The 72,089-nt window shown below is 33.2% G+C and overlaps 2 protein-coding genes across 2 annotated transcripts; both read left to right on the forward strand.

Annotated features, from left to right (window-relative positions):
• Positions 1-4,213: 4,213 nt before the first annotated feature.
• LOC143246155 (uncharacterized) lies at positions 4,214-11,406 on the forward strand (the record flags this gene model as incomplete). The annotated part of the gene is given in 4 exon segments (XM_076492367.1): positions 4,214-4,318; positions 5,435-5,512; positions 5,630-5,780; positions 11,217-11,406. Coding segments are annotated over 4 exon segments (402 nt in total), but the record flags the coding sequence as incomplete, so codon positions are not given.
• A 5,248-nt stretch (positions 11,407-16,654) lies between these two features.
• Positions 16,655-53,756, forward strand: LOC143247713 (uncharacterized). Its single transcript, XM_076496130.1, has 8 exons — positions 16,655-16,882; positions 29,759-29,903; positions 34,126-34,208; positions 35,502-35,600; positions 40,943-41,080; positions 43,236-43,307; positions 46,125-46,365; positions 53,073-53,756. The coding sequence occupies exons 1-7, from the start codon at positions 16,823-16,825 to the stop codon at positions 46,362-46,364; spliced, it is 837 nt and encodes a 278-aa protein (XP_076352245.1). The 5' UTR covers positions 16,655-16,822; the 3' UTR covers position 46,365; positions 53,073-53,756.
• The last annotated feature ends 18,333 nt before the right edge of the window (positions 53,757-72,089 follow it).

Consider the following 72,089-nt stretch of genomic DNA (forward strand, 5'->3'; position numbering starts at 1 on the left):
ATTTCATAACGTTATACAGGTAACACGAACACGGTGTCTATTTCTTAACATTTCATAACGTCATACAGGTAACACGAACACGGTGTCTATTTCTTAACATTTCATAACGTTATACAGGTAACACGAACACGGTGTCTATTTCTTAACATTTCATAACGTTATACAGGTAACACGAACACGGTGTTTATTTCTTAACATTTCATAACGTTATACAGGTAACACGAACACGGTGTTTATTTCTTAACATTTCATAACGTTATACAGGTAACACGAACACGGTGTTTATTTCTTAACCTTTCCTAACGTTATACAGGTAACACGAACACGGTGTCTATTTCTTAACATTTCATAACGTTATACAGGTAACACGAACACGGTGTTTATTTCTTAACATTTCCTAACGTTATACAGGTGACTCGTAACTATTTCTTTTCCATATAAAGTATGAGATTTTTCCGGACTTTCTCAAAATAATTTTTTTCTCCATATGGTAACTCTAGTTTCTGTTAGATGAGTGAGAAAGTTACACTCCCTCACCTCAGTAGTTGGAGGTGAGTTTAAAGTATCCAGAGTTTTATCAGTTGAATATCTGAAACTATAGATATTATAAAGATTTCCCAGTGCATTACTTTAGATTTCACGAATTGTGTGGGTGTATGGTTTTGTATAATAAGACCAAATCACACACTAGGACTCATACGTTTTTGCTTGTTTGTTTTTAAGTGCAAAGATACACAATGCTCTATCTGTTCTACGCCCATCGCGAATTTCAAGCCCAGCTCTTAAAGTTATAAGCCCTAATTCTTGCTTCAGGGACACCAAGGGAGCACAAGTTACACTCTGGGCAGGAAAAATATGTCTTGGTATGTCTAAAGAAGTAGAGCTCCCATATTATAGGGGTAAAACATTTATTTATTTGTTGGTTGATTCAGTTGTATTTTATTTACACTAGATAACACTATATATTTTAAATATATATATTTTTGGAAGCTTACAGTCGATCTAGTGTGCGACAAGGAGACACAAAATAAGAAAGTTTTTGTCCTTTTTAGCACAAAAGATAAATTGGTAATTAGACAAACCACTATTTATAAATACAAATAAAATATGTTTGATGACATTAACTAACAACAGTGATACCTGAACAAAGCTATGAAAGAAACATTACAAACAAACACGATATTAAAAGCCACACACGTCAAACATCAAGTTGTAGGAAAGAAACACAAATAAAGAAAAGTAAAAACCACGAATATTCTGTTTGTTTACTGAGTTGAATTTATTGATTGGTTTGTTTTGGTTTTTGAATTTCGCGCAAAGCTACACGAGGACTATCTGCGCTAGCTGACCCTAATTTAGCAGTGTAAGACTAGAGGGAAGACAGCTAGTCATCACCACGCACTTCCAACTCTTGGGCTACTCTTTTACCAACGAATAGTGGGATTTACCGTTACATTATCTTGCCCCCACGGCTGAAAGGATGAGTATGTTTGGGACAACGGGGATTCGAACTCGCCACCCTCGGATTACGAGTCGAACGCCTTAACCAACCTGGTCATGCCGGGCCTATTCAATTGTAATCTGTGCTCGCCGTCGGTCTCAGAAGTGAAAGATTACAGGGAAAGCAGTTAGTCAACACAGTGCTACGCCAACTCGTGGGCTACTTGTTCACCGACGAAAATTGAAACTGACGGCTAGCTTATATTGCTCCAATACTAAAACATCTAGAATGTTCGCTGACGGAATTCGAACTCGTGATCCATAGATTGTTAGCCGAGTACAGTAAACATTAAACCATTTTAAGCCTAAAAATAAAGGGAAAAAATTAAAAGTGGAGGATTCTAAAAGTAAACAAAATTTAAGATAGCATCACGAAACCTGAGATGTCTGAATCGATGGTTAGTGCGATTAAAAATTCAAACCTGAAAATCTCCAAACTCCAATACAGTAAAACCTTCCCTTTGGACAGTATATTGTAACAACAGGCAGTAAGATATATAACTGCCCTCTTTTGTTAGAAAAATGAAACAATGCAAGAGAATGTTTGTTAATATTTTATCATTATTGATGAAGTTCGTAATAAATATTTAATTTTTTTAATGAACTCTGTCGGGGAGTTTATTTTCTTTGTGTGTTTTGTGCAGTGGGTCAGGGGTGACCTAGTAGTTAGCTATTAAATTACGGGTAGATATTCAGCTCTTAGCTGTTGGAGTATTACAGAAGAGACAGTGAATCATATCATTCGGTTCAAAAACCGACAGAGAGGAAGGTTCAGTGATGTAAAATGTAGATATTTCCTCGTTTAGCGATATGCTTGTTGTTCAATTTGAGAAATCCACACTCATTATGCACGTCCCTTGTCAACAACAAGTCATGACTTTAAGTGCAGTGAACAGTGACATTATTGAGTTATTATTTAACACAGTAAACAGTGATATTATTAGTTATGATTTAACACAGTAAACAGTGATATTACTGAGTCATGATTTAACACAGTAAACAGTGACATTATTGAGTTATTATTTAACACAGTAAACAGTGATATTATTAGTTATGATTTAACACAGTAAACAGTGATATTATTGAGTTATGATTTAACACAGTAAACAGTGATATTATTGAGTCATAATTTAACACAGTAAACAGTGATATTATTGAGTCATAATTTAACACAGTAAACAGTGATATTATTGAGTCATTACCTTAACACAGTAAACAGTGATATTACTGAGTCATTACTTTAACACAGTAAACAGTGATATTATTGAGTCATTACCTTAACACAGTAAACAGTGATATTACTGAGTCATTACTTTAACACAGTAAACAGTGATATTATTAAGTTATGATTTAACACAGTAAACAGTGATATTATTGAGTCATGATTTATCACAGTAAGTAGTGACATTATTGAGTCATGATTTAACACAGTAAACAGTGATATTATTGAGTCATGATTTAACACAGTAAACAGTGATATTATTGAGTCATGATTTATCACAGTAAACAGTGACATTATTGAATTATTTAACACAGTAAACAGTGATATTATTGAGTCATGATTTATCACAGTAAACAGTGATATTACTGAGTCATTACTTTAACACAGTAAACAGTGATATTATTGAGTCATGATTTATCACAGTAAACAATGATATTATTGAGTCATGATTTATCACAGTAAGCAGTGACATTATTGAGTCGTGATTTATCACAGTAAACAATGATATTATTGAGTCATGATTTAACACAGTAAACAGTGACATTATTGAGTCACGATTTAACACAGTAAACAGTGATATTATTGAGTCATGATTTATCAAGGTAAACAGTGACATTATTGAATTATTTAACACAGTAAACAGTGATATTATTGAGTCATGATTTATCACAGTAAACAGTGACATTACTGAGTCATTACTTTAACACAGTAAACAGTGATATTATTGAGTCATGATTTATCACAGTAAACAATGATATTATTGAGTCATGATTTATCACAGTAAGCAGTGACATTATTGAGTCGTGATTTATCACAGTAAACAATGATATTATTGAGTCATGATTTAACACAGTAAACAGTGACATTATTGAGTCATGATTTAACACAGTAAACAGTGATATTATTGAGTCATAATTTAACACAGTAAACAGTGATATTATTGAGTCATGATTTATCACAGTAAACAGTGATATTATTGAGTCATGATTTATCACAGTAAGCAGTGACATTATTGAGTCATGATTTATCACAGTAAACAGTGACATTGAGTCATGATTTAACACAGTAAATAGTGACATTATTGAGTCATGATTTAACACAGTAAACAGTGATATTATTGAGTCATGATTTATCACAGTAAACAATGATATTATTGAGTCATGATTTAACACAGTAAACAGTGACATTATTGAGTCACGATTTAACACAGTAAACAGTGATATTATTGAGTCATGATTTATCAAGGTAAACAGTGACATTATTGAATTATTTAACACAGTAAACAGTGATATTATTGAGTCATGATTTATCACAGTAAACAGTGACATTATTGAGTCATGATTTATCACAGTAAACAGTGACATTATTGAGTCATGATTAGTAAAGATGTAATTTAAATACCACTAACAATGAATTTCTATCATTGTCTGTGTTACGTTATAATTGATTTCCCATAAAACCTCTGAAACTAATAAAATATTCCAATGTTAGGATTCTGTGAAGTCAACAAATGGAACAGAAAACGATGACAAGGAGGCTGTCACTTTTCTTCTCGTGGGATTCTCTCGTGGAGGCGTAATTTTCTGGGGCATTAATGTAAGCGCCATCTATCTTTCAAATTAGTGCTTAAGCTATGTGCATATTTAAATAAAATTACATTTACGTATTAAAACGTTGTGCGATCCATATTACCATTTCATTAAACCGAAAGTTCACCTATATCATAAAACGTTGTTAACATATACGATGACTAAAGCGACACCTAGTAATACAAATGTTTCTTTACTACCCATACAAACATGAGTTGATGTTTTAATATTTGCACATAATATGTAAGAGTAGTGGAGTATCCAGGGGCGTTGTAAGGCTAATTGTGGCTCTAGGCTCCCATAATATTAAATACACCCCTTGTTTGTCACGCGATTCATCAGGGAAATCATCTATCAATAAAATAATATAAACAAATTAAACAACGTCTTACCATACAAAAAATATTCAAAATTAACCTTAATTTCCTTATGATACTTCACACAAATTGTTGCGTTGTTGTTGTTGTTTTGAATTAAGCACAAAGCTACACAATGGGTATCGAAACCCGCTGCGGAACGTTGTAAGTCCACAGACATACCGCTGAGCCATTGGGAAGCAAATTGTTGCGTTCGAGGTCCAAACCTTAATAGCATATTGGTTAATACATCACTTAGAGTATTTCTAATACGATCGCGTTATGAATGTTTTTCAACAACTCTTTAAAATAATATCCAATACCGGAGTACAAATCATGAGGCGGGTTGTTGTCTGAAACGGCCCTCATTTTAAATATCCAATACCGGAGTACAAATCATGAGGCGGATTGTTGTCTAAAACAGCCCTCATTTTAAATATCCAATACCGGAGTACAAATCATAAGGCGGGTTGTTGTCTAAAACGGCCCTCATTTTAAATATCCAATACCGGAGTACAAATCATAAGGAGGGTTGTTGTCTAAAACGGCCCTCATTTTAAATATCCAATACCGGAGTACAAATCATAAGGAGGGTTGTTGTCCTCCAATGTCTATGGACTTCAATATGCTTGCAAAAACTTCACGGGTATCTTTCTTTTTGATATAATTCTATTAAATATTATTGCTTTAGCTTTCTTGTATAATGATACACACACACCAACACCTCAATCTCCAGCGGTTAAATATCGTTTGCTTTATCTTTTCAGGTAATTCTTTTAGTTTTGATGGTCAAAAGAACGCTGATCGTATGTGGCGAAAAAAGTGAGGACAACAAGGACTTACTGGTCAGTAAACTAACGTTTCGCAGGCCTTTACATGATATCACATGACTAACGTTTTACGTAAAACTCATTTTCACCTGATTCAGTGAACGTATTAAAAACAATACCCAAATATTGCAGGATGGTGAACTGGATGGCTATCAGCAGTATTCCCCGGATGATGATGGCCCGTACTGTTCAAGACCTAGCAGGACCAGCTTTGGTGACCACTGCCCTTGGAACCGTGGATCGGGTCATGCGAAGTTCAAACCAGAAATGAACGAGTTAGTCCGTGAGTATGAAAAACTCATATTATTTAAAATGGTTTGGAACAGTTGTCAGTACACACACATATAAATATTGGTGTGAAGGGGAGTACACCATTTATTAATATTACTTATTTACTTTTCTTTCTTTTTTGTCGGTCACACTTTTTTCTTTCTTATCGGTATGCATATTGGGTCATATCGACCGACTTTAACAACTGAACCGTTCACAACAACCCTTTGGTATGTAAAACTCACAAACTCCATCTCTTGAACTCAGAGCTTAAAAGCAGACAAACAAATTACTAAATTTAGTATTGATAAAACATTTCACCGGAAGAGGGCGCCATTAAAACATTTTTTTTGTTTATTTGTTGTTGAGGGTAAAGCTTCACACTGTCTATACAGTGTCCACCACAAATACCTAATTACACACTATCTGTACCGCGTACCAAAAATATCTAACTACACACTATCTGTACTGTATCTATCATAAATATCTAAATACACACTATCTGTTCCATGTACCATAAATATCTAATTACATACTATCTGTACCGTGTACCATAAATATCTAACAACACACGATATGTACCATACCTACCATAAATACCTAATTACACACTATCTGTACCGTGTCTACCATAAATATCTAACTACACACTATCTGTACTATGTTTACCATAAATATCCAATTACACACTATCTGTACCGTGTAATTCATAAATTTCTAATTACATACTATCTGTACCGTATCTACCATAAGTATCTAATTAAACACTATCTGTACTGTCTACAATAAATATCTCAGCTCGGTGTTTACTGTTATAAATCCTGATTTACCGCTGAGCTGCCAAGAGGTTCTTACAGATTCTATATGATTTTAAAACACTAAACTTCACGCGTATGTACCTGAATATAAAACGTCTATAATTATATTTATGTATACACAACAGTGTCATAGTGAGTTACATGAACACCAGGACTATATCTTTTGTGTTCAAATTAATGAGTGAAGTAAACTGGTAGAACAAAATGGTAGATCGATGATATTTCTTTTAAAAGTGTTAAGGTTAAACTAGCTGTTCAGACATATTTAAAATTAGACAAGTATTTTAAAAAACCCAAACGTAAGGTGGCTCAGTAGTTTGAATATGTAACGGAGATACGGGCATGTCTGGACGAACCTCGGACCACCCACTAGGTCGAAATCTGTTGCAAAGGAAAACGCGAGTAGGTTTCCAACAGCTATTAAGTAATCTATACAGAGCTCTTTCCTTTGTTACATGTAACCTGGACCAGATGGCAGGTTTCCAACAACTATTAAGTAATCTAAACAGAGCTGTTTCCTTTGTTACATGTAACCTACACGAGATGGCAGGTTTCCAACAACTATTAAGTAATCTATACAGAGCTCTTTCCTTTGTTACATGTAACCTACACCAGATGGCAGGTTTCCAACAACTATTAAGTAATCTATACAGAGCTCTTTCCTTTGTTACATGTAACCTACACCAGATGGCAGGTTTGCAACAACTATTAAGTAATCTATATAGAGCTCTTTCCTTTGTTACATGTAACCTACACCAGATGGCAGGTTTGCAACAACTATTAAGTAATCTATATAGAGCTCTTTCCTTTGTTACATGTAACCTACACCAGATGGCAGGTTTCCAACAACTATTAAGTAATCTATACAGAGCTCTTTCCTTTGTTACATGTAGCCTACACCAGATGGCAGGTTTCCAACAACTATTAAGTAATCTATATAGAGCTCTTTCCTTTGTTATATGTTACCTGCACCAGATGGCAGGTTTCCAACAACTATTAAGTAATCTATATAGAGCTCTTTCCTTTGTTACATGTAACATACACCAGATGGCAGGTTTCCAACAACTATTAAATATTCTGTATAGAGCTTTGTCCTTTGTCACACCTCTCATATCCAAGCTCTACATCGAAAAATGCACATAGAACTTAACATGAGTCCAGCAGAAGTCCATGGAGCAACTTTTATGGATAAATTTAGCTGTCTGAAACACAGACTTACAGACTCAAACGAATAGTGGATTTAGCTATTTTTGTCGTTTTGTATACTATACTTTTAGACTGTTGCTGTTGTTCTGAATTAAGCACAAAGCTACGCAATGGGCTATCGAAACCCGGTTTTTAGCATTGTAAGTCCACGGACATACCGCTGAGCCACTGGGGCACTTTAAACTGTCTACAGTAAATCAAAGCAGTTAATCACATTATCGATAATAAATCTTACAAAAACAACTGTTATGGTATAAACGCCTCTCAGGCCTAACACAATGTTTTATGACAAATATAATTAAATAAATTTTACAGGTTGAGTGTTAAATAATATCTAGTACTTCATCGTCAAAAATATCTTAACCTGGACGACAGAGGTATCCCTGAATATTATCACACCCTGAACAATATACAGAAGAACGTGCTACAGTCCATTAGCAATTTCACACCCTACACCAATTCACTTACTTTTAAACTCCTGTTTCGGTTTATTTGTCGGAAGCTTTTACCACCAGATGGCCTCACATTTGTATCTATATTAAGCACAGTTGGTGTCTTTACTTATGACATCTATTACATCACTTAAATATTTGTTTCTGTCTTGTTATTCGCTTTTCGTTTTTGCCTACAACGTTTTCATCTCAATCCAGTCTTCCAGAGTTTACCATGCTTCGTCCATTCACCATATTACGAGTAACGCAATGGATTCAACTCTACTCAGAGTAAGTTTCGTAATTCCCAAGGTAACATGGACAAGAAGGACTTTCATCTGATTTTCCTCAGCGACTTCAAACTAGGACGAAAGCTGTTGAAACTACACAGAACATTAACCAGAGACTCGGTCACGGATCTGTTACTGAACGTACAGTTCAGCGTTAGTACCAAAGGTTTCAACATGGAGATGAAAGTCTTGAAAAACATAAAGGTCGTGGAAGGAAGCCATCTTTAGATAAAAACACATTAAAGGAAACCGTTGAGACAGACTCTCACACAACAGTACGTGAGCTTGTAGAAAAGCTAGGTGCAAGCAAATCAAGCATTGCTAACCACCTGATTATGATTGGAAAAATGAAAACGTTGGATAAGTGAATTCTGTATGAGCTGACTGAAGATCAACAAAATCGGCGTTATGAGACCTGTCATGGATGACGCTCCAAACATTGAACGAATTAAAAAATAGAGATTCTGTCTCATTCACCTTATTATCCAGACCTTTCTTCTACAAATTTTCATTGTTTTCAGAAACTCTGATTTCTTAAGCAGGGTCATAAACAGCATCGTTACATGTGGATAAAAGTGTGTTAAAGTAAATGGTGCTTACTTTAGTTAAAGTATGTTTTACAAAATTGGTTTATACTTTTACAAACTTCACAGTTCAAAAACAACATTTATTTCTGGACAACCTAATACTTATTCAGATGTTTGTTTCAATCCTGAAATCTACTTGTTTGTTTGTTATTAAACATCAGGCTAGCGAAGGGCTGTCTGTACTGTGCCAGTCACTAGTATCTATACCCAAGTTTTAGCATTCTCAGACTTATAGTTAAGTGGCATGGCCAGATGGTTAGGGCGCTTGACTCCTGATCTGAATGTCGTTATAGTATGAGGGTCAATCCCACTATTCGTTGGTTACAAAAAAACAGCTCAAAAGTTGGCGGTGGGTGGTGATGACTAACTGCCTTCCCTCTGGTCTTACACCGTTAAATTAGAGACGGCTATTGCAAATAGCCTTCGTGTAGCTTTGCGCTAAATTCAAAAACAAACAAATAAACTCACCGATATACCATTTCGAGGGAGGGGTATTTGAATAGAATCCCCCGCTGTACTCCTGCGGGAGTGATTTCTCAGGGAGGTTTGTCATCTTACACGTACGTCCCTTCACAATTGCAGTAATTATTAAACACAATTTATAAGTTTCTTTCGAAATTGCTTCCCTACATGGGTAAAAATGCCATTAGGTGTCTATCCATCTATATTTTCTCAGATTTCACTCCTAACTGTAGGTGTTAATATTACTTATTTGTATATATAGTAAAAAACCCTATTCAAAACAATGTCAGCTAGCGAGAACAAACCGAGAAATTATGATGTACCTACTCGAGTAACTATGTGGCGCCATCTATCAAACTGTATAGAATATAACATTATACACTCTTTTCAAACTCCTGTTAACCGTACGGGTGTGTGTGTGTGTTTTCTTATAGCAAAGCCACAACTAGTTATTTGCCAAGTCCACCTAGAGGAACTGAACCCCTGATTTTGGCGTTGTAAACCCGTAGACTAATCGCACGTATATAACGAACATTCTACAGAGTGCACGAAAACTCACGTGCCACGACTTCATTCGTCTTCTTTTTTTAATATCTAATGAAATTAGTTCCAGCTAATACTTCTTCACAGCATCGTTAAGCCTAACATGGTGTTGTTTAGATTTTTTGTTTTTATGAATGTGTGAAAAGCTGCGAATATCTCTGAACAGGATATCTTAAGATATACGATCAACGTTGAAATATCATAAAACGTGTGAAAACGGTGAATTTTACTCTCAATTGAAATCAAAACAAAACCTTTTATAGAGCTTGTACAACTAAATTTTATGTTTCGAATTCATCTTTAAAATACCTACCAGGGGGCACAGCAGTAAGTTTGGGGGCTTATAATGCTAAAAACAAGTTTTCGATATCCAAGGTAGGCAGAACAAAATATGAAAAACAACTATAAAACTGCCATCTATAAAGTTTTAATTATTGGTGGTGTTTAAAACTGCCATCTGTAATGTCGTTAATTGTTTGTTTTTTGCTTGTCTTTGAATTTCGCGTAAAGCTGCACGAGGGCTATCTGCGCTAGCTGTCTCTAATTTAGCAGTGTAAAAAAAAGTAGAGGAAAAGCAGCTAGTTATCACCACCCACCGCCAACTCTTGGGCTACTCTTTTACCAACGAATAGTGGAATTGACCATCAAACTATAACGCCCCCAAAGCTGAGAAAGCGAACATGTTTTGGTACGACGGGGATTCGAGTCTGCGACCCTCAGATTACGATTCGAGTGCCTTAACCACCTGGCCATGCCGGGACCGTCGTTACTTGTTAATGGTGTTTATAACTGCTATCTATAATTTTTAATTGTTGGTGTTGCTTAAAACTGCCCTCTGTAGTTTTTAATTGCGATTTTGTGTCTGAAGTAATTAGTAATTCATACACTACAAATCATATGTTACTCTAGTCTTAATGTTTTTCTACGAAATTTAATTTCTCAAACACGTGCTCACTGAGGTTAACACTGTGCTTTGTACTTGACGGTGTCGTTAAATCGAAACTTACTCGTTAGAAATAACTAACACACGTCAATAATTAACCCCCTTTAATTTATAAGATGCTTCCTTAAAAACAAAGTTAAATCGTCTGATAATTTCTTTGTTTTTACAGGAATTCCACGAGTCCCACAGCTTCCTGGAAAGAGGGAACATCCGAATTTTTATTCTGTGATCAATTAAAGGAACGCGCACTAGAGGACCATTTTCAATGAAAATATAAACTTCGCAATATTTTCAATTTATATTAGGCTTAGCTTCGACAACGTAAAACATTTTATAAAATTAAGGTTAAAACAAAATCATTTCGAACTTTCTGAATGAATCAATTTGCTCTATAAAGTCAAACAAATAATTATATCACTTTTAAAGCGCGACTTTGTAATTTCTCAGTGAATCCCTTGATTTGTGTTTTAACAGATTAGTCTTAAATAACTATTTGCTGAACTTCATAAACAATTACAAGTGTAATTATTATTGAAATGATTTCGTTTATTTGTTGTCAAATGAAAAGGTACAAACTGGTCTATCAGTGCTATGCCCGGTACAGGTATATAAACTCGGTTTTAGCCCTGTAAGCCTCACTAAACGCATAAAACTGTTGATGTTTTAAATATGAAACTAATCAACTATAAACCATAAAGACGGAAAACAACATAAAATGTAAGTGGAATATAAATATGGAACGAATTTCATGTAACGAATGACACAGCGCCATCTACCTTAAAATAGTTACATTCGGTTTTAATTTCTATCAAAGCTACACGAGGACCATCTGCGCTAGGCATCCCTAATTTAGCGGTGAAAGACGAGAGGAAGTTAGCTAGTCATCACCACCCACCGCCAACTCTTACACTACTCTTTTATCACCGAATAGTAGATTCACCGGGACACTATAATGCCCCACGGCTGAAAGGGCAAACACGTTAGGTGTGAAGAAGATTTGAACCTGCGATCCTCAGACTGTGAGTCAAGCGCCCCAGCCACACCAGGCCCTATTGAGAAATATCGAACAATGTATATAGAGGGTAGGGTTAGCTGATAAAACAATATAATTCTTCTAAGAATGTGTTTGGACTTTATTCTATACAAGTCCTAACCACCTGGCCATGCCAGGACTAAACTAAATACAATAAGCTGATGTTGATATATTTACATTTTTAAATTATTTTAAGTTTAGTCACGCAACCGCTTATTCATTTGTTTCCTTGTAATATCTTCAAGTAGTTGAATCTGTTTGGTCGCTTAAGTGTCTTTTATTAATGTGACGGTTAATCCTACTTTGTGGTAGTAAAGAGTATTACAAAAGCTGGCGGAGGGTGTTGCTGTTGCCTTTCCTGTCTTCTATCACTCCTAAGTTAGGTACAGCTGGCACAGTTACCTTGGAGTAGCTTTGCGTAACACCCAACGAACAAACATAGAATCAACAAGCTGAACTCAATCCTTTGAATTATACGATCAGAAAAAAATTCCTTCTATTAGGTTATACTCCTAGTGGTTCATTGGCTGAAGACTTATAAAAAAATGTGTCTGGACACATGTGATACTAAATGTTTCAACACTAAAAGATAGAGCTGTATGTATCAAATATCCATTCGTAAAAATAGGGAATATGAAACATAAATAGGGTTTAAAAATGTAGTGTTAATAATCCAGTACAAGTGTTTAGAATTACATTAGAGGGATATAGTCAATAACTGGGTGGATAAAATCAATAAATAGTTTGGGTGGGTGAAATAACGAAATAAACTAGGTGGATAAAACCAAGAATTGAACTGGGTGGATAAATCCAAGAATTAAACTGGGTAGATAAATCCAAGAATTAAACAAGGTGGATAAATTCAAGAATTAAACTGGGTGGATAAAACCAAGAATTGAACTGGATGGATAAATCCAAGAATTAAACTGGGTGGATAAATCCAAGAAGTAAACTTGGTGGATAAATCCAATAATTAAATTTGGTGGATAAAACCAAGAATTAAATTAGGTGGATAAATCCAAGAATTAAACTGGGTGGATAAATCCAAGAATTAAACTAGGTGGATAAATCCAAGAATTAAACTGGGTGGATAAATTCAATAATTAAATTTGGTGGATCAAATAAAAAAATAAGGTGGGTGGATAAAACCAAATCAGTTTAGTTGACAGAATGTGTAACGTTATACCGTTTCTGTATACACGTCAGTGCTGTTAATACAAAGAGATGAAAGTTTTAACCCTATGATACGATCACGTTAACAACGAGAATATAAGAGATTGTCCAGAGAAAAGTACATTAGCATCGTGCACGTGTTGAAACTTAGGTTTTTTTTTTATCCTTATTTCGCTAATGAATGCAATGTGGTATATTATTGGAAAAATAACTTCCTCTTAAAACACAGAATATCACAGGAACAGATAAACACGAAAGAAACTCAGGGACTAATAAAAGTCAGTTGCTGTCCACTCCCTGCAACATCAAGACTCATAATATGGTTCCTGTCCACCCCTTGCAACCACAAAACCTAAAATCCAGTTCTTGTCTTCCTCTTACAACCCAAGAAGTTACGAGATAAGTTGCTGTTCACCCCCTTACAATCCAAGAACTTAAGAAATTCTGTTCCTATCTTCTCCTTACAACCCAGGAACTCATGACATCAGTTCCTATCCACACCCTTACAATCCAAGGACTTATGAAAGTCGGTTGTGTGTTGCTACTGGGTCAACCATCATACATAAAATAACCTTTTAATACTAACTAAGAGTAAAACTACTGTTTGTCCTATTTGGTTCACAATAGCGTCCTCTTATTCTAAATATGGTGTTCTATTTACTCCAAGGACAAATCGACGTTATCAAAATCTTTGCATAATGTGCTACAACTTTAAACTAATAATTAAAAAGATGTGCTCGTGACAGCAAGAGACTAAGACAAAGAATGTTGAGTTTATCACGTCCAAAACCATTTATAATTTTTAGTATGTTTTATTAAAGTTTCGTAAAATGAATTTTCACGGTCTCACAGAAGTGCCTTGATGCAGATGGAAACAGATATAAAATGTTGTTTTTCATTGGTTCAAATAGAATCGATCCTGTCTTGGACAGTGTAATGTTGCCATGGTTAAACCTATGGCTAGGGGAACATGTCAAAGCCTTTTGGACGAGACTTCTTCATATAGCGAGGTTGTCATACGATGTAGAGGCAAGAGACACATCTTAAAAGAGTAACAGATCCCACCTGTTTTTGTGTTGTTGTTTGTTGTTAATTATTATGCTAACAACTAGTACAACTAAAATAATATTATCTAATTATTCCAGTTCTGACACTTGAACTTCTTTCAATGAAATTCCTTCTATTATTAATTCATAGTTATGAATTAGAGGTTACACCAGACTAGGTTGAATGTAGTCTTGTGGTTAACGTTCTGGGTGGCGTATCGGGGTGTCTATGTTTCGAGCCACGTTATGTTGTTGAACATATCCATATGAACACTTTACAAAAAAAAATCATAGTTTGTATGTGAGAAGATCACATGTTTCTACCTCCTCCTTTCCTTGATATTTATTGATTTTTAATTGTGCATAAAAAGTATGCTTAACTTTAAATACAAATAATCTGTCAATAGAACAACTTAGTACCTCTCACACTAGTTACACACGGAACCGGGTCACTCTTACAGTATGTCAGAAAAAGATTAAAGCTTTAACGCAATAATAATAATATGGTGACGTTAACAATAAGAATATAAATGGTTGTCACAAGATAGCATAAACAGATAAAAGCTGAGCAGAAGCATCGAATACATAACTTACTCTGAATAACTTTAATCGGATGTCACATTAACTTTCTTACAGGAAAGACAGCTGTAACATAGCATATGGTGTACCAAACTTGATAGCAAGTCGGGTAATACCTCGGGGGGACGTAGTCGATCTTGTACTTTGAGTAATCTTCAATCACGTTCGCTATCTAACATTCTTGGTTCTGTACACACATATATATAAGAACCGGTTCTCTCAGTCAAGCAGATTGAAATTAGAAAAGATCAGAACCTGACTTTATTTCTGTGTGTATACATACACTGCTGGCCAAACTCTTAAGGCCAATGAACATATAGAAAAAAATATGCATTTTGCGTTGTTAGCCTCAACCACTTATTTGAGTAGACCTTCGAAAGATGAAAATAAGAAAAGGGAAAATAAAAATAAAAAACCTTTTTTAGCGTTTAATAAGGAAAATGTGAACACTATGAAATTAGCCTAAATACTAGCTGGTAAAAAGTTTAAGACCATACCAAAAAGAAGTCCTAAACAGGGTAGAAAATGCCCAACAAGAGGTCTCAGTAGTGAGTTACACGGCTGTCATTGTGAATAACTTCAAACATTCGTTTTGGCATGGTCGATATAAGTGTTTGCATATAAGTATCTCAAGCTAATGAACACTATATTCTTGTGAATTAAAACTGTGTCTTCACCTACATTCAGACTCGGTCTGAGGACTTTAGGCAGAATCTTCGCAGTACAGATTCTGGCGAACCTCACGTTATTTTACGGTTCCTAAACCTTTATACTTTAATCTGAGAATAACACATAGTTGCTCACACCATTTGGTTATGAACTGCTGTACACGTTCTGCTAGCTGCCATCTCTCTGTTCACCTGAACTTCAAGGTCTCTAGCCTAACTGTAAAGCCCGGGATGATTTATTGTCAGGACGAAATCATCAAGAGGAGTTTAAAGGATTATAACGTGTAGAGAGGTCGAATCAGAACGTGTAGAGGTCGAATCAGAACGCGTAAAGGTTGAATCAGAACGTGTAGAGAGGTCGAATCAGAACGTGTAAAGGTCGAATCATAATGTGTAGAGAGGTCGAATCAGAACGTGTAAAGGTTGAATCAGAACGGGTAGAGAGGTCGAACCAGAACGTGTAAAGGTCGAATCATAATGTGTAGAGAGGTCGAATCAGAACGTGTAAAGGTCGAATCATAATGTGTAGAGAGGTCGAAATAGAACGTGTAAAGGTCGAATCATAATGTGTAGAAAGGTCGAATCAGAACGTGTAAAGGTCGAATCATAATGTGTAGAGAGGTCGAATCAGAACGTGTAAAGGTTGAATCAGAACGTGTAGAGAGGTCGAACCAGAACGTGTAAAGGTTGAATCATAATGTGTAGAGAGGTCGAATCAGAACGTGTAAAGGTTGAATCAGAACGTGTAGAGAGGTCGAATCAAAACGTGTAAAGGTCAAATCAGAACGTGTAGAGAGGTCGAATCAGAACGTGTAGAAAGGTCGAATCAGAACGTGTAGAAAGGTCGTATCAAAACGTGTAGAGAGGTCGAATCAGAACGTGTAGAAAGGTCGTAGTGAACAAAGAATAATCGCTTGTTGTTTTCACTCAATGTTTAACGATTCTTATGATGATAGACCAGTAATTATACACTTAAAAATCTCGTCACTGTTGATAGTGGTTCATATAGCGTTGCTATCATACTCGTCTGAAAGCATTGCGAACGATTATACGTAAGCACGTGACACCGTTGCTAGGTTGTAGTCTAAAGGATTAAAGTCTAATTGGCTAAGTGCTAACACCCAACGTAACACAGTATCTCTCCAGAACTAGTACGTGTGAGATCAAAAACTAAACACAGCTTCTTAAACAAAGACGAAAAAACAGGAGAGAAAGTTGTTCCGAGAACGACTGTCAGTGAAATTTTAATTAGTTACAAAACCGGATTCAAATTATTATGGGATGTTGTGGATGTTCGTTGTTCGCCTTCACAGTTATAGCTGCTGTCTTCGCATTGGTAAGTAGGGTTTTGGTTGTTGTTAAGTGGACCACGGGTATAGAAACCCAAAGTTTAGTGTCACGAGCCTGTAGACACTGAGGGGGGTTACAGGTTCAGATGTTGTGTGATAAATTCAAATATCACACAAACCTACAAAACAAGCGCAAATATGGCGTCAGACAGACCAGTCAGAGGAAAAAGCATCTAATAGTGAGATGGATGAAAATAAATAAACACGTAGAATGACAGATAGTGATATTGACGTAAGAGTGCAAACCAGCAGAAGCTACCAACTTAGACGAAAAAATTTAAAAATAAAAAAGGAAGTTGATAATAAATATTAAATAACAGACACTACCAGGACAGACAGAGAAAGAAAACATGGTGACTTGTCCGTTTGTTTGTTGCTAAGCGCAAAACCACATAACAGGCTATCTGTGTCATGGTGACTACGAAGATCAAACCCCGGAGGTTGGCGTCTTACGCCCTCGATTCATCAAGGAGGGGCTAGTTTTTTAAATTAAAGCCAATATTTTTTTCAAAATACAGACCCATAAAAGTGGGTTCTACCAGAGACTCCTGAATCGTATTTGAACCTTTTAATTTTCTCACCTGTAACGTACATAAGAACGGACTCAAAGGGGTGATCATCCTGGGTTTGAGAATATAATGACAGATATTAAGGTCTATAAGCTTTATTGATACATAACAGAGACCCAACTCACACACTCATAGTACGTAAAAACCACAAGAACTAAAGTTCAATATCAAACTCTACTCAGAAAGCCTCAGTTGTAGTTGTGTTCCTAGTGGAAAGGCTACACGATGGGTTACATAAACTTCGTCCATCACAAACCTCAGATTTTGGTTTTGGTTTGTTTTGAATTTCGCGCAAAGCTACACGAGGGCTATTTGCGCTAGTCGTCCATAATTTAGTAGTGTAAGACTAGAGGGAAGAAAAATAGGTATATTACTAGAAGGATCAAAATAGGTATATTACTAGAAGGATCAAAATAGGTATATTACTAGAAGGATCAAAATAGGTATATTATAAGAAGAATCAAAATAGGTATATTACTAGAAGGATGAAAATAGGTATATTACAAGAAGAATCAAAATAGGTATATTATAAGAAGGATCAAAATAGGTATATTACTAGAAGGATCAAAATAAGTATATTACTAGAAGGATCAAAATAGGTATATTACTAGAAGGATCAAAATAGGTATATTATAAGAAGAATCAAAATAGGTATATTATAAGAAGGATCAAAATAGGTATATTACTAGAAGAATCAAAATAGGTATATTACAAGAAGAATCAAAATAGGTATATTATAAGAAGGATCAAAATAGGTATATTACTAGAAGGATCAAAATAGCTATATGTTATAAGAAGAATCAAAATAGGTATATTATAAGAAGGATCAAAATAGGTATATTACAAGAAGGATCAAAATAGGTATATTATAAGAAGGATCAAAATAGGTATATTATAAGAAGGATCAAAATAGGTATATTATAAGAAGGATCAAAATAGGTATATTATAAGAAGGATCAAAATAGGTATATTACTAGAAGGATCAAAATAGGTATATTACTAGAAGGATCAAAATAGGTATATTACAAGAAGAATCAAAATATGTATATTATAAGAAGAATCAAAATAGGTATATTATAAGAAGGATCAAAATAGGTATATTACTAGAAGAATCAAAATAGGTATATTATAAGAAGAATCAAAATAGGTATATTACTAGAAGGATCAAAATAGGTATATTACTAAAAGGATCAAAATAGGTATATTACAAGAAGGATCAAAATAGGTATATTATAAGAAGGATCAAAATAGGTATATTACTAGAAGGATCACAATAGGTATATTATAAGAAGGATCAAAATAGGTATATTACTAGAAGGATCAAAATAGGTATATTACTAGAAGGATCAAAATAGGTATATTATAAGAAGAATCAAAATAGGTATATTACTAGAAGGATCAAAATAGGTATATTATAAGAAGAATCAAAATAGGTATATTACTAGAAGGATCAAAATAGGTATATTAAAAGAAGGATCAAAATAGGTATATTACAAGAAGAATCAAAATAGGTATATTATAAGAAGAATCAAAATAGGTATATTACTAGAAGGATCAAAATAGGTATATTACAAGAAGAATCAAAATAGGTATATTACTAGAAGGATCAAAATAGGTATATTACAAGAAGAATCAAAATAGGTATATTACTAGAAAAATCAAAATAGGTATATTATAAGAAGGATCAAAATACGTATATTACAAAAAGGATCAAAATAGGTATATTACAAGAAGAATCAAAATAGGTATATTATAAGAAGAATCAAAATAGGTATATTATAAGAAGAATCAAAATAGGTATATTATAAGAAGGATCAAAATAGGTATATTACTAGAAGGATCAAAATAGGTATATTACTAGAAAAATCAAAATACGTATATTATAAGAAGAATCAAAATAGGTATATTATAAGAAGGATCAAAATAGGTATATTACTAGAAGGATCAAAATAGGTATATTACTAGAAAAATCAAAATAGGTATATTACTATAAGGATTAAAATAGGTATATTATAAGAAGGATCAAAATAGGTATATTATTAGAAGGATCAAAATAGGTATATTATAAGAAGGATCAAAATAGGTATATTATTAGAAGGATCAAAATAAGATATATTATAAGAAAGATCAAAATGGGTATATTATTAGAAGGATCAAAATAGGTATATTATTAGAAGGATCAAAATAGGTATATTATAAGAAGGATCAAAATAGGTATATTATTAGAAGGATCAAAATAAGATATAATAAGATTGTTCTATGCGCATATTCATAGCTCTCTATAGAAATCCACAGTGTTGAATTAAGTGATGTGTTTAGAGCACAACATCTTATTGAGAAATAAGATACTAATAGATTAATACAACAGTTAGAAATAAGCGACATTTCAAAAATATTACAACAGCAATTACAGTTACCTTGCACTGTATTCAGAGTCATATTTATACCTAGTTTGTTATCTCAAACAAAATTACAAGGAAAATATCCCTAACCATTGTTTTTAACTAATGTGGGTGTTCTCAAGAGGATGTGGTACATGGACTGTCAAGTTGAAGCGATAAATGAAAGGTTTTTATTTCAACTTGGACATCAGCTAACTCTAGCTATCCATGACTCCCTTGGACATCAGCTAACTCTGCCTATCCATGAACCACTTGGACATCAGCTAACTCTAGCTATCCATGACCCACTTGGACATCAGCTAACTCTAGCTATCCATGACTCACTTGGACATCAGCTAACTCTAACTGTCCATGTTCAACTTAAATATCAGCTAACTCTAGATATCCATAGCCAACTAAAAACCAATTAATTTATTTTGTTTTTATTTTTATACGAGGCAAAATACAGGAACCTCCTGTTTCTCGGCGGTAAGTCTGAAACCTGGGTTCCTGTAATAGTGATGTCCAGAAAACAGTCTGCTGTATAGATTTGCGTTTAACATCAAACAAGCAAATAGCATGAGGGGAATGGCAAAATTAGAAATTTAGTATAATTACTGACGATGATGGATCATTAAGTTATTTATTGTATAGTTCGAAATGACCATCAAATATGGCAAAATACTACATTATAAAAGAAACCGCATGTATCTGGTTCGACACTTAACAAAGTTTTTTATAGTGTGAATCTCCCCACTTTTCTGTGTGGTAAAATTAGTAATGCCTCTGTTCCTGTCAATGAATCGTGGAATTGTTAGTTTTATAATAACGACCCTATGACGTTTGTTTTATATCATACGACTTTTAGATTGCAACCAAGCGCCCTAATCACCAGCCCTAGTTGTATGTCTTTACCATATTATGTATTAATTCAAGCTTATTTCTTATCTATTGATTAAACCAGCACAAAATACAACAATGAGGTATTGATTTTATGTTTGAACAAGGATCAAACATTCTCGCTTTACTCAGAAACGTAAACCACAGATTGTTCGAGAATAATGAACACTGTTGTTCATAGAAGTCACAAAAATCTGGACTTTAGTCAGTACATTTCTGGTACAAACAGGGCCTGTGGAATTCATATGTACCACATTACGATTTTATGAAAGCAAACTACATAAACCTTCAGTGTAATATTTGTACTTCCATATGTCAGTTGGTTTATATGAATCTATGATTAATTATTGAAAAACAACACGGGTCCATTTGCAATGTTTATATTATGGTATAACAATATATGAGTGTACTTAAAATTTATATACAATGATATAACAATATAAGGATTTACTTACAATTCTTATGTAATGGTATAACAATATAAGGATTTACTTACAATTCTTATGTAATGGTATAACAATATACTGGCCTACTTACAATTCTTATGTAATGGTATAACAATATACTGGTCTACTTACAATTCTTATGTAATGGTATAACAATATATGAGTCTACTTACAATTCTTATGTAATGGTATAACAATATATGAGTCTACTTACAATTCTTATGTAATGGTATAACAATATACTGGCCTACTTACAATTCTTATGTAATGGTATAACAATATATGAGTGTACTTAAAATTTATATACAATGATATAACAATATAAGGATTTACTTACAATTCTTATGTAATGGTATAACAATATATGAGTCTACTTACAATTCTTATGTAATGGTATAACAATATACTGGCCTACTTACAATTCTTATGTAATGGTATAACAATATATGGGTCTACTTACAATTCTTATGTAATGGTATAACAATATACGGGTCTACTTACAATTCTTATGTAATGGTATAACAATATACGGGTCTACTTACAATTCTTATGTAATGGTATAACAATATACTGGCCTACTTACAATTCTTATGTAATGGTATAACAATATACGGGTCTACTTACAATTCTTATGTAATGGTATAACAATATACGGGTCTACTTACAATTCTTATGTAATGGTGTAACAATATATGGGTCTACTTACAATTCTTATGTAATGGTATAACAATATACTGGCCTACTTACAATTCTTATGTAATGGTATAACAATATACGGGTCTACTTACAATTCTTATGTAATGGTATAACAATATATGAGTGTACTTAAAATTTATATACAATGATATAACAATATAAGGATTTACTTACAATTCTTATGTAATGGTATAACAATATATGAGTCTACTTACAATTCTTATGTAATGGTATAACAATATACTGGTCTACTTACAATTCTTATGTAATGGTATAACAATATATGGGTCTACTTACAATTCTTATGTAATGGTATAACAATATACGGGTCTACTTACAATTCTTATGTAATGGTATAACAATATACTGGCCTACTTACAATTCTTATGTAATGGTATAACAATATAAGGATTTACTTACAATTCTTATGTAATGGTATAACAATATACTGGCCTACTTACAATTCTTATGTAATGGTATAACAATATATGGGTCTACTTACAATTCTTATGTAATGGTATAACAATATACGGGTCTACTTACAATTCTTATGTAATGGTATAACAATATACTGGCCTACTTACAATTCTTATGTAATGGTATAACAATATACGGGTCTACTTACAATTCTTATGTAATGGTATAACAATATACTGGCCTACTTACAATTCTTATGTAATGGTATAACAATATATGGGTCTACTTACAATTCTTATGTAATGGTATAACAATATACGGGTCTACTTACAATTCTTATGTAATGGTATAACAATATACTGGCCTACTTACAATTCTTATGTAATGGTATAACAATATAAGGATTTACTTACAATTCTTATGTAATGGTATAACAATATATGGGTCTACTTACAATTCTTATGTAATGGTATAACAATATACGGGTCTACTTACAATTCTTATGTAATGGTATAACAATATAAGGATTTACTTACAATTCTTATGTAATGGTATAACAATATACTGGCCTACTTACAATTCTTATGTAATGGTATAACAATATATGGGTCTACTTACAATTCTTATGTAATGGTATAACAATATACGGGTCTACTTACAATTCTTATGTAATGGTATAACAATATACTGGCCTACTTACAATTCTTATGTAATGGTATAACAATATACTGGCCTACTTACAATTCTTATGTAATGGTATAACAATATACGGGTCTACTTACAATTCTTATGTAATGGTATAACAATATACGGGTCTACTTACAATTCTTTTATAAACAAAGTATGACAGTCACAATAATGCTATAGTGAAATATTTTTCAACAAGAAAATAAACAGTGTGGTTGTTTATGAAAAACAGAGAGCTTAGAATACACTTAAGTGGTTGAATGACACTGGCACACTAGCTTAATAAAGCAGTAATTTTTATCACCTTTTAAAGTTAGAATATATAATGGTTTAACTACGAGACAAAACAGTTGGGTCATTATAAATCATCTGAAATAAAAACAACTATAGTTTATTTGTTTCTTGAATTTCCTGCAAAGCTACACGAGGGCTATCTGCGCTGTGAAACTAGAGGGAAGGCAGCTAGTCATCACCACCCATCTTGGGCCACTCTTTACCAATGAATAATGGATCTGACCGTCACATTATGACGTTTGGTGTGTCGGGGATTCGAATCCAAGATCCTCAGATTACAAGTCAAGCGCCCTAACTACCTGGCCATGCACAACCAAAATAAGTATTGAAATATTAAATTACGTTTCCAGGTACCAAGTTTATTTAACATAATTAAAAAAACAACAACTAATGAATATTAAAGCATGTACTAATGTTAAAAAAATTATAAAAGGTTGGTTTGTTATTAACGCAAACACAACATTATGAGCTAATAATATATGTACAATTAAAGACATTCAAACTAATTATGTATTGTGTTGTGATATTATTATATTTATTCAGTAGTGGGCCATAAATTTTAAGGTAATGTTAAACAGTACATTTCCTGCGGGTAAGTTTCAGCTTCAGGAGATGGTATTTATATATATCTTATTTTATTAATAACAAAACATAATCAGGTTTATCATCAAACTACTGGCTCATTTATATACCTTTCATTAGTTGTTAGGGTTCACTTATTGCAACATACTGAGTAATTATTAAGATTTAACCTTGTAACGAAACGATCGAAACGTTGGATCATTCATTTTCTAACTGAACTACAAAGGAACCCCAAGCAATAACAGTGCCGATTTGTGTTAAAGTTAACGGGGGTTAAGGTTGATATATGGTGTATCCCCACCGCAATGTGGGTTCTACTTCTTCAGTCACCTCTAAAACCTAGGATAAACTTTATATCCCATATTATAGCCTGTACCCTGCCTTAAATACTTATTAAGTTACTACTGAAAACTGCAATCTTTTAAATAATCGTAACGTCGTTTTGGTGTTAGCCTGACGTAAAATCTATAAGAGCTGGGATTGGACATCTGGGATATAATATTACAAAAGTCTCTGCGATTCGAACGGTAAACATCAGTTTACAATTTATCACAAAGATTCAGGACGATGTGATCACATAACTTTAAACAAGGAAACTGCATTGAAATAATGCATTAATTCATATCCTATTGTAGCCTCGTGAGTTGTTAGTACAGAGAAAAATAATTTCACGTACTAAAATTCGCATTACCTGAGTAAAGTTCACATTTATTGACACAATGTTATCACTTAGCCACGGGCGCCACCAGGCTGAATAATTTTGTTATATTTCTAGATAAACCTACGCAGTGATTTAACAGTCTTCTAATTAATTATAAACAAGTGAGATTAGATAAGAAAATAAGAATATATACTTTTCTTTTTTACATTGGCTTGTGTTTCTCGCCACAATGGGACTTCTGTCAAGCGTGTTTTTTTTTTTTTTCTCAGAACTGTAAGCCTACTTTTATCTTTGTTTTTCTTATAGTACTTCTGATTACCTGCTATATTTATCTTCAATTTAAAGCACCGTTTGATAAATGTACGTTTGTATCCGCTTATAAACTGACTAACCGCTAAACCTTGTCATCAAACCTGACATGTGCCTTTCTGGGAATTTAGATATGACCTTCTAAGTAACTCGCCAGTTAGTTATTATATAAATTATAAAGAAATAAAAGTAAAAATAAAGAACAATGGGGGTATAGAACAATGTTAAAACATACTATATCTGGTACATGCAATGCCGACGAGGCTTTTCGCACAATACAAAAAGCCATCAGATCAGATTGGATACAAGAAACACAGCAGTGGTTGTATAACCATCATAAACAGCATATGTAATGATGTGAACTACATTACGACGGTGAACTACGATTACTGTTATATATATATATGTAATTTTGTTACGAATGTATATCCAAGTGAAATTAAGGTAACAATTAATAACACAGTATCATTATCACAACACAAACATCGTGAATATTACTGCATGCTAGTACCTCCTACGATTACGTCAGTAATGACGTGTGAAATACTTATTTTTATTTTTTTCTCCGAGCAGGAGGTGTGTTCCATGGAGCACGAGACGTGTTGCATGCTTTCTTTTTGTTATTGTTGTCGCTGCTCTTTCGGTTATTTACACAAAGTGACACAAAAGCTACCTGCACCAGTTATCCCTAATTTTACACAAGAGCTATCTGCACCAGTTTTCACTAATTTTACACAAGAGCTAGCCGCACCAGTTATCCCTAATTTTACACAAGAGCTATCCGCACCAGTTATCCCTAATTTTACACAAGAGCTATCTGCACCAGTTATCCCTAATTTTACACAAGAGCTATCTGCACCAGTTATCCCTAATTTTACACAAGAGCTATCTGCACCAGTTATCCCTAATTTTACACAAGAGCTTTCCGCACCAGTTATCCCTAATTTTACACAAGAGCTATCCGCACCAGTTATCCCTAATTTTACACAAGAGCTATCTGCACCAGTTATTACTAATTTTACACACGAGCTTTCCGCACCAGTTATCCCTAATTTTACACAAGAGCTATCCGCACCAGTTATCCCTAATTTTACACAAGAGCTATCTGCACCAGTTATCCCTAATTTTACACAAGAGCTATCTGCACCAGTTATCCCTAATTTTACACAAGAGCTACCTGCACCAGTTATCCCTAATTTTACACAAGAGCTATCTGCACCAGTTATTACTAATTTTACACAAGAGCTTTCCGCACCAGTTATCCCTAATTTTACACAAGAGCTATCCGCACCAGTTATCCCTAATTTTACACAAGAGCTATCTGCACCAGTTATCCCTAATTTTACACAAGAGCTATCCGCACCAGTTATCCCTAATTTTACACAAGAGCTATCTGCACCAGTTATCCCTAATTTTACACAAGAGCTACCTGCACCAGTTATCCCTAATTTTACACAAGAGCTATCCGCACCAGTTATCCCTTTTTTTTTTTTTTTTTATAAGATGACCTGATATTAACTCATATTAACTCTTGTTAAATGTTATACACACACAACTCGGACATTACTTATAGGATGACCTGATATTAACTCATATTAACTCTTGTTAAATGTTATACACACACAACTCGGACATTACTTATAGGATGGCCTGATATTAAATCATATTAACTCTTGTTAAATGTTATACACACACAACTCGGACATTACTTATAGGATGATCTGTTATTAACTCATATTAACTCTTGTTAAATGTTATACACACACAACTCGGACATTACTTATAGGATGACCTGTTATTAACTCTTGTTAAATGTTATACACACAACTCGGACATTACTTATAGGATGACCTGATAGCAACTTATATTAACTCTTGTTAAATGTTATACACACACAACTCGGACATTACTTATAGGATGACCTGTTATTAACTCTTGTTAAATGTTATACACACAACTCGGACATTACTTATAGGATGACCTGTTATTAACTCTTGTTAAATGTTATACACACACAACTCGGACATTACTTATAGGATGACCTGTTATTAACTCATATTAACTCTTGTTAAATGTTATACACACAACTCGGACATTACTTATAGGATGACCTGATAGTAACTTATATTAACTCTTGTTAAATGTTATACACACACAACTCGGACATTACTTATAGGATGACCTGTTATTAACTCATATTAACTCTTGTTAAATGTTATACACACACAACTCGGACATTACTCATAAGATGACCTGATATTAACTCTTGTTAAATGTTATACACACACTATGATTACTTACTATTTTTACAATACTAGTAAAACAATATAGGCTTGGATGATTCGTAAATAAAAACATATAAAAACGTTTGAGTTAAAAAGTAATTTTAAGAAGCGATCACAAATGACATGAATAAATATTACTAGTTTTAAAGTTTTTAATGATCACAAATGACATGAATAAATATTACTAGTTTTAAAGTTTTTAATGATCACAAATGACATGAATAAATATTACTAGTTTTAAAGTTTTTAATGATCACAAATGACATGAATAAACATTACTAGTTTTAAAGTTTTTAATGATCACAAATGACATGAATAACTATTACTAGTTTTAAAGTTTTTAATGATCACAAATGACATGAATAAATATTACTAGTTTTAAAGTTTTTAATGATCACAAATGACATGAATAAATATTACTAGTTTTAAAGTTTTTAATGCTATTGAGAAACAGACTCCAACTGTACACCACACATTTAAAAATCAAACACTAGATGACGTCACATTATAATAAACATAAAAATTGTTTTTTAATTTTGCGCAAAGCTACACTAGGGCTATCTGCGCTGTACATCTGTAAACAAGCATGTTCAAGCCTACATATAATGAAAAAAATCAAAATATGAATCTTTGAAGGCCAAACAAGCTCTTGGTAATTAACGAAAGCATTTGAATCAACTTGTAATTATCTGACTAGAACAATTTGATCAAACTTAGTTAAATGTATGTCAATTGTTTGCTGTAGAAGTACAAGTGTAGAATAAGACAATGTAACTTACTCAAAGTTATAACTTAATGTGTGGTTGCTGTAAGTAACTTATTCGAAGTCAAAACCTAATGTGTTGTTCTTGTAAGTAACTTATTTGAAGTCAAAACGTAAAGTGTGGTGGTTGTGAATAACTTATCCTAATGTGTGGTTGTTGTAAGTAACTTATTCGTAGTTAGTACCTAATATGTAGTTGTTGTAAGTAACTTAACCGAAGTTAAAACTTGATGTGTGATTGTTGTAAATAATTTATCCGAAGTTTAAACCTAATGTGTGATTGTTGTTACTTATCCATACGAGTTGTTGTTGTAAGTAACTTATCTGAAGTTAAAACCTAATGTGTGATTGTTGTTACTTATCCATACGTGTTGTTGTTGTAAGTAACTTATCCGAAGTTAAAACCTAATGTGTGATTGTTGTTACTTATCCATACGTGTTGTTGTTGTAAGTAACTTATCCGAAGTTAAAACCTAATGTGTGATTGTTGTTACTTATCCATACGTGTTGTTGTTGCAAGTAACTTATCCGAAGTTAAAACCTAATGTGTGATTGTTGTTACTTATCCATACGTGCTGTTGTTGTAAGTAACTTATCCGAAGTTAAAACCTAATGTGTGATTGTTGTTACTTATCCTTACGTGTTGTTGTTGTAAGTAACTTATCCGAAGTTAAAACCTAATGTGTAGTTGTTGTAAGTAACGTATCCTAATGTGTAGTTGTTGTAAGTAACGTATCCTAATGTGTGGTTGTTTTAAATGCTGAATAAAAATGAATACAAACAAAGAACAAGTTTACAAGATAGTTAACTAAAACTCGAGGATCTTATAAATATAACACAGGTGTATTAAATATCCGTACAACACAAGTGTATTGAATACCCGTATAACAAAAGTGTATTCAATACCTGTACAACACAAGTGTATTTAATACCCGTACAACACAAATGTTCAGTGTATATATAAAGACAAATACATATTACAAAGAAACATACACTTAATTTAAAGGTCGTCAGTACGTATACGACGTTTGTTTGGTCTTTTTTCAATTTAAACACAAAGCTATATAATGGGTATCGAAAACCGGCTTCTAGCGTTGTAGGTCCACAGACACACCGCTGTGCCACTAGGGGGGGGGGACAAAGAAACGGTCGGTATGAAAGTCTTAATGTACGGATATCAAGACAGGCAAAACGAGGTGTTTAACACCACAACGCTGTTGCTAACACCATGGTGACACTGACAAAACCACTCCTGATGACGAGAAACCCACTTGAAATAAAAATGTATCTTGGAACGGCTGGTATGGGTATTAACACTTTTATTGATAAGGAGAGAACAACGTTTCGACCTTCCAAGGTCATCTTCAGGTTAACAAAAAGAGTTTGCAACTGACCGGTTTAATCGCAACAATCGGGAAAAGACCTCTCGACTTCTCAGGTACCCTGTAGTCCCACCTCAAAGTTTTTACATGCTTTCCACACACACGATTCATAAAAACTCATGATTCTTCCCCAAAAAAAAATCTTTTGCCCCTGTATACAAATGTGAAATAATCCATTGTACTACAGGGTTTTAATACGGTTTTGTTGAAATTACTTTTGTACCTCTTTGTAAATGTACTCGTATAAAATGAAAATATTTAAGCTTTGGGTTTTTATTTCTATTTGATCTACAAACAACAAACAAATGTTACACTTACACAAATATCGATTTATTGGTAATAAGTGTTTAATTCATAAGATGAGTCACGATAAAAAACAAACTCCACACGAATCTTGAGGTGAAAACAAACGATTGAATCATATTAATATTTACGTTCACGTGATAACAACTTACAGTTGAAACTGTTGTTTTTTGTTGGTTTCGTTTCAGTTTCATAGTGTTTTTGGCTTGTCGTGGAGTACATATGCACTGATATTGATAAAGAATCCAGAATTGGTGGAGAACATATGGAACGTAACAGATACATTCAACCAGAAGTTTGTCTCGTCTTTTGAAGCCCTCGACGAGAATGATGGTGAGTTACGTTCCTCAGTTATTTCAAAACTGTTCGTCTATTATTATCAGTAGTTCCTTTAATCTGTTGACTGCCAAGTATTTCAGCTGCTACAAAATACAACTCTAATGTTTCTTCATTTTGTAACTTTTTTCGTGACGCCATTTTGGATCGAAAGTGAAACAATTTGTAAGTATGTCAAATGCATGCATGGTGCTGACATCTAGCGTTGAAGTTAGGTATTATTGACAACGAATTAACTCGTCCGTGGCACTGTGTTACCGATCGGCTTGGACGAGTTATCTCGTCTCCGGCACTGAACAGGTTAATACCAAATCTCTCACAGTGACACGGTATGTATATCGAAAACCTGAATAGAAAAAGAGTCGACTAGTGCAAGTAAGGGTACGAGAGAAGGCCTCAATACTTAGACTAACTATATTATATAGGCCTTTCTAAGTTTAATTTTGTTTGTTTCGGCTAAATAACATCAGAATCGTGTAGAAAAAATACACACATTACTCTCGTGTTCATATAACAGATACAAAATAATATATATCCTTAAGAGACCTGTTTTTTTCTATACTATGAAAACAATAAATATCCTATTAAGGCCAGTTCTTTTTCTATGATAGTTACCTAGAAAATAACAATAATAATAAATATCCCAGCCAAACCTGTTTTTTCTATAATACTTCCCTAATGATGCCTTCACTGGTGAAACCATGGTCGTAATAAATGATGTATTTGTGAAACGTGCAAGTGTCTTTTCTTCCCTTCTATTCTGTAATTATTAAAGTTTCACCAAGTACTGACAGTTCCAAGTATCACCTACTTAATAATGTTTTAGTTACACTTCGCTTCACCAAGTACTGACAGTTCCAAGTATCACCTACTTAATAATATGTTTTCAGTTACACTCCGCTTCACTAAGTACTGACAGTTCCAAGTATTACCTACTTAATAATGTGTTTTAGTTACACTTCGCTTCACCAAGTACTGACAGTTCCAAGTATCACCTACTTAATAATATGTTTTTAGTTACACTCCGCTTCACTAAGTACTGACAGTTCCAAGTATTACCTACTTAATAATATGTTTTCAGTTACACTCCGCTTCACTAAGTACTGACAGTTCCAAGTATTACCTACTTAATAATGTGTTTTAGTTACACTTCGCTTCACCAAGTACTGACAGTTCCAAGTATCACCTACTTAATAATATGTTTCTAGTTACACTCCGCTTCACTAAGTACTGACAGTTCCAAGTATTACCTACTTAATAATGTGTTTTAGTTACACTTCGCTTCACCAAGTACTGACAGTTCCAAGTATCACCTACTTAATATGTTTTAGTTACACTTCGCTTCACCAAGTACTGACAGTTCCAAGTATCACCCACTTAATAACATGTTTTTAGTTACACTTCGCTTCACCAAGTACTGACAGTTCCAAGTATCACCTACTTAATAATATGTTTTTAGTTACACTCCGCTTCACTAAGTACTGACAGTTCCAAGTATTACCTACTTAATAATGTGTTTTAGTTACACTTCGCTTCACCAAGTACTGACAGTTCCAAGTATCACCTACTTAATATGTTTTAGTTACACTTCGCTTCACCAAGTACTGACAGTTCCAAGTATCACCTACTTAATAATATGTTTTAAGTTACACTTCGCTTCACCAAGTACTGACAGTTCCAAGTATCACCTACTTAATAATATGTTTTTAGTTACACTTCGCTTCACCAAGTACTGACAGTTTCAAGTATCACCTACTTAATAATGTGTTTTAGTTACACTTCGCTTCAACAAGTACTGACAGTTCCAAGTATCACATACTTAACAATGTGTTTTAGTTACACTTCGCTTCACCAAGTACTGACAGTTCCAAGTATCACCAACTTAATAATATGTTTTTAGTTACACTTCGCTTCACCAAGTACTGACAGTTCCAAGTGTCACCTACTTAATAATATGTTTTCAGTTACACTTCGCTACCAACGGCTGAAAGGGAGAGTATCTTAGTTGCGACGGGAATTCGAACCCGCGACTCTCAGATTACGAGTCGAACGCCTTAACCCACCTGGCCATGCCGGACCAATTAAATCGCAAACAATCGATTAAGAAAAACAGAAAATAGAGAAAAATTTATATGAAAAAACATTCACGTTAGTGAGAAATTAGGTTCGAGATTTAATATCTCTAATAACAATCATTCAGTGTTGAATTTATAAATTACTTATATAACTGTGTCCAACGGACATTTAACTTTATCGGTATTTCCTACGTCACAGTTCATTACATGTAACACTTCAACTACGAATTTTCTAAATAAGCTCACAAAATTTTAAGAGCAGAGGAGAGATTTGAAAACCGTTAGAAATGTAATAGCGATCTTGTGACATAGTCATGCTGGGGTTGCTCATCTAGGAAACCGTTTATTTCTTTTTAATCACGTGACTACACATCTGGCTATTTGTTCTCTGCCCACTGTGAATATCGAACCCAGATTTTCAGCGTGATAAGCTGTCAGACTTACTCGTAAGTACATAAATAAATAACCCATTGGCCATTATCATGGTTATTGGTCTGTCATAGTGACTCTGTTTATTTAAGGTTTAACATGTTACTTTAGACGTGTAACCGAGTTATACACCGGTCAATTCTGTTTTCATTCTCCAGTGTCCTTTTAATGCGAGTTTTAACCACTGCAGTTAGACTAAGGGTCAACTCCAAGGTCAGCTTCTATTTTACCTGTATGTATATGGTTGATGGCAGAGGTCAAGTATAAGTAACTGAATTCATCCATTTGAGACAATAAGTGGAAAGTTGCAACTGTAGCAGTTAATCTATAGAAACCGAAATGCTAATACCTTTATTTTAACTATTTGTAACAGTTAAACGGTAGAACTGAAACAATAGCACTTCTAAATTAAGTATTTGTAGCAGTTAAACGGTAGAAACCGAAATAATAGTACTTCTAATTTAACTATTTGTAGCAGTTAAACGGTAGAAACCGAAATAATAGCACTTCTAATTTAACTATTTGTAGCAGTTAAACGGTAGAAACCGAAATAATAGCACTTCTAATTTAACTATTTGTAGCAGTTAAACGGTAGAAACCGAAATAATAGCACTTCTAATTTAACTATTTGTAGCAGTTAAACGGTAGAAACCGAAATAATAGTACTTCTAATTTAACTATTTGTAGCAGTTAAACGGTAGAAACCGAAATAATAGCACTTCTAATTTAACTATTTGTAGCAGTTAAACGGTAGAAACCGAAATAATAGTACTTCTAATTTAACTATTTGTAGCAGTTAAACGGTAGAAACCGAAATAATAGTACTTCTAATTTAACTATTTGTAGCAGTTAAACGGTAGAAACCGAAATAATAGCACTTCTAATTTAACTATTTGTAGCAGTTAAACGGTAGAAACCGAAATAATAGCACTTCTAATTTAACTATTTGTAGCAGTTAAACGGTAGAAACCGAAATAATAGCACTTCTAATTTAACTATTTGTAGCAGTTAAACGGTAGAAACCGAAATAATAGTACTTCTAATTTAACTATTTGTAGCAGTTAAACGGTAGAAACCGAAATAATAGCACTTCTAATTTAACTATTTGTAGCAGTTAAACGGTAGAAACCGAAATAATAGTACTTCTAATTTAACTATTTGTAGCAGTTAAACGGTAGAAACCGAAATAATAGTACTTCTAATTTAACTATTTGTAGCAGTTAAACGGTAGAAACCGAAATAATAGCACTTCTAATTTAACTATTTGTAGCAGTTAAACGGTAGAAACCGAAATAATAGTATTTCTAATTGAACTATTTGTAGCAGTTAAACGGTAGAAACCGAAATAATAGTACTTCTAATTTAACTATTTGTAGCAGTTAAACGGTAGAAACCGAAATAATAGTATTTCTAATTTAACTATTTGTAGCAGTTAAACGGTAGAAACCGAAATAATAGTATTTCTAATTTAACTATTTGTGACAGTTAAACGGTAGAAACCGAAATGTCATGCTAATGATAACTGGCTAATGCTAATCGAAACATAAATTATACAAGTTTTCTTATATTTATTTTAACAATACTTCGTGTTTTAACTGTCAATCCGACATTATTAACATACAGCACGTTAACAATCGAATGTTAACATTTCGTCTTGCTGTACTTGCTATATATGAAATACTGTCTTACAATTGTCACACTATTTGGTTTTTCAGTGGATGTAATCATAATCATAGCTGCTGTGACCCTAAACAGTTTGTGGTTCTTATGTTCAGTGTTTCTCTTGTGTGGAAACTCGGTAAGTAAACAGTTCACTTCTTACCATACTAGAAATAACAACAACATCACATTTTCATTCACGGTTTATTAAAGCAAGATGATTTATATTTACCAAACATATCGTATAGTTTGTGTATCAGATTTAATAAAACTATTTACATTAAAACTTAACGAAATATTTATGTGGTTAACTGACAAAATATCGAACTTAAAATGGTTTTTCGTCTCTCTCAAGTTTCTTATTCTTTTTAGTGAGTCTATGAAAACGGCTATATATATTTTTACTGTCTGTAGCTCTGTCATCTCTTAACCGAGTTGAGATAGAACTTATAGTTTTGGACTTAAATTTGATAGTGGGCTCACAGAGGTCCTGGCTAGTAATAAAACAGAATTGGATAAGCTCGCGCCTCACGCTTTGTATTGTTGGGGTATAAAAATATAGCTAATTAAAAGGAGAAACACACGTCTTGTAGATTAATATACTATGATTCTGTCTAAAGGAAACTTACACACTGCGGCTACTGAGGATTTCCTCTTGTTTTTATAATACAAACCAGACAGCAGATTTGAACTTACTGTCTTTACATTTAAATCCAAGTGGATATTTACTGTCTTTCAGGCTAACTTCAGGTATACATTTACTCTCTTTCAGGCTAACTCCTGATGTATATTCACTGTATTTCAGACTAACTCCAGGTGTATATTTATTGCCTTTCAGACTAACACCAGGTATACATTTACTGTCTTTCAGGCTAACTCCTGATGTATATTCACTGTCTTTCAGGCTAACTCCAGGTGTATATTTATTGCATTTCAGACTAACACCAGGTATACATTTACTGTCTTTCAGGCTAACTCCTGATGTATATTCACTGTCTTTCAGGCAAAGTTCAGGTGTATATTTATTGCCTTTCAGACTAACACCAGGTGTATATTTACTGTCTTTCAAGCTAACTATATATGTATATTTACTGTCTTTCAGTCTAACTATAGGTGTATATTTACTGTCTTTCAGGCTAACTCCAGGTGTATATTTACTGTCTTTCAGGCTAACTCCAGGTGTATATTTACTGTCTTTCAGACTAACCACAGGTGTATATTTACTGTCTTTCAGGCTAACCACAGGTGTATATTTATTGTCTTTCAGGCTAACTACAGGTGTATATTTATTGTCTTGCAGGCTAACTACAGGTGTATATTTATTGTCTTTCAGGCTAACTACAGGTGTATATTTACTGTCTTTCAGGCTAACTACAGGTGTATATTTACTGTCTTTCAGGCTAACTACAGGTGTATATTTACTGTCTTTCAGGCTAACCACAGGTGTATATTGTTAATGTGGATGACTGTCTTAACACTCACTATTTTTGCAAACATCTCGGGCAGTGGATACTACGGATATCGTCTAAAGGTATAGATATTAGTTAATGATATTAACCAAAGGTTTATTAAACGCAACACTTGCGTATCATACCTGAGCTCTACTTTTACAACTGGTGCAATTAACACACGCCACTTTATTCGTGTAATTCCGTATGTCGTCTTCTTTCTTCGTCAGTAGAGATACCTTTAGTATAAATTACACACACACATGTATATATTAAACACTAAAAGTGTAAGTATATATATATATTTATATATATCTTTTTTGTAAAATACAAAGCTACACCCCAGTCAAGCTGCGCTTTGTCCACTACGGATATCGGAACCCACAGACATACCGCTAGGCCACAGGATGCAATATTTACTATATATGTCCAGAGTTCGCCTCCCACTCAGAGATATCATTATGTAACAACTGGCATATCATTTTATTACTTCACATTTGAAAACATCACGTAATATCCACCACATTCCATCAACTGCTGTCTTTAATTACAAGATCAAATTGTATTGTGTTCTTTTCATTTGCTGTTAAAAGTTCTTTGTTTTGCTGCTAAGCATAAATTAACACCATGGGCGATCTGTGGTGTGCCCAACATAGGTACCGAAAGCTAGTTTATTGTGTTATAAGCCTTCAGCCGAGCCAGTAAAAATTGTGATAATAATGTGTGTGTTTTTTCGTATAGCAAAGCCACAAAGGGCTATCTGCTCAGCCCCCCGAGGGGAATCGAACCCCTGATTTTAGCGTTGTAAATCCGGATACATACCGCTGTACTAGCGGATGGGATAAAGCTAAACAGTGGGCTATCTGTGCTCTGCCCACTACGGGTATCGAACCCCTGATTTTAGCGTTGTAAATCCGGATACATACCGCTAAGCTACTGGGGGTGATAATAATAAGTTACCTCTTTATCTTTTCTAGAATATATTGTGGTTAACTGCTGACCAGAACAAGCTACGTGCAAGTACACGAACTATTAATTAACCCGCTAATCAATATAACTAATTCAATATATCAGTATGACTTAAAATATATTCAGAATATATCGTTTCACTCTCGATGTTAAAGACACTTTCGGCCGGAAACCCACTAAAATTTCACTTCAGGTAGGGAGATTTGTATTAATTCTAAATCATTTACTAAGAACAATGACCTCCCCAGTAGCACAGAGGTATTTCTGCAGACGTATAATGCTAGATACCGGATTTTGATATCCGTGGTAGGCAGAGCACAGATAGCCCATTGTGTAGCCTTGTACGTAACACCAAATACACAAAATAAGAATACAACAGTCCTCGTATAATTAGATCAAGCATATTAAACAATAAACTGACAATGAAGAATTGGTTGTTGTTGTTGAACGCAAAGCTACCAACTGGGCTATCTGTGTTCTGCCCACCACGGGTGTCGAAACCCAATTTTCAATCACCTAAGTCTTTGGATTTACTACTGTACAACTAGAGAGCTACATTCAAAGAACAATATCCACAAAACACATTATTCCATGTACCGTTTGTTTGTTTTTGAATTCCACGCAAAGCTACATGAAGGCTATCTGCGCTCGCCGTCCCTAATTAAGCAGTGTATGACATGAGGGAAGGCAGCTAGGCATCACTACCTACCGCACACCAAACATGCTCGCCCTTTCAGCCGTGGGAACGTTATAATATGCGATCAATCCCACTATTTGATGATAAAAGAGTAGCCCAAGAGTTGGCGGTGGGTGGTGATGACTAGCTGCCTTCCCTCTAGTCTTACACTGCTAAATTAGGGACGGCTAGCACAGATAGCCCTCGTGTAGCTTTGTGCGAAATTCAAAAATAAAGAAACAAACAAGACGTACTTGGTGTATTAGTTTGAACGACACTCAAGGGCAAACACAGTTCTTATGACCGTTACCAATATACAAACAAATATGTTAAGAAGTAGCTAACATCTCTTATACAATTTTTCTGTCTCGTCCAATAAATGATAAAAGTTTACATAAAACTCAAATATAGTCTTTACTAATAATGTCTAGTGACCAATAGCAATCTGTAAAACAGTAACATTAGCAGATGGGAAGAAAAGATAAATAATGATTTATAACATCATACAATGAATAGGTTTGGTTTGGTTTTTAATTTCGCACAAAACTACACGAGGGCTATCTGCGCTACCGTCCCTAATTTTGCAGTGTAAGGTGAGAGGGAAGGCAGCTAGTCATCACCACCCACCGCCAACTCTTGGGCTACTCTTTCACCAACGAATAGTGGGATTGACCGTCACTTTGTAACGCCCGCGTCGCGCCAAACATGCTCGCCCTCCCAGCTGTGGGGGCGTTATAATGTGACGGTCAATCCTACTATTCGTTTGTAAAAGAATAGCCCAAGAGTTGGCGGTGGATGGTGACTAGCTTCTCCCCTAGTCTTACACTGCTAAATTAAACACAGATAACCCTCGAGTACCTTTGTGCGAAATTCCAAAAACCAAAACCAAACCAGTAGTACAAATAGGCTTTTGCAAAGTGAAAGTCCCCCAGTGGTACAGCTTAATTTGTTTTGTTTTGTTTTTAATTTCGCGCAAAGCTACTCGAGGGCTATCTGCGCTACCGTCCCTAATTTTGCAGTGTAAGGTGAGAGGGAAGGCAGCTAGTCATCACCACCCACCGCCAACTCTTGGGCTACTCTTTCACCAACGAATAGTGGGATTGACCGTCACTTTGTAACGCCCCCACGGTTCAAAGGGCGAACATGTTTGGTGCGACCGAGATTCGAACCCGCGACCCTCGGATTACGAGTCGCACGCCTCAGCCCACATGGTCATGTCGGGCCCAATGAATAGTTGAAACAGTATAATTTTGTAATAAAAATAACAAATTTAAATTTTATAAAAAATTAATTACTACGTATATTTTCACATTTATCTAACAATATTAACCTCAATTTAACTGTCGCCCGGCCTAGTGGTTAATGTGCTCGACTTTTAATCTGCGCTATTCGTTAGTACAAGAGAAGCGCAGGAGTTATTGTAGGCGGTTTGAACTAACTGCCTTCCCTCTGTTACATTACTTCGAAACTAGAGACAATTAACGCAGGTAGCCTTCGTGTAGCTTTGCGCGAACTTCAACTAACAAATCACTACGCCAAATTTCAAAAAATTAAAGAGTAAGACACATTCAACTACAACGTGAATGCCGTACAGCTCTCTCATTCTCACGTGTAAGGAACTTACACATTATGTGTATAGTTTTAACATGAAGTGGTACTGACAGCTACACTACTCACACAAAAAAGTAAAGGATCATGTCTATGTGTTTTTCAAGAAGTTGAAGAAACAGTATTTTGAGTAAACCTGTTTATATCAGAGACAAATAACAGGAAGCAAGTTTGTGAAATTGATTTACAAATAACGAAAGAGGTCAACATTTGGCTGCACAAACGTCACAACGTATTAAGATGAAGGAACTCATTAACACGAGTCTTTAGTAGCTGCTAGGCCTATTTAATTTTCATGACTTTCCGCCATCCCTAGACAAGGGCTGCACTGACCTTCTGGTTGTCGGTCTCTCACTGCTCTTCCTAGCAAATCTTACGCATGCTCAATTGGACTTAGGTCCACTGGATTAATGGGTAAGTCCAGCACCTCTATTGTTTCATCGTGATAAAACTGCTGCATGACTGGCAGTGTGAGTATGGTTGTTGTCTTGCTAATATAAAAACTTATCTCTGGCATCAGTTGGAAAATGGTAAATAATGGGTAGCAGAACACTATTCACGTAGAGTCATGTTTTCAGACATCCTCTTCACGTAGAGTCATGTTTTCAGACACCCTCTTCACGTAGAGTCATGTTTACAGAGATCCTCTTCACGTAGAGTCATGTTTTCAGACACCCTCTTCACGTAGAGTCATGTTTACAGAGATCCTCTTCACGTAGAGTCATGTTTTCAGACATCCTCTTCACGTAGAATCATGTTTACAGAGATCCTCTTCACGTAGAGTCATGTTTTCAGACACCCTCTTCACGTAGAGTCATGTTTTCAGACATCCTCTTCACGTAGAGTCATGTTTACAGAGATCCTCTTCACGTAGAGTCATGTTTACAGAGATCCTCTTCACGTAGAGTCATGTTTTCAGACATCCTCTTCACGTAGAGTCATGTTTTCAGACACCCTCTTCAGGTAGAGTCATGTTTTCAGACACAATCTTCACGTAGAGTCATGTTTTCAGACACAATCTTCACGTAGAGTCATGTTTTCAGACACCCTCTTCACGTAGAGTCATGTTTTCAGACATCCTCTTCACGTAGAGTCATGTTTACAGAGATCCTCTTCACTTAGTCATGTTTTCAGAGATCCTCTTCACGTAGAGTCATGTTTTCAGACACCCTCTTCACATAGAGTCATGTTTTCAGACACCCTCTTCACGTAGAGTCATGTTTTCAGACATCCTCTTCACGTAGAGTCATGTTTTCAGACACCCTCTTCACGTAGAGTCATGTTTTCAGACACCCTCTTCAAGTAGAGTCATGTTTTCAGACACCCTCTTCACGTAGAGTCATGTTTTCAGACATCCTCTTCACGTAGAGTCATGTTTTCAGATATCCTCTTCACGTAGAGTCATGTTTTCAGACACCCTCTTCACGTAGAGTCATGTTTTCAGACACCCTCTTCACGTAGAGTCATGTTTTCAGACATCCTCTTCACGTAGAGTCAAGTTTTCAGACATCTGTATGCTCCTGCATGCAGATGTTACCCCAGACCATGATTCATCCAAACCAAAAGGCATCAAGGTGGACAACGTTACGTCTACAATCCCTCACACGTTGATCACTTAAGATGGACAGAAACTGCTCTCGTCTGTGGACAGTAAAAGGGTTCATTGTTGAAGTGTCCGAGTGACAAGTTCCGGGGGAAAAGCCACATGGACTGTACGGTATTTTGGCGTTAGCATATGGGCTGTAACGGATACAATAGACTTTAGCCCTGCCTCAAGAAACATTCTCCTGATCGACGAGCATGATACACGCACTCTAGTGGCTTGCTAAAGAGTCATCCTACATCCTCCTGATGTATTCTCCCGTGGTCTGGTATTTGCGAACATATCAATATTATACATCTTTAATAACCAATGAAAACTAGTTTTCTGCTTTCGAAAATTTGGATTATTTCTCTATAAACGTATTATATATAAAAAAAAAACACTTGCATAAATGTGCAGGTCCTAGGAAGGCTTAGATAAATCCGTTACGTTTGAACACAAAACAGATAATGTAAAGACATAAATATGAAAAGAAACCGCGCTACATTTTTTACCTTTTGCGGGAAGTGTACATCAAATTGATTAGGCTATTTTACATTAGTAAATAACAATTTCTTTTTGCTTGTCAGGACCACATCGACGACCTGGTAAAAAGTAATGATAAGGAATCTATCGAAGAGCGCACGTGGCAAAAAATAAATGAAAACCTGGCAGTCTTCTATATACTGGTGTGTTTTTGTATCAGTGCTATACCTCTTCCTTTCCAAGTAAGTAATATAGGTACTGAATCACACCTTAACACTGTAACAACTGAATGTTGAAACACCTTGTACTGAATCACACCTTAACACTGTAACAACTGAATGTTGAAACACCTTGTACAGTTTGTTAATTCTGTAACAAATGAATATTGAAACACCTGGTACAGTTTGTTAAAACTGTAACAACTGAATGTTGAAACACCTTGTACAGCTTGTTAATACTGTAACAACTGAATGTTGAAACACCTTGTACAGTTTGTTAACACTGTAACAACTGAATCTTCAAACACTTTGTACAGTTTGTTAATACTGTAACAACTGAATGTTGAAATACCTGGTACAGCTTGTTAATACTGTAACAACTGAATGTTGAAATACCTGGTACAGCTTGTTAATACTGTAACAACTGAATGTTGAAACACCTGGTACAGTTTGTTAATACTGTAACAACTGAATGTTGAAACACCTGGTACAGTTTGTTAATACTGTAACAACTGAATGTTGAAACACCTGGTACAGTTGGTTAACACTGTAACAACTGAATCTTCAAACACTTTGTACAGTTTGTTAATACTGTAACAACTGAATCTTCAAACACCTTGTACAGTTTGTTAACACTGTAACAACTGAATGTTGAAACACCTGGTACAGCTTGTTAATACTGTAACAACTGAAAGTTGAAACACCTGGTACAGTTTGTTAATACTGTAACAACTGAATGTTGAAACACCTGGTACAGTTGGTTAATACTGTAACAACTGAATGTTGAAACACCTTGTACAGCTTGTTAATACTGTAACAACTGAATGTTGAAACACCTTGTACAGTTTGCTAATACTGTAACAACTGAATGTTGAAACACCTGGTACAGTTGGTTAATACTGTAACAACTGAATGTTGAAACACCTTGTACAGTTTGTTAATACTGTAACAACTGAATGTTGAAACACCTGGTACAGTTTGTTAATACTGTAACAACTGAATGTTGAAACACCTGGTACAGTTGGTTAATACTGTAACAACTGAATGTTGAAACACCTGGTACAGTTGGTTAATACTGTAACAATTGAAGGTTGAAACACCTGGTACAGTTTGTTAATACTGTAACAACTGAATGTTGAAACACCTTGTACAGTTTGTTAATACTGTAACAACTGAAGGTTGAAACACCTTGTACAGTTTGTTAATACTGTAACAACTGAATGTTGAAACACCTGGTACAGTTGGTTAATACTGTAACAACTGAATGTTGAAACACCTTGTACAGTTTGTTAATACTGTAACAACTGAATGTTGAAACACCTGGTACAGTTGGTTAATACTGTAACAACTGAATGTTGAAACACCTGGTACAGTTGGTTAATAATGTAACAACTGAATGTTGAAACACCTGGTACAGTTTGTTAATACTGTAACAACTGAATGTTGAAACATCTGCTACAGTTTGTTAATGAAATGAATATTATTTGTTAACACCACCTGGTGGTGAAACATATTGTACAGTTTGTTAACACCACCTGGTGGTGAAACATATTGTACAGTTTGTTAACACCACCTGGTGGTGAAACATATTGTACAGTTTGTTAACACCACCTGGTGGTGAAACATATTGTACAGTTTGTTAACACCACCTGGTGGTGAAATATATTGTACAGTTTGTTAACACCACCTGGTGGTGAAACATATTGTACAGTTTGTTAACACCACCTGGTGGTGAAACATATTGTACAGTTTGTTAACACCACCTGGTGGTGAAACATATTGTTTGCTTTGTTTTGTTATTATTCATAAAGCTACACTCTGTGCTCTTCCCATAACGGGTATCGAAACTCAGTTTATAGTGATATATGACGTACCACTATGCCATTGTGAAGTAGAACACATTGCACTTCTGTCTTTAAGAATACTGTGATTGAAGGCCGCATATCGTTGGTTTCTTTTGAAGTTTAAAATTCTAACTATAGACGTCAAACCAAATCTGTCATTAGCTCCCCACTTGTCACTGAATCTAGGGAATTACAACTTCTATTATTATTTATTTTGGAACTTTTTAATATAACCTATTTATTACTATGTAATATTTAGATATTCTTAAAATGTAGTTACATGTATATAATCTTTTATAAATATTTAATACAAGTCCTTCTTTCTCTTTCCATAGATTTGTTTCTTAATAGGTGTGGATAAAAGACAAACACAAATAAGAAAGAACAAAACCGAAGTCAGAAACGTGGTAAGAACTCGTTTCATTGCATGTCTATGTTTGCGTTATCGAAAGTTTATAATGTGCACGACAGATTGCTGTTTTCGGGCACTTGGCTGTTTATCGCGTGCGTGAATACCAAAACACCGAGGTAAATACGTAGAAATAAATACGAAAATAACTGGCTACACTGTACAAGTAGACAGAGAAACAGGTGGCTAAACTATACAAGTAAATAGAGAAATAGCTGGCTGTGCTCTGTACAAATAAATAAACAGCTAGCTAAACATTGTGTCATGTCAGACTATAACGAATATAAACTGGTCAGGCAGTGTATAATTAAACACGGTTATGTACTGGCTCGACACTATAGTTCAAAATGATGATGAACTGGCAAGGTTTTGTATAATTAACTGGTTAGACTGTGTATAATTAAACGCGGTAATGGACAGGCTAGGTTATGTATAACTATACACGGTTATGAACTGGTTAGGCTTTGTATAAACGTAATGATGAACAGGCTAGGATCTTTATAATTAAACATAATGATGAACTGGCTAGGATCTTTATAATTAAACATGATGGTGAACTGACTGGGTAGTAAATAAGTATACATGGTAATGAACTAGCTAGGTTGTTTATAATTAAACACAATGATGAACTGGCTAGGATCTTTATAATTAAACATGATGGTGAACTGACTGGGTAGTAAATAAGTATACATGGTAATGAACTAGCTAGGTTGTTTATAATTAAACACAATGATGAACTGGCTAGGATCTTTATAATTAAACATGATGGTGAACTGGCTATGTAACAGGTAAGTATACATGGTAATGAACTGACAAGGTTGTTTATAATTAAACATAATGATGAACTGGCTAGGATCTTTATAATTAAACATGATGATGAACTGGCTAGGTAGTAGGTAAGTATACATGGTAATGAACTGACTAGGTTGTTTATAATTAAACATGATGATGAACTGGCTATGTAACAGGTAAGTATACATGGTAATGAACTGGCTAGGTTGTTTATAATTAAACATAATGATGAACTGGCTAGGATCTTTATAATTAAACAAGATGATGAACTGGCTAGGTAGTAGGTAAGTATACATGGTAATGAACTGACTAGGTTGTTTATAATTAAACATGATGATGAACTGGCTATGTAACAGGTAAGTATACATGGTAATGAACTGGCTATGTAACAGGTAAGTATACATGGTAATGAACTGGCTAGGTTGTTTATAATTAAACACAATGATGAACTGGCTAGGATCTTTATAATTAAACATGATGGTGAACTGACTGGGTAGTAAATAAGTATACATGGTAATGAACTAGCTAGGTTGTTTATAATTAAACACAATGATGAACTGGCTAGGATCTTTATAATTAAACATGATGGTGAACTGGCTATGTAACAGGTAAGTATACATGGTAATGAACTGACAAGGTTGTTTATAATTAAACATAATGATGAACTGGCTAGGATCTTTATAATTAAACATGATGATGAACTGGCTAGGTAGTAGGTAAGTATACATGGTAATGAACTGACTAGGTTGTTTATAATTAAACATGATGATGAACTGGCTTTTCACTTGCAGTCAAATGTAGGTGTAACAATGACTAATCACAAATAATATTTCACAACTTAAAAGAAATAATTTTCAAAGCTTTCTAAACGTAACGTGATGTAACAGGTAAGTATACATGGTAATGAACTGACTAGGTTGTTTATAATTAAACATGATGATGAACTGGCTAGGTAGTAGGTAAGTATACATGGTAATGAACTGACTAGGTTGTTTATAATTAAACATAATGATGAACTGGCTAGGATCTTTATAATTAAACAAGATGATGAACTGGCTAGGTAGTAGGTAAGTATACATGACGATGAACTGGCTAGGTTGTTTATAATTAAACACAATGATGAACTGGCTAGGCGGTTAATCGACAATACTTTATCAACATTTAACCCTGTTCCATCAAGCTAAATCTTGATACAGTTTCTCTATAAAAGCTCAATGAGTGCTTATTAATGTTCGGTGGTTGCATCTTCCCAGGTAAAAATATTCAATTCTAGAAGACATGACTGAGTTGTATTGTGGAATACAAGTTCAGCGAAGGTCACGACTCACTACTTGGTTGCAATATAACATATTACAAAACAAGACACATACATAAATGTTTCATTTGACAGTTATTTATCAAACAATGACTCTTGAATAAACAAAAGAAAACAAAAGAGCTTCTAGGCTCTACTGAAATATATTAGAATAGCAACACTTCCTCTCACCAATTAAATTCGGGTCCAAGAAAATTTCCTGGATACTCTGGTGGACCGTAAGGTAGAAATAAACATTACACAAAATAATATCCAAAACTAATCCATGAGATTATTACATTCAACATTTATATTCCAATTATCATACCAAGTGTCATATTAATTATATCATCATATCAATTATAATATTAATTATCCTATCAATTATAATATTAATTATCATATCAATTATAATATTAATTATCATATTATAATATTAATTATCATATCAATTATAATATTATAATATAAATTATCATATCAATTATAATATTATAATATAAATTATCATATCAATTATAATATTATCATATTAATTATCATATCAATTATCATATCAATTATAATATTAATTATCATATTATAATATTAATTATCATATTAATTATAATATTAATTATCATATTAATTATAATATTAATTATCATATTATAATATTAATTATCATATTAATTATAATATTAATTATCATGTTAATTCTGCGTGTGTTTTTTTCATTAATTATTTAAGCAACGAATGTTAGCCCCACCATCGACATTTATCCGTCCTGGCCAATCACAGCACACCAACTTCCACCAACACAGTAGACCACCATACGATGAAGTAGAGATGAGACCCCATAATCCTTTATACCCCAGAAACGACTATCAGGCGAACACAAGTCATCGTAATGTTGAGTTTGATCAGGATTACGATCCACGAGGATGGAATAACCAAGGATACGCTTCTGATCGCGACACCAGGTGGTGAGGTAAGTTTATTCAACTTTGAAATGTTAACAGTAACGCCGAAGGTCAACCACACTGTGGATGAAATAATTTTCGGACACGAATCTAAACTATAATTTATATAATTAATCAAAATTTCTGAGACCATAATGCTTAAACGTAGTTTATATAAATTATTCTGACTTGGACAGAGGAAAACTCACAAGTAGTACTTATTTTTGTTGTTCATCAATAAGTGTGTAGCAGCGCAATAAGTCACCTGCGCTCTACGGGATCGAACCTCAGGTTTTAGCGTTATATGCAATCAGCTTTCTGCTTGACCTATGAGTGGTACGAGTAGCTGTGAGAAAAAATAACTGTGGTGATTTGTTTGTTACCAGCATCAGTGGTAGTACAAATAGGCCTAGCGCGTAAGGCGTGCGACTCGTAATTCGCGGGTTCGCGCCAAACATGCTCGCCCTCCCAGCTGTGGGGGCGTTATAATGTTACGATCAATCCTACTATTCGTTTGTAAAAGAATAGCCCAAGAGTTGGCGGTGGATGGTGATGACTAGCTGCCTTCCCTCTAGTCTTACACTGCTAAATTAGGCACAGATGGCCCTCGAGTACCTTTGTGCGAAATTCCAAAAACCAAAACCAAACCAGTAGTACAAATAGGCTTTTGCAAAGTGAAAGTCCCCCAGTGGTACAGCTTAATTTGTTTTGTTTTTTTTTTAATTTCGCGCAAAGCTACTCGAGGGCTATCTGCGCTAGCCGTCCCTAATTTAGCAGTGTAAGGCTAAAGGAAAGATAGCTAGTCATCACCACCCACCGCCGACTCTTGGGCTACTCTTTTACCAACGAATAGTGGGATTGACCAAAGGAACCTATAATAGCTCGTCAAACACGAAACACTGTAAATTTTGAATACATATATGACATTTAGATTTGACTTAATTTTTAGTATTTTGTACTTTTAGACTCACTTTGCACATCTCTTAAATTACAAAATTACATTTTAAATTTATTTATAAATGGCATAATAAAGGGCAAAATTCAGAGGTTTGGTTTGGTTTGAATTTCGCAAAAAGCTATAGGAGGGCTATGTGCGCTAGCCGTCCCTAATTTTGCAGTGTAAGACAAGAGGGAAGGCAGCTAGTCCTCACCACCCACCGCCAACTCTTGGGTTACTCTTTTACCAACGAATAGTGGGATTGACCGTCACATTATTATAACGCCCCCACGGCTGAAAGGTCGAGCATGTTTGCGCGACGGGGATGCGAACCCGCGACCCTCAGATTACGAGTCGCACGCCTTAACCACCTAGAATGCCGGGCCAAGTTAAGAGGAAGACGTGACATTAGAAATACCAAAAGTTGAGAGGAACACATGACATTAGAAATACCAAAGTTGAGAGGAAGACATGACATTAGAAATACCAAAAGTTGAGAGGAACACATGACATTAGAAATACCAAAAGTTGAGAGGAAGACGTGACATTAGAAATACCAAAGTTGAGAGGAACACATGACATTAGAAATACCAAAGTTGAGAGGAAGACGTGACATTAGAAATACCAAAAGTTGAGAGGAACACATGACATTAGAAATACCAAAAGTTGAGAGGAAGACGTGACATTAGAAATACCAAAAGTTGAGAGGAACACATGACATTAGAAATACCAAAAGTTGAGAGGAAGACGTGACATTAGAAATACCAAAAGTTGAGAGGAAGACATGACATTAGAAATACCAAAAGTTGAGAGGAAGACGTGACATTAGAAATACCAAAAGTTGAGAGGAACACATGACATTAGAAATACCAAAGTTGAGAGGAAGACATGACATTAAGTTATTCACATTTTAACAAACAGTCAGGAAATCTGACGCAAACCTAATAGATGATAAATAAACAAAAGCAGGGTTCAAATTGAAAAGGAGCTGTCCACAAGGTTGTCCAGCCACTTGATAATCCAAGTTACTACTTTTTACTGATCTTCTGGTTGAGTCGTCAAAGTGGATCACACACACAATAGAATTCAACGTCTTTTGAAATCACAATTAAACCATTAAAACAACTTATTTTTTACAACTATCAAGACGTTAGGGAAACAAGTAAATTCAGCAAATCAATTAAAAACAAAATTATAAGGCCCTAACACTCCCGTATAGAGGGTGCTTTACTCTTCAAGAACAAAGTGTAGACCTGTTGTCGTCATACATTCAGAAACTTTTACCGGGTAAAAACTGTAGAAAAAAAATAGACTGAAGCTTCCTATTTTAAATCATAAACACATTTATTTGAATATCACCCAATTAATGATCGCACCGCCATCTGGTGTTTATAAAGTGAGTCTACAGAGCCTTTACTTCACTTACCTTTCATTAATTCTACTTCTGTCACGCTTACAAATAAGCAGCTCTACAAATGTTAGAACAAAACAGACAAACGTTAAATGAGTCTGAAGACGAAAGTGTTTCAGAACTTCTACTAATTACTTCTCCAACAATTTCTCTCCACAAGTGTCATGCTGAATTATGTTATTTACCAATCCAAGACTTTCTCCACAAGTGTCATGATGAATTATGTTATTTACCAATCCAAGACTTTCTCCACAAGTGTCATGATGAATTATGTTATTTACCAATCCAAGACTTTCTCCACAAGTGTCATGCTGAATTAGGTTATTTACCAATCCAAGACTTTCTCCACAAGTGTCATGCTGAATTAGGTTATTTACCAATCCAAGACTTTCTCCACAAGTGTCATGCTGAATTAGGTTATTTACCAATCCAAGACTTTCTCCACAAGTGTCATGATGAATTATGTTATTTACCAATCCAAGACTTTCTCCACAAGTGTCATGCTGAATTATGTTATTTACCAATCCAAGGCTTTCTCCACAAGTGTCATGCTGAATTAGGTTATTTACCAATCCAAGACTTTCTCCACAAGTGTCATGATGAATTATGTTATTTACCAATCCAAGATTTTCTTCACAACTGTCATGATGAATTATGTTATTTACCAATCCAAGACTTTCTCCACAAGTGTCATGCTGGATTATGTTATTTACCAATCCAAGATTTTCTTCACAACTGTCATGATGAATTATGTTATTTACCAATCCAAGACTTTCTCCACAAGTGTCATGCTGAATTAGGTTATTTACCAATCCAAGACTTTCTCCACAAGTGTCATGTTGAATTAGGTTATTTACCAATCCAAGACTTTCTCCACAAGTGTCATGTTGAATTAGGTTATTTACCAATCCAAGACTTTCTCCACAAGTGTCATGATGAATTATGTTATTCACCAATCCAAGACTTTCTCCACAAGTGTCATGTTGAATTAGGTTATTTACCAATCCAAGACTTTCTCCACAAGTGTCATGCTGAATTAGGTTATTTACCAATCCAAGACTTTCTCCACAAGTGTCATGCTGAATTAGGTTATTTACCAATCCACGACTTTCTCCACAAGTGTCGTGTTGAATTAGGTTATTTACCAATCCACGACTTTCTCCACAAGTGTCATGCTGAATTAGGTTATTTACCAATCCACGACTTTCTCCACAAGTGTCATGTTGAATTATGTTATTTACCAATCCAAGACTTTCTCCACAAGTGTCATGATGAATTATGTTATTTACCAATCCAAGACTTTCTCCACAAGTGTCATGCTGAATTAGGTTATTTACCAATCCAAGACTTTCTCCACAAGTGTCATGCTGAATTAGGTTATTTACCAATCCAAGACTTTCTCCACAAGTCTCATGCTGAATTAGGTTATTTACCAATCCAAGACTTTCTCCACAAGTGTCATGATGAATTATGTTATTTACCAATCCAAGACTTTCTCCACAAGTGTCATGCTGAATTATGTTATTTACCAATCCAAGACTTTCTCCACAAGTGTCATGCTGAATTAGGTTATTTACCAATCCAAGACTTTCTCCACAAGTGTCATGATGAATTATGTTATTTACCAATCCAAGACTTTCTCCACAAGTGTCATGATGAATTATGTTATTTACCAATCCAAGATTTTCTTCACAACTGTCATGATGAATTATGTTATTTACCAATCCAAGATTTTCTTCACAACTGTCATGATGAATTATGTTATTTACCAATCCAAGACTTTCTCCACAAGTGTCATGCTGAATTAGGTTATTTACCAATCCAAGACTTTCTCCACAAGTGTCATGATGAATTAGGTTATTTACCAATCCAAGACTTTCTCCACAAGTGTCATGTTGAATTAGGTTATTTACCAATCCAAGACTTTCTCCACAAGTGTCATGATGAATTATGTTATTCACCAATCCAAGACTTTCTCCACAAGTGTCATGATGAATTAGGTTATTTACCAATCCAAGACTTTCTCCACAAGTGTCATGATGAATTAGGTTATTTACCAATCCAAGACTTTCTCCACAAGTGTCATGTTGAATTAGGTTATTTACCAATCCACGACTTTCTCCACAAGTGTCATGATGAATTATGTTATTTACCAATCCAAGACTTTCTCCACAAGTGTCATGCTGAATTAGGTTATTTACCAATCCAAGATTTTCTCCACAAGTGTCATGATGAATTATGTTATTTACCAATCCAAGACTTTCTCCACAAGTGTCATGCTGAATTAGGTTATTTACCAATCCAAGATTTTCTCCACAAGTGTCATGATGAATTAGGTTATTTACCAATCCAAGACTTTCTCCACAAGTGTCATGATGAATTAGGTTATTTACCAATCCAAGACTTTCTCCACAAGTGTCATGTTGAATTAGGTTATTTACCAATCCACGACTTTCTCCACAAGTGTCATGCTGAATTAGGTTATTTACCAATCCAAGACTTTCTCCACAAGTGTCATGATGAATTATGTTATTTACCAATCCAAGACTTTCTCCACAAGTGTCATGCTGAATTATGTTATTTACCAATCCACGACTTTCTCCACAAGTGTCATGCTGAATTAGGTTATTTACCAATCCAAGACTTTCTCCACAAGTGTCATGCTGAATTAGGTTATTTACCAATCCAAGACTTTCTCCACAAGTGTCATGCTGAATTAGGTTATTTACCAATCCAAGACTTTCTCCACAAGTGTCATGATGAATTATGTTATTTACCAATCCAAGACTTTCTCCACAAGTGTCATGCTGAATTAGGTTATTTACCAATCCAAGACTTTCTCCACAAGTGTCATGCTGAATTAGGTTATTTACCAATCCAAGACTTTCTCCACAAGTGTCATGCTGAATTAGGTTATTTACCAATCCAAGACTTTCTCCACAAGTGTCATGCTGAATTAGGTTATTTACCAATCCAAGACTTTCTCCACAAGTGTCATGCTGAATTAGGTTATTTACCAATCCAAGACTTTCTCCACAAGTGTCATGCTGAATTAGGTTATTTACCAATCCAAGACTTTCTCCACAAGTGTCATGCTGAATTAGGTTATTTACCAATCCAAGACTTTCTCCACAAGTGTCATGCTGAATTAGGTTATTTACCAATCCAAGACTTTCTCCACAAGTGTCATGCTGAATTAGGTTATTTACCAATCCAAGACTTTCTCCACAAGTGTCATGATGAATTATGTTATTTACCAATCCAAGACTTTCTCCACAAGTGTCATGATGAATTATGTTATTTACCAATCCAAGACTTTCTCCACAAGTGTCATGCTGAATTAGGTTATTTACCAATCCAAGACTTTCTCCACAAGTGTCATGATGAATTATGTTATTTACCAATCCAAGACTTTCTCCACAAGTGTCATGATGAATTATGTTATTTACCAATCCAAGATTTTCTTCACAACTGTCATGATGAATTATGTTATTTACCAATCCAAGACTTTCTCCACAAGTGTCATGCTGAATTATGTTATTTACCAATCCAAGATTTTCTCCACAAGTGTCATGATGAATTATGTTATTTACCAATCCAAGATTTTCTCCACAAGTGTCATGCTGTATTAGGTTTATTTACCAATCCACGACTTTCTCTACAATTGTCATGTTTTGATTATAAAAACCACGAAACCTGAATTATCTAAGGTTATTTTGTGATATATAAAAGTATGTTTCAAATTTTCATATCTTGTATTCCGATATTTATAACCGGTGAGCTTTGGAATAAAAAATAACACACCAGAAATGTCCTTTCTTTCTGGTGTTGTAAAATCTGAGCCCAAATTTGGTTAGCATCACACTTTTCAAAACGTCAGTAAAAAACACAACTTGTAAAGTTACTGTATAAAGGCCTTGTTTTGTTCTATTTTGCGCGAGGGTTGTATGAATTAGTCAACCCTAATTTTAAAAAAAATGCAACAGAGAGAAAGCAGATAGTCACAACACTTTGGTAGCTATTAGACCAGTATTCTTAAGTTGTAAGACTGGCATTATCCCACCCCCACTCGTGAAGAATCGAGCACGTTCGGTGATGGGATTCGAACCTGCGACCAGCACATTGCGAGCCAAGCGTCTTGAGCCCCAATGGTGACAAAATTTATATTGTCAACATTATAAGTTACTTTTTTATTTTTCTTCGAATCACGTGATTGGTCAAGATACCATAAACTTTCATTGGATGATTTCAGGGCTGTTCAGTGACGTATTTTCCACAGAATTATTTTTAGGAACTATGCAACGAAACTTAACACTTTACGACTGTTCAAAATAATAATTTTGTTGTCTTTTATTGTTTTCTAGAGGTCTGTCTTTTCTTTTTTTCAGGCTGTGAAGTTGGATTTGCTTTCAGGTCCTGAGAAAAATCTGTTTGTTGGTTATTGTTTTATTTTCCTTCGTGGAAAACTATTAAGGTCGTTGTCCCTAATCTACAACTACTGCTCAGGGGGAAGGCAACTGATGAGCTACACTTTTATCTATGAATAGTATGGTTACCTGTTATTTGATTCATTCGTAACTTCTTTTCTTCATCAATGCTGACAGGATCTTCGTGTCTGCTTCTGTATTTTCTTACAAAACGTACACACGATCAATAATAAAACTTCTATTGTTTGCTCTTAAATCATTTCTGTTGTGACTGACGTTCACGATGGTTCTTGTACTTAATCTTACTTGTCATAAGACATAGCCCTAAAGGACATGCTAGAATAAAATGATTAGCTTTATGAGAAGTGTAAATAATCATTATGAAGCTTTGTTAACTTAGAAAAGATGTTCAAACCACAGTGATTATAGTTTTAGTTTAGTGTTTATCAGTTTGTTAACTTATAAAGTTTTCAGCTTTGTTTTTTTTTTCCTTTATCTTCTAATTAATCAACGAAAGTCGTGTGAAATATATACACATCTTGTTAAATGTTTTCTCTGAATGTGTTTGATAATTGTAGTTAATTTACCCACGATAACTTTGTGAATCCTGATACAGGTGAGAGTAATTAAAGCAGTTCACATGAAGCAAGTTGTTTGTGTTCACTTCTTCCAGTTTAGATTCATCACTATTTCATAAAAATATTGTACAAGGTGGTCAGAAAGTCTGAACAACCCCCGTTATTTAAAGTTCGTGTTCATAGTTTATTTCTTCGCATTTCAGTAACGAACATGGCAGAGAAACTGTATCAAAGAAATGACGTGTAGAAACAGAAAATTGTCAAAAGTTTCGCCAATGTTAACCCTAATATTTTAAGGAAGACGTCACATCGCACATGGAGTGTATCATCCTATGTAATGAAAACTAACAGACAGACATTTCGGATTATGTATCGGAGTTCTTGTTAGCCTGTATCAATATTAGATATGTAAATATGTCAGTATGCAGTATATTCTTTCTTTAATGTACACCCTCTTTCTTTGAGGTGGAAGAGGTGTTCACACTTTTCCCACCCTTATATTTTTTCATATACTTGTTATTACTGAAAACAATCCAAATTTTGCGACCCGGAAGTCAAAGTAACTTTAGTATAAATAACCAAACATTACGACATATGACACATGGACTAAACGGCCAGGTCAAATGATCCCAAGGTCCACGCATAACCGTCCTTATTTTAGCATTACTGACCAGAAGGCTAGCAACCAGTCAACAGCATCTGCTGCCTACACGGTTACTTTAACCGAAGGGTGAGGCTGACGTCACATTTAAAACACAAATAAAAGTGCAGAACGTATTAAGTGGTAAACTACAAGCTTGAACCTCAGACTTTCCGATACGCAGCCCAGGCTCATTCAATTCGGTTTTCACTGACTTATTTGCAAGTTATATAAAATACTGTTATAATAAAAGTAACTACTGTTTGAGTCATAAATTTCAAGACAAAAATAAAACAATAACATAAGAAGTTACCTGAAAGTGTTCAGTAGGAATCACACACACAAATCGAACAAAGCTTTTCTTTGTTCATTTCTCTTTCAATCTGTCGATTTTGGATTGATTGTCCAGCCCAGCTAATGAGTTTGGTACTGATGAAAGGGAATTTTGGATTGATTGTCCAATACTAGACTCGTAAGCTGGAATTGAACAGTAGCTTTTGAGAATTACAAAATAGATTTATAAATCCTATTTTAAAATATCGTTTTGAATCTAGAATAGACAAATTAAGAGGAACGTAAAAAAGAAAACAAAATATCTACAGAATACGTAATTTGTATTATAGATCTTAAGCCTATTGATTTCCACAAATATCTACAGAATACGTAATTTGTATTATAGATCTTAAGCCTATTGACTTCCACAAATATCTACAGAATACGTAATTTGTATTATAGATCTTAAGCCTATTGATTTCCACAAATATCTACAGAATACGTAATTTGTATTATAGATCTTAAGCCCATTGATTTCCACAAATATCTACAGAATACGTAATTTGTATTATTGATCTTAAGCCTATTGATTTCCACAAATAACTACAGAATACGTAATTTGTATTATAGATCTTAAGCTTATTGATTTCCACAAATATCTACAGAATACGTAATTTGTATTATAGATCTTAAGCCTATTGATTTCCACAAATATCTACAGAATATGTAATTTGTATTATAGATCTTAAGCCTATTGATTTCCACAAATATTTACAGAATATGTTTTTTGTATTATAGATCTTAAGCCTATTGATTTCCACAAATATCTACAGAATACGTAATTTGTATTATAGATCTTAAGCCTATTGATTTCCACAAATATCTACAGAATATGTAATTTGTGTTATAGATCTTAAGCCTATTGATTTCCACAAATATCTACAGAATACGTAATTTGTATTATACATCTTAAGCCTACTGACTTCCACAAATATCTACAGAATACGTAATTTGTATTATAGATCTTAAGCCTATTGATTTCCACAAATATCTACAGAATACGTAATTTGTATTATAGATCTTAAGCCTATTGATTTCCACAAATATCTACAGAATACGTAATTTGTATTATTGATCTTAAGCCTATTGATTTCCACAAATATCTACAGAATACGTAATTTGTATTATAGATCTTAAGCTTATTGATTTCCACAAATATCTACAGAATACGTAATTTGTATTATAGATCTTAAGCCTATTGATTTCCACAAATATCTACAGAATATGTAATTTGTATTATAGATCTTAAGCCTATTGATTTCCACAAATATTTACAGAATATGTTTTTTGTATTATAGATCTTAAGCCTATTGATTTCCACAAATATCTAGAGAATACGTAATTTGTATTATAGATCTTAAGCCTATTGATTTCCACAAATATCTACAGAATATGTAATTTGTGTTATAGATCTTAAGCCTATTGATTTCCACAAATATTTACAGAATATGTTTTTTGTATTATAGATCTTAAGCCTATTGATTTCCACAAATATCTACAGAATACGTAATTTGTATTATAGTTCTTAAGCCTATTGATTTCCACAAATATCTACAGAATATGTAATTTGTGCTATAGATCTTAAGCCTATTGATTTCCACAAATATTTACAGAATATGTAATTTGTATTATAGATCTTAAGCCTATTGATTTCCACAAATATCTACAGAATACCTAATTTGTATTATAGATCTTAAGCCTATTGATTTCCACAAATATTTATAGAATACGTAATTTGTATTATAGATCTTAAGCCTATTGATTTCCACAAATATTTACAGAATACGTTTTTTGTATTATAGATCTTAAGCCTATTGATTTCCACAAATATCTACAGAATACGTAATTTGTATTATTGATCTTAAGCCTATTGATTTCCACAAATATCTACAGAATACGTAATTTGTATTATAGTTCTTAAGCCTATTGATTTCCACAAATATCTACAGAATATGTAATTTGTGCTATAGATCTTAAGCCTATTGATTTCCACAAATATTTACAGATTATGTAATTTGTATTATAGATCTTAAGCCTACTGATTTCCACAAATATCTACAGAATACGTAATTTGTATTATAGATCTTAAGCCTATTGATTTCCACAAATATCTACAGAATATGTAATTTGTATTATAGATCTTAAGCCTATTGATTTCCACAAATATTTACGGAACATGTTTTTTGTATTATAGATCTTAAGCCTATTGATTTCCACAAATATCTACAGAATACGTAATTTGTATTATAGATCTTAAGCCTATTGATTTCCACAAATATCTACAGAATATGTAATTTGTATTATAGATCTTAAGCCTATTGATTTCCACAAATATTTACAGAATATGTTTTTTGTATTATAGATCTTAAGCCTATTGATTTCCACAAATATCTACAGAATACGTAATTTGTATTATAGATCTTAAGCCTATTGATTTCCACAAATATCTACAGAATATGTAATTTGTGTTATAGATCTTAAGCCTATTGATTTCCACAAATATTTACAGAATATGTTTTTTGTATTATAGATCTTAAGCCTATTGATTTCCACAAATATCTACAGAATACGTAATTTGTAGTATAGTTCTTAAGCCTATTGATTTCCACAAATATCTACAGAATATGTAATTTGTGCTATAGATCTTAAGCCTATTGATTTCCACAAATATTTACAGAATATGTAATTTGTATTATAGATCTTAACCCTATTGATTTCCACAAATATCTACAGAATACCTAATTTGTATCATAGATCTTAAGCCTATTGATTTCCACAAATATTTACAGAATACGTAATTTGTATTATAGATCTTAAGCCTATTGATTTCCACAAATATCTACAGAATACCTAATTTGTATTATAGATCTTAAGCCTATTGATTTCCACAAATATTTACAGAATACGTAATTTGTATTATAGATCTTAAGCCTATTGATTTCCACAAATATTTACAGAATATCTAATTTGTATTATAGATCTTAAGCCTATTGATTTCCACAAATGTCTACAGAATACGTAATTTGTATTATAGATCTTAAGCCTATTGATTTTCACAAATATCTACAGAATATGTAATTTGTATTATAGATCTTAAGCCTATTGATTTCCACAAATATTTACAGAATATGTCATTTGTATTATAGATCTTAAGCCTATTGATTTCCACAAATATCTACAGAATACCTAATTTGTATTATAGATCTTAAGCCTATTGATTTCCACAAATATTTACAGAATACGTAATTTGTATTATAGATCTTAAGCCTATTGATTTCCACAAATATTTACAGAATATGTCATTTGTATTATAGATCTTAAGCCTATTGATTTCCACAAATATCTACAGAATACCTAATTTGTATTATAGATCTTAAGCCTATTGATTTCCACAAATATCTACAGAATATGTAATTTGTGTTATAGATCTTAAGCCTATTGATTTCCACAAATATTTACAGAATATGTTTTTTGTATTATAGATCTTAAGCCTATTGATTTCCACAAATATCTACAGAATACGTAATTTGTAGTATAGTTCTTAAGCCTATTGATTTCCACAAATATCTACAGAATATGTAATTTGTGCTATAGATCTTAAGCCTATTGATTTCCACAAATATTTACAGAATATGTAATTTGTATTATAGATCTTAACCCTATTGATTTCCACAAATATCTACAGAATACCTAATTTGTATCATAGATCTTAAGCCTATTGATTTCCACAAATATTTACAGAATACGTAATTTGTATTATAGATCTTAAGCCTATTGATTTCCACAAATATCTACAGAATACCTAATTTGTATTATAGATCTTAAGCCTATTGATTTCCACAAATATTTACAGAATACGTAATTTGTATTATAGATCTTAAGCCTATTGATTTCCACAAATATTTACAGAATATCTAATTTGTATTATAGATCTTAAGCCTATTGATTTCCACAAATGTCTACAGAATACGTAATTTGTATTATAGATCTTAAGCCTATTGATTTTCACAAATATCTACAGAATATGTAATTTGTATTATAGATCTTAAGCCTATTGATTTCCACAAATATTTACAGAATATGTCATTTTGTATTATAGATCTTAAGCCTATTGATTTCCACAAATATCTACAGAATACCTAATTTGTATTATAGATCTTAAGCCTATTGATTTCCACAAATATTTACAGAATACGTAATTTGTATTATAGATCTTAAGCCTATTGATTTCCACAAATATTTACAGAATATGTCATTTGTATTATAGATCTTAAGCCTATTGATTTCCACAAATATCTACAGAATACCTAATTTGTATTATAGATCTTAAGCCTATTGATTTCCACAAATATTTACAGAATACGTAATTTGTATTATAGATCTTAAGCCTATTGATTTCCACAAATATCTACAGAATAGGTAATTTGTATTATAGTTCTTAAGCCTATTGATTTCCACAAATATCTACAGAATATGTAATTTGTGCTATAGATCTTAAGCCTATTGATTTCCACAAATATTTACAGATTATGTAATTTGTATTATAGATCTTAAGCCTATTGATTTCCACAAATATCTACAGAATACGTAATTTGTATTATAGATCTTAAGCCTATTGATTTCCACAAATATTTACAGATTATGTAATTTGTATTATAGATCTTAAGCCTATTGATTTCCACAAATATCTACAGAATATGTAATTTGTATTATAGATCTTAAGCCTATTGATTTCCACAAATATTTACAGAATATGTTTTTTGTATTATAGATCTTAAGCCTATTGATTTCCACAAATATTTACAGAATATGTTTTTTGTATTATAGATCTTAAGCCTATTGATTTCCACAAATATCTACAGAATATGTAATTTGTGCTATAGATCTTAAGCCTATTGATTTCCACAAATATTTACAGATTATGTAATTTGTATTATAGATCTTAAGCCTATTGATTTCCACAAATATCTACAGAATATGTAATTTGTATTATAGATCTTAAGTCTATTGATTTCCACAAATATCTACAGAATACGTAATTTGTATTATAGATCTTAAGCCTATTGATTTCCAGTATTTCACAGACTTTCGGTATTTAAACTACGACTTTCCTAAAAGTTCCTTAGACACACAAAAAACGAAAACTAGTTTATCTATTCATAAAAAGTTCTCAGAGATCAGCCTACATAATAAATACTTCATGAGACGGCATTAATGTAATCCTTTAAAAGACGTACGTTTCTAAGGACACAAGGTTTAGGCTTAAAAGCGACGGAGCAACACAGAGTGTACGGTGGAAATGTTGGTACACATTTTTCTTCTGATTGGAAACCGTAATGAGCCAGTAAAGAAAGATGTTCTTATAACTATCATTAGTCTGGTAGTGACGTAGTATTATAGATGTTCGTGAAACTTCCTAAACAACAAACAAATTCGAAACCTTTTCTAATTTCCACGGATCTAGAGTAAAAGTCTTGAAATAACTTTCTGTACAATTTGTCGGTTTGTTTCAAAATTTCGTACAAAGCTGCTTAAGAGTTATTTGCACACAGCAGTCGCTTATGATGAACTAACAAACACGAAAAGACGATAGTAATTAAAAGTCCAAATCAAAGACAAAGTCCATCCAAAAGAACCACGGTATTTGGCTGTTCACTCTCATAACGCACCTAAAGTCCCAATATGCTGGGCAAGTTTTTGCGACAACGGGTAGCAAACTTTGAATCAATGGCTTTACAATTCGGCAACGTTATCCACTAGGCCACGTCAAGCCTATTTCTATATAAATATACACACAGTTATTAACCGGACAACAAATAAGACAATTGTTGACCAATCCTTCTGGTACTCGTACAAAGTGGTTTAAATCACATAACACAACTTTATATTCAGTTACTACCGTATCACTTAGCAATACAAGTTACAACAAATACAAGAGAGTTTAAATTTTTATAGCGACAAACAAGGATTGATCTACATGTACCCTAGATAGTTTAGTTCTGTTAGTGATGTAAGTAAAATCTATCGTCAGATAACTTATTATAACAATGTTGTTCTGTTCCTTGTTCTGTTCTACTGTAATTATGTTAGTGTTGTAAAGTCTATCATCAGATAACTTATTATAACAATGTTGTTCTGTTCCTTGTTCTGTCGTACTGTAATTATGTTAGTGTTGTAAAGTCTATCATCAGATAACTTATTATAACAATGTTGTTCTGTTCCTTGTTCTGTTCTACTGTAATTATGTTAGTGTTGTAAAGTCTATCGTCAGATAACTTATGAAAACAATGTTGTTCTGTTCCTTGTTCTGTCCTATTGTAATTATGCTAGTGTTGTAAAGTCTATCATCAGATAACTTATAATAACAATGTTGTTCTGTTCCTTGTTCTGTCCTACTGTAATTATGTTAGTGTTGTAAAGTCTATCGTCAGATAACTTATTATAACAATGTTGTTCTGTTCCTTGTTCTGTCCTACTGTAATTATGTTAGTGTTGTAAAGTCTATCATCAGATAACTTATTATAACAATGTTGTTCTGTTCCTTGTTCTGTCCTACTGTAATTATGTTAGTGTTGTAAAGTCTGTCATCAGATAACTTATTAAAACAATGTTGTTCTATTCCTTGTTCTGTCCTACTGTAATTATGTTACTGTTGTAAAGTCTATCGTCAGATAACTTATTATAACAATGTTGTTCTGTTCCTTGTTCTGTCCTACTGTAATTTTGCTAGTGTTGTAATGTCTATCATCAGATAACTTATTATAACAATGTTGTTCTGTTCCTTCTTCTGGTCTACTGTAATTATGTTAGTGTTGTAAAGTCTATCGTCAGATAACTTATTATAACAATGTTGTTCTGTTCTATGTTCTGTTCTACTGTAATAATGTTAGTGTTGTAATGTCTATCGTCAGATAACTTATTATAACAATGTTGTTCTGTTCCTTGTTCTGTTCTACTGTAATTATGTTAGTGTTGTAAAGTCTATCGTCAGATAACTTATTATAACAATGTTGTTCTGTTCCTTGTTCTGTTCCACTGTAATTATGTTAGTGTTGTAAACTCTATCATCAGATAACTTATTATAACAATGTTGTTCTGTTCCTTGTTCTGTCCTACTGTAATTATGTTAGTGTTGTAAAGTCTATCATCAGATAACTTATTATAACAATGTTGTTCTGTTCCTTGTTCTGTCCTACTGTTAGTGTTGTAAAGTCTGTCATCAGATAACTTATTATAACAATGTTGTTCTATTCCTTGTTCTGTCCTACTGTAATTATGTTACTGTTGTGAAGTCTATCGTCAGATAACTTATTATAACAATGTTGTTCTATTCCTTGTTCTGTCCTACTGTAATTATGTTACTGTTGTAAAGTCTATCGTCAGATAACTTATTATAACAATGTTGTTCTATTCCTTGTTCTGTTCTACTGTAATTATGTTACTGTTGTAATGTCTATCATCAGATAACTTATTATAACAATGTTGTTCTGTTCCTTGTTCTGTCCTACTGTAATTATGTTACTGTTGTAAGGTCTATAGTCAGATAACTTATTATAACAATGTTGTTCTGTTCCTTGTTCTGTCCTACTGTAATTATGTTACTGTTGTAAAGTCTATCATCAGATAACTTATTATAACAATGTTGTTCTGTTCCTTGTTCTGTCCTACTGTAATTATGTTAGTGTTGTAAAGTCTATCGTGAGATAACTTATTATAACAATGTTGTTCTGTTCCTTGTTCTGTCCTACTGTAATTATGTTACTGTTGTAAAGTCTATCGTCAGATAACGTATTATAACAATGTTGTTCTGTTCCTTATTCTGTCCTACTGTAATTATGTTACTGTTGTAAAGTCTATCATCAGATAACTTATTATAACAATGTTGTTCTGTTCCTTGTTCTGTCCTAATGTAATTATGTTACTGTTGTAAAGTCTATCGTCAGATAATTTATTATAACAATGTTGTTCTGTTCCATATTCTGTCCTACTGTAATTATGTTACTGTTGTAAAGTCTATCGTCAGATAACTTATCATAACAATGTTGTTCTGTTCCTTGTTCTGTCCTACTGTAATTATGTTACTGTTGTAAGGTCTATAGTCAGATAACTTATTATAACAATGTTGTTCTATTCCTTGTTCTGTCCTACTGTAATTATGTTACTGTTGTAATGTCTATCATCAGATAACTAATTTTACAATGTTGTTCTGTTCTTTGTTCTGTCCTACTGTAATTAGGTTAGTGTTGTAAAGTCTATCATCAGATAACTTATTATAACAATGTTGTTCTGTTCCTTGTTCTGTCCTATTGTAATTATGTTACTGTTGTAATGTCTATCGTCAGATAACTTATTATAACAATGTTGTTCTGTTCCTTGTTCTGTCCTACTGTGATTATGTTAGTGTTGTAAAGTCTATCATCAGATAACTTATTATAACAATGTTGTTCTGTTCCTTATTCTGTTCTACTGTAATTATGTTAGTGATGTAAAGTCTATCGTCAGATAACTTATTATAACAATGTTGTTCTGTTCCTTGTTCTGTCCTACTGTAATTATGTTAGTGTTGTAAAGTCTATCATCAGATAACTTATTATAACAATGTTGTTCTGTTCCTTGTTCTGTCCTACTGTAATTATGTTAGTGTTGTAAAGTCTATCATCAGATAACTTATTATAACAATGTTGTTCTATTCCTTGTTCTGTCCTACTGTAATTATGTTACTGTTGTAAAGTCTATCGTCAGATAACTTATTATAACAATGTTGTTCTGTTCCTTGTTCTGTCCTACTGTAATTATGTTAGTGTTGTAAATTCTATCATCAGATAACTTATTATAACAATGTTGTTCTGTTCCTTGTTCTGTCCTACTGTAATTATGTTAGTGTTGTAAAGTCTATCATCAGATAACTTATTATAACAATGTTGTTCTATTCCTTGTTCTGTCCTACTGTAATTATGTTACTGTTGTAAAGTCTATCGTGAGATAACTTATTATAACAATGTTGTTCTGTTCCTTGTTCTGTCCTACTGTAATTATGTTAGTGTTGTAAACTCTGTCATCAGATAACTTATTATAACAATGTTGTTCTATTCCTTGTTCTGTCCTACTGTAATTATATTACTCTTGTAATGTCTATCATCAGATAACTTATTATAACAATGTTGTTCTGTTCCTTGTTCTGTCCTACTGTAATTATGTTAGTGTTGTAAAGTCTATCGTCAGATAACTTATTATAACAATGTTGTTCTGTTCCTTGTTCTGTTCTACTGTAATTATGTTAGTGTTGTAATGTCTATCATCAGATAACTTATTATAACGATGTTGTTCTGTTCCTTGTTCTGTCCTACTGTAATTATGTTAGTGTTGTAAAGTCTATCATCAGATAACTTATTATAACAATGTTGTTCTGTTCCTTGTTCTATCCTACTGTAATTATGTTAGTGTTGTAAAGTCTATCGTCAGATAACTTATTATAACAATGTTGTTCTGTTCCTTGTTCTGTTCTACTGTAATTATGTTAGTGTTGTAATGTCTATCATCAGATAACTTATTATAACAATGTTGTTCTGTTCCTTGTTCTGTCCTACTGTAATTACGTTAGTGTTCTAAAGTCTATCTTCGGATAACTTATTATAACAATGTTGTTCTATTCCTTGTTCTGTCCTATTGTAAGTATGTTAGTGTTGTAAAGTCTATCGTCAGATAACTTATTATAACAATATTGTTCTATTCCTTGTTCTGTCCTACTGTAATTATGTTACTGTTGTAAAGTCTATCATCAGATAACTTATTATAACAATGTTGTTCTGTTCCTTGTTCTGTTCTTCTGTAATTATGTTAGTGTTGTAAAGTCTATCGTCAGATAACTTATTATAACAATGTTGTTCTGTTCCTTGTTCTGTTCTACTGTAATTATGTTAGTGTTGTAAAGTCTATCGTCAGATAACTTATTATAACAATGTTGTTCTGTTCCTTGTTCTGTTCTACTGTAATTATGTTAGTGTTGTAATGTCTATCATCAGATAACTTATTCTAAAAATGTTGTTCTGTTCCTTGTTCTGTCCTACTGTAATTACGTTAGTGTTGTAAAGTCTATCATCAGATAACTTATTATAACAATGTTGTTCTGTTCCTTGTTCTGTCCTACTGTAATTATGTTAGTGTTGTAAAGTCTATCATCAGATAACTTATTATAACAATGTTGTTCTGTTCCTTGTTCTGTCCTACTGTAATTATGTTAGTGTTGTAAAGTCTATCATCAGATAACTTATTATAACAATGTTGTTCTATTCCTTGTTCTGTCCTATTGTAAGTATGTTAGTGTTGTAAAGTCTATCGTCAGATAACTTATTATAACAATATTGTTCTATTCCTTGTTCTGTCCTACTGTAATTATGTTACTGTTGTAAAGTCTATCATCAGATAACTTATTATAACAATGTTGTTCTGTTCCTTGTTCTGTCCTACTGTAATTATGTTAGTGTTGTAAAGTCTATCATCAGATAACTTATTATAACAATGTTGTTCTGTTCCTTGTTCTGTCCTACTGTAATTATGTTAGTGTTGTGAAGTCTATCACCAGATACCTTATTATAACAATGTTGTTCTGTTCCTTGTTCTGTCCTACTGTAATTATGTCAGTGTTGTAAAGTCTATCATCAGATAACTTATTATAACAATGTTGTTCTGTTCCTTGTTCTGTCCTATTGTAAGTATGTTAGTGTTGTAAAGTCTATCGTCAGATAACTTATTATGACAATGTTGTTCTGTTCCTTGTTCTGTTCTACTGTAATTATGTTAGTGTTGTAATGTCTATCATCAGATAACTTATTCTAAAAATGTTGTTCTGTTCCTTGTTCTGTCCTACTGTAATTATGTTAGTGTTGTAAAGTCTATCATCAGATAACTTATTATAACAATGTTGTTCTGTTCCTTGTTCTGTCCTACTGTAATTATGTTAGTGTTGTAAAGTCTATCATCAGATAACTTATTATAACAATGTTGTTCTGTTCCTTGTTCTGTCCTACTGTAATTATGTTAGTGTTGTAAAGTCTATCTTCGGATAACTTATTATAACAATGTTGTTCTATTCCTTGTTCTGTCCTATTGTAAGTATGTTAGTGTTGTAAAGTCTATCGTCAGATAACTTATTATAACAATATTGTTCTATTCCTTGTTCTGTCCTACTGTAATTATGTTACTGTTGTAAAGTCTATCATCAGATAACTTATTATAACAATGTTGTTCTGTTCCTTGTTCTGTCATACTGTAATTATGTTAGTGTTGTAAAGTCTATCATCAGATAACTTATTATAACAATGTTGTTCTGTTCCTTGTTCTGTCCTACTGTAATTATGTTAGTGTTGTGAAGTCTATCACCAGATACCTTATTATAACAATGTTGTTCTGTTCCTTGTTCTGTCCTACTGTAATTATGTCAGTGTTGTAAAGTCTATCATCAGATAACTTATTATAACAATGTTGTTCTGTTCCTTGTTCTGTCCTACTGTAATTATGTTAGTGTTGTAAAGTCTATCTTCAGATAACTTATTATAAGAATGTTGTTCTATTCCTTGTTCTGTCCTATTGCAAGTATGTTAGTGTTGTAAAGTCTATCGTCAGATAACTTATTATAACAATATTGTTCTATTCCTTGTTCTGTCCTACAGTAATATGTTACTGTTGTAAAGTCTATCATCAGATAACTTATTATAACAATGTTGTTCTGTTCCTTGTTCTGTCATACTGTAATTATGTTAGTGTTGTAAAGTCTATCATCAGATAACTTATTATAACAATGTTGTTCTGTTCCTTGTTCTGTCCTACTGTAATTATGTTAGTGTTGTGAAGTCTATCACCAGATACCTTATTATAACAATGTTGTTCTGTTCCTTGTTCTGTCCTACTGTAATTATGTCAGTGTTGTAAAGTCTATCATCAGATAACTTATTATAACAATGTTGTTCTGTTCCTTGTTCTGTTCTACTGTAATTATGTTAGTGTTGTAAAGTCTATGTTTAGATAACTTATTATAACAATGTTGTTCGATTCCTTGTTCTGTCCTATTGTAAATATGTTAGTGTTGTAAAGTCTATCGTCAGATAACTTATTATAACAATATTGTTCTATCCCTTGTTCTGTCCTACAGTAATTATGTTAGTGTTGTAAAGAGTAACATCAGATAACTTATTATAACAATGTTGTTCTGTTCCTTGTTCTGTCCTACTGTAATTATGTTACTGTTGTAAAGTCTATCGTCAGATAACTTATTATAACAATGTTGTTCTATTCCTTGTTCTGTCCTACTGTAATTATGTTACTGTTGTAAAGTCTATCGTCAGATAACTTATTATAACAATGTTCTCTGTTCCTTGTTCTCTCCTACTGTAATTATGCTAGTGTTGTAATGTCTATCATCAGATAACTTATTATAACAATGTTGTTCTGTTCCTTGTTCTGTTCTACTGTAATTATGTTAGTGTTGTAAAGTCTATCGTCAGATAACTTATTATAACAATGTTGTTCTGTTCCTTGTTCTGTTCTACTGTAATAATGTTAGTGTTGTAATGTCTATCGTCAGATAACTTATTATAACAATGTTGTTCTGTTCCTTATTCTGTTCTACTGTAATTATGTTAGTGTTGTAAAGTCTATCGTCAGATAACTTATTATAACAATGTTGTTCTGTTCCTTGTTCTGTTCTACTGTAATTATGTTAGTGTTGTAAAGTCTATCGTCAGATAACTTATTATAACAATGTTGTTCTGTTCCTTGTTCTGTCCTACTGTAATTATGTTAGTGTTGTAAAGTCTATCATCAGATAACTTATTATAACAATGTTGTTCTATTTCTTGTTCTGTCCTACTGTAATTATGTTACTGTTGTAAAGTCTATCGTCAGATAACTTATTATAACAATGTTGTTCTGTTCCTTGTTCTATTCTACTGTAATTATGTTAGTGTTGTAAAGTCTATCTTCAGATAACTTATTATAACAATGTTGTTCTATTCCTTGTTCTGTCCTATTGTAAGTATGTTAGTGTTGTAAAGTTTATCGTCAGATAACTTATTATAACAATATTGTTCTATCCCTTGTTCTGTCCTACAGTAATTATGTTAGTGTTGTAAAAAGTATCATCAGATAACTTATTATAACAATATTGTTCTATCCCTTGTTCTGTCCTACAGTAATTATGTTAGTGTTGTAAAAAGTATCATCAGATAACTTATTATAACAATGTTGTTCTGTTCCTTGTTCTGTTCTACTGTAATTATGTTAGTGTTGTAAAGTCTATCATCAGATAACTTATTATAACAATGTTGTTCTGTTCCTTGTTCTGTCCTACTGTAATTATGTTAGTGTTGTAAAGTCTATCGTCAGATAACTTATTATAACAATGTTGTTCTGTTCCTTGTTCTGTCCTACTGTAATTATGTTAGTGTTTTAAAGTCTATCGTCAGATAACTTATTATAACAATGTTGTTCTGTTCCTTGTTCTGTCCTACTGTAATTATGTTAGTGTTGTAAAGTCTATCATCAGATAACTTATTATAACAATGTTGTTCTGTTCCTTGTTCTGTCCTACTGTATTTAGGTTAGTGTTGTAAAGTCTATCGTCAGATAACTTATTATAACAATGTTGTTCTGTTCCTTGTTCTGTTCTACTGTAATTATGTTACTGTTGTAATGTCTATCATCAGATAACTTATTATAACAATGTTGTTCTGTTCCTTGTTCTGTCCTACAGTCATTATGTTAGTGTTGTAAAGTCTATCATCAGATAACTTATTATAACAATGTTGTTCTGTTCCTTGTTCTGTTGTACTGTAATTATGTTAGTGTTGTAATGTCTATCATCAGATAACTTATTATAACAATGTTGTTCTGTTCCTTGTTCTGTTCTACTGTAATTATGTTAGTGTTGTAAAGTCTATCGTCAGATAACTTATTATAACAATGTTGTTCTGTTCCTTGTTCTGTTCTACTGTAATTATGTTAGTGTTGTAATGTCTATCGTCAGATAACTTATTATAACAATGTTGTTCTGTTCCTTGTTCTTTTCTACTGTAATTATGTTAGTGTTGTAAAGTCTATCGTCAGATAACTTATTATAACAATGTTGTTCTGTTCCTTGTTCTGTTCTACTGTAATTATGTTAGTGTTGTAAAGTCTATCGTCAGATAACTTATTATAACAATGTTGTTCTGTTCCTTGTTCTGTTCTACTGTAATTATGTTAGTGTTGTAAAGTCTATCATCAGATAACTTATTATAACAATGTTGTTCTGTTCCTTGTTCTGTCCTACTGTAATTATGTTACTGTTGTAAAGTCTATCATCAGATAACTTATTATAACAATGTTGTTCTGTTCCTTGTTCTGTCCTACTGTAATTATGTTACTGTTGTAAAGTCTATCTTCCAATAACTTATTATAACAATGTTGTTCTGTTCCTTGTTCTGTCCTACTGTAATTATGTTAGTGTTGTAAAATCTATCATCAGATAACTTATTATAACAATGTTGTTCTGTTCCTTGTTCTGTCCTACTGTAATTATGTTAGTGTTGTAAAGTCTATCTTCAGATAACTTATTATAACAATGTTGTTCTATTCCTTGTTCTGTCCTATTGTAAGTATGTTAGTGTTGTAAAGTCTATCGTCAGATAACTTATTATAACAATATTGTTCTATTCCTTGTTCTGTCCTACAGTAATTATGTTACTGTTGTAAAGTCTATCATCAGATAACTTATTATAACAATGTTGTTCTGTTCCTTGTTCTGTCCTACTGTAATTATGTTAGTGTTGTAAAGTCTATCACCAGATAACTTATTATAACAATGTTGTTCTGTTCCTTGTTCTGTCCTACTGTAATTATGTTAGTGTTGTAAATTCTATCATCAGATAACTTATTATAACAATGTTGTTCTGTTCCTTGTTCTGTCCTACTGTAATTATGTTACTGTTGTAAAGTCTATCATCAGATAACTTATTATAACAATGTTGTTCTGTTCCTTGTTCTGTCCTACAGTAATTATGTTAGTGTTGTAATGTCTATCATCAGATAACTTATTATAACAATGTTGTTCTGTTCCTTGTTCTGTTCTACTGTAATTATGTTAGTGTTGTAAAGTCTATCGTCAGATAACTTATTATAACAATGTTGTTCTGTTCCTTGTTCTGTCCTACTGTAATTATGTTAGTGTTGTAAAGTCTATCATCAGATAACTTATTATAACAATGTTGTTCTATTTCTTGTTCTGTCCTACTGTAATTATGTTACTGTTGTAAAGTCTATCGTCAGATAACTTATTATAACAATGTTGTTCTGTTCCTTGTTCTGTTCTACTGTAATTATGTTAGTGTTGTAAAGTCTATCTTCAGATAACTTATTATAACAATGTTGTTCTATTCCTTGTTCTGTCCTATTGTAAGTATGTTAGTGTTGTAAAGTTTATCGTCAGATAACTTATTATAACAATATTGTTCTATCCCTTGTTCTGTCCTACAGTAATTATGTTAGTGTTGTATAAAGTACATCAGATAACTTATTATAACAATATTGTTCTATCCCTTGTTCTGTCCTACAGTAATTATGTTAGTGTTGTAAAAAGTATCATCAGATAACTTATTATAACAATGTTGTTCTGTTCCTTGTTCTGTCATACTGTAATTATGTTAGTGTTGTAAAGTCTATCATCAGATAACTTATTATAACAATGTTGTTCTGTTCCTTGTTCTGTCCTACTGTAATTATGTTAGTGTTGTGAAGTCTATCACCAGATACCTTATTATAACAATGTTGTTCTGTTCCTTGTTCTGTCCTACTGTAATTATGTCAGTGTTGTAAAGTCTATCATCAGATAACTTATTATAACAATGTTGTTCTGTTCCTTGTTCTGTCCTACTGTAATTATGTTAGTGTTGTAAAGTCTATCTTCAGATAACTTATTATAAGAATGTTGTTCTATTCCTTGTTCTGTCCTATTGCAAGTATGTTAGTGTTGTAAAGTCTATCGTCAGATAACTTATTATAACAATATTGTTCTATTCCTTGTTCTGTCCTACAGTAATATGTTACTGTTGTAAAGTCTATCATCAGATAACTTATTATAACAATGTTGTTCTGTTCCTTGTTCTGTCATACTGTAATTATGTTAGTGTTGTAAAGTCTATCATCAGATAACTTATTATAACAATGTTGTTCTGTTCCTTGTTCTGTCCTACTGTAATTATGTTAGTGTTGTGAAGTCTATCACCAGATACCTTATTATAACAATGTTGTTCTGTTCCTTGTTCTGTCCTACTGTAATTATGTCAGTGTTGTAAAGTCTATCATCAGATAACTTATTATAACAATGTTGTTCTGTTCCTTGTTCTGTTCTACTGTAATTATGTTAGTGTTGTAAAGTCTATGTTTAGATAACTTATTATAACAATGTTGTTCGATTCCTTGTTCTGTCCTATTGTAAATATGTTAGTGTTGTAAAGTCTATCGTCAGATAACTTATTATAACAATATTGTTCTATCCCTTGTTCTGTCCTACAGTAATTATGTTAGTGTTGTAAAGAGTAACATCAGATAACTTATTATAACAATGTTGTTCTGTTCCTTGTTCTGTCCTACTGTAATTATGTTACTGTTGTAAAGTCTATCGTCAGATAACTTATTATAACAATGTTGTTCTATTCCTTGTTCTGTCCTACTGTAATTATGTTACTGTTGTAAAGTCTATCGTCAGATAACTTATTATAACAATGTTCTCTGTTCCTTGTTCTCTCCTACTGTAATTATGCTAGTGTTGTAATGTCTATCATCAGATAACTTATTATAACAATGTTGTTCTGTTCCTTGTTCTGTTCTACTGTAATTATGTTAGTGTTGTAAAGTCTATCGTCAGATAACTTATTATAACAATGTTGTTCTGTTCCTTGTTCTGTTCTACTGTAATAATGTTAGTGTTGTAATGTCTATCGTCAGATAACTTATTATAACAATGTTGTTCTGTTCCTTATTCTGTTCTACTGTAATTATGTTAGTGTTGTAAAGTCTATCGTCAGATAACTTATTATAACAATGTTGTTCTGTTCCTTGTTCTGTTCTACTGTAATTATGTTAGTGTTGTAAAGTCTATCGTCAGATAACTTATTATAACAATGTTGTTCTGTTCCTTGTTCTGTCCTACTGTAATTATGTTAGTGTTGTAAAGTCTATCATCAGATAACTTATTATAACAATGTTGTTCTATTTCTTGTTCTGTCCTACTGTAATTATGTTACTGTTGTAAAGTCTATCGTCAGATAACTTATTATAACAATGTTGTTCTGTTCCTTGTTCTATTCTACTGTAATTATGTTAGTGTTGTAAAGTCTATCTTCAGATAACTTATTATAACAATGTTGTTCTATTCCTTGTTCTGTCCTATTGTAA

Source organism: Tachypleus tridentatus, chromosome 3 (assembly GCF_004210375.1).
Source record: "Tachypleus tridentatus isolate NWPU-2018 chromosome 3, ASM421037v1, whole genome shotgun sequence".
Lineage (NCBI taxonomy): Eukaryota > Metazoa > Arthropoda > Merostomata > Xiphosura > Limulidae > Tachypleus > Tachypleus tridentatus.

Excerpts from the sequence above, each read along its gene's own strand:
- LOC143247713 (XM_076496130.1), top strand. The coding sequence starts at position 16,823 with ATGGGATGTTGTGGATGTTCGTTGTTCGCCTTCACAGTTATAGCTGCT. Across the intron at positions 34,209-35,501 it reads TTCTCTTGTGTGGAAACTCG|GCTAACCACAGGTGTATATT; the intron begins GTAAGTAAACAG and ends ACTGTCTTTCAG. Across the intron at positions 41,081-43,235 it reads CTATACCTCTTCCTTTCCAA|ATTTGTTTCTTAATAGGTGT; the intron begins GTAAGTAATATA and ends CTCTTTCCATAG.